Source organism: Triticum urartu, chromosome 7A, assembly GCF_056163025.1.
Source record: "Triticum urartu cultivar PI428250 chromosome 7A, HENAU_Tu73, whole genome shotgun sequence".
In the NCBI taxonomy this organism is placed as follows: domain Eukaryota; kingdom Viridiplantae; phylum Streptophyta; class Magnoliopsida; order Poales; family Poaceae; genus Triticum; species Triticum urartu.
In genome coordinates, this window is record NC_141879.1 from 40,794,609 (window position 1) to 40,864,964 (window position 70,356).

The window sequence follows — 70,356 nt, forward strand, 5'->3', positions numbered from 1 at the left end:
AGCAATCTTGTAGATTACCTGCCCGACGATGTACATTATGAACCCATGGACGTGCAGATACAAAGATGCGAGTACAGGAAGCCTCTCGTCAAAGATGAAAGATCTCTATCAACGATGATGCGAAGATTGCATGATTGGTACTTGAAAATCTGCAGAGACTCTGGGGGGAGGAGTACTTTGTATGTGAAAGTTAAAAAGGAGCATGACCTCGTTGGAATTGAACTGTTGCCTGTTCCATTTAAGGAGTTCTATCAGTTTTTCAATCAATTGGCCCTCGATAAAACAACGGTCGCATGCTACTGTCTGTAAGTAGTACTACTTCTGTCATTAAGTTTCTCTATATAGCTCAGCTCTTTCATTGCATGTATTTATAATCATCCTCACTATATTATACAGATTGAAGATCGCCGAATTGAAGAAAAGACAAGTCGGTGATATTGGGTTCATTAACACATATCTCATAGATGCAACTCAGGTTAAATTTCATGCCGCAGCTACCGATGCCAACTTGCTACGATCGTTCGTAATAAATGAAAACAAAGATATAATACTCTTTCCTTACAACTTCAAGTGAGTGTTACTGTCTTGTGCGTATTCGGTTTCCCTTATATATTAGTCAAGGTTATAGTAATGTAATTGATGAGTTATGCATGCGTGTGCAGTTTCCACTATATTCTCCTAGAGATTAAGCTTGAGCAGGGACTAGTAACCGTCTTAGACTCAAGACGAAAAGATCCCCAGGACTATGCAGACATGACTCAAATACTCGAGAAGTAAGTTAAATCGATCATTATCCACCATATCAGCAACTTTATTCATTTCCTAATATATCAAGTAATTGTTTTCTTTGTCCGGCAGGGTTTGAAGAAAATTCACCAGAAAAGCTCCGGGACTGCCGAAGGAGCTGCAATTTAGACACCCGAAAGTAAGTACTATAGTAGCATATTCCGCGCATCTACTAGTCATTCAAGCGCTAGTTTCATCAATACCATTTGGCATTCTTGCTTATCAGTTTGATTGACCGCTATTTCTTGTAACACTAGTAGAAAAAGGGTCAAACGTGAAGCACATTAGTGTCGGTTTGTATTTGAGCCGGTACTAATGGTACCATTAGTGCCGGTTCGAACGGATTTGCATTAATGCCGGTTCGTGTTGAACCTTTAGTACCGGTTCGTGGCACGAACCGGTACTAAAGGGGTGGTGGCAGGCTGGCGTCAGGCCGGGGCCCCACGATCACCTTTCGTACCGGTTCGTGGCACGAACCGGTACTAAAGGTCTAACCTTTAGTAGCGGTTCGTGCCATGAACCGGTACTAAAGGGGTCTGACCTATAGTACCGGTTGGAGACACAAACCGGGACTATAGGGCAATTTTCAAACTTGAAAAAATCATAACTAAATCATCCTAATTCAGAAAAATACATATAATATATCAAAATTTGCATAACAAAAAGATTGATCCGCTGAAACAACCAGTTTTCCGTTTTGACAATTTTTTAAAATCACAAAATTCCAAAGGGAAAATAGAGTTTTTGGGCGTTTTAGACGTTTTTTGGAAGTTTTTAGCGTTTAGTGCTAGGGTTTAGATTTCAGCGTTTAGGGTTAGGTTTTATGGTCTAAACCCTTAGTTTTCACTGTTTAGCATAGAGTTTCCGACGTTTTAAGTCCCGGGTTTAGGGTTTAGGAAGATTTTGAAATGACAAATTGTAAAAGGAAAAAAAGATATGCTCTAATTTATGTTTTTTTGAATTTTGGTTAAATCTTGTCAAACCGGTCAAACAACTGATTCAAGAAATATAGAGTGTTACTAAATAATTACGCAATAATATTAGTGTTACTAAATAAGTATCTCAGTTTTTTTGAATTTTGTTCAAATCTGGTCAAACTATGGTCAAACTGTGGTCAAATTATGGTCAAACTACTTATTCAAGAAATATTAGTGTTACTACATAATTATTCAAGAATATTAGTGTTACTAAATAATTATTTCAATTTTTTGAATTTTGGTCAAAGCTGGTCAAACTATGGTCAAACTTATTCAAGAAATATTAACGTTACTAAATAATTACTGTTTTTTTAGAATAATAGTTTCAAACTCAAACGGTGAAATGTGTGACTTCATGCTCAAGCTAAACTCCTGAGGGTTAATAGGATTGACATCTTACTATTGTCAGGAAAACAACAAGTGCAGACTCGGAAACGAAGGAGAATAGAACCTGAAAGTTAAGCGTGCTCAGGCTGGAGTAGTGAGAGGGATGGGTGACCGGTCGGGAAGTTAGATGATTTGGAATGAGTGATCCACACTTGAGCAGTTAAGAGAGGTGATTAGAGACTAAATCATCAAATAATTCAGAAATTTTAAAAATCAAAAAAATCAAAAAAAATTCCAAAATTTTCAAAAAAAAATTCAAAAAAAACCTTACGACCTGTGAGCGGGGCTACACTGACGAACAATATGAAGTACGTAAATAACAACATTCACAATTTTATTTTATTACCATCATTTGTGTTGAGTTTCATTCATTCATATATATATGTATTGACCCCCTTTTTTAAATTAGATGTTTCGAAAGCGGGATGAACTCCTAGCATCAGCTCGCATGCGAGCAATTCAAGAGGAATTGGCGGCATTCTTTCTTGACCACGTGATCCCTGAAGACGGAGAATTCTATGTGGACCCTGAGTCCGTATGATTATATTTGTAAAAGATAATTATTGTATATATATAGCCGGTAGTGTCGGATAGATATACGAGAACTTGTTGTTCGACCAATCTCTCGGAGAAGGAGAGGTGGTCGATATCACTTCTCTCTGTATGCATATATGTTCATGACGATTTTTTGTTTCCTTCGTTTGCTTACTAGCTAGCTAGCGTGTCTAGTCCTCTCTATACGTATGTATAGTATGTAGCGTCGATCAAGCACGGACATAAGAGAGGACACTTCTCTCTATTAATTATAGCTAGCTAACACAATATATGAAACACCTAAATTAACCCCCCAAAACCCCCAACCCCCCCCCCCCCCTTCAAAACAAAAAACAAAAACCCCAGCCACAGAAATGCTGACGCGTGGATGCCTATTGGTTCCGGTTGGTGCCACCAACCGGGACCAAAGGGTCTTCTGCCTGGGCTCCGCGCACAGGCCACGTGGAGGCCCATCTGTCCCGGTTCTGGATTGAACCGGGACTAAAGGGACAGGGCATTAGTACCGACCTTAGTCCCGGTTCCAGAATCGGGACAAAAGGCCCTTACGAACCGGGACAACAGGCCCTTTTTCTACCAGTGTTGGATGCCTTGCCTTTTCTCTCGGCAAATCTCACTCAAGGCCGTACCCCTATTGTGACTATATTGATTAAAAATAATAAATCTTTGGCTCTCTCTCTCTCTCTCTCTCTCGATGTTGTATCCATTAATTCCATATATATCTTGCTACATGAGCTCAGGAACCTTCTGACAATTTTTTTTGACATTGGTAGTATATATGAAGGGGGTTCTGGTTGTATGAAATCAGATCATGCATGCGAGTGAAGAGTACGTATTGATGCACTTGGGGTTGAATGAAATGGTACTTGTCTCTCTCTGTGCATGGCATTGGGACCCAACATGCTATCTTGGGATTGTTTTCTATTTTGCGGGAAAATTGAAAGTCGATTGAATTGGTTGAGACATGTCTTTCAGTACATAAGTTTTCTACAAAAATCAGGAAAAAAGTTATTCCAAAAAAGACACTGAAAATGATCGGAAAGCCTTGACTACTTATTAACCAATAAATAACCTTTTTAAAAAATGATGACAATGAAAGTGATAAAACCATAATAGTGTTTCATTTCGGTGAATAGACACGAAATGCAAGTGGCAGAAAGTGAAGGGAACTGACGCTACCAAGTGGAGAAACTTGATCCACTAGCTAGCTAGATTAGTTGCACCCGTGAGTTAGTGCTAAGTGGGGGTTGGCCGATACTTACATCGATCACACTGTCATACACTTACGAATATATCTTGCACGGTCTCTTTGGCTGTGGATGATTTCGACACACTGTAAAGAGATCTTTTCCATGCCAACATAGCACCACACAACCAGGTGTGCAACACGTCGACTCTTTTGGCGCTAGGGTTGACTCTTCATAGTTCACCGTTTTACACGAAGGGGTGGTATATATGATCGACAATGAATTGACTTGCGGCGTTTTCAGTACAATTTCATGCATGCATCACTTTCACTTCCTCGGGACATTCTTCGACCATAGGATGCAATCGAGATGATACCGTGTTGGCGAGCGACACTTTGTTGATAAGAGCTTTGGAGATTTGTCGGCGCGTATATTTTTTCTTGGAGATCGACCCTTCACTTGTTGACCGACGCCCCACTTCAACATGATACTCCCGAGCCACTTATAGCCGACACCCGTCTTGTTCGACCAGACAGTCCCCATGTCGCGCCAAAGATACACATCACTTCAAAAATAACATTTGTAGGGGGTTGATATGCAGAGAAACCTAGTCCTTCCGCTCCACACCCTGCCTGCTTCTCCTCTCCTGGGCTGTCCCCGATCACTCGCCTGGGGTAGTAGCGAGAGCGAGGTTTAGGGTTCGGGAGCACTTGCTATTTGTCTGTACGCCATGGCGGAGAATCAGGGTGGAATTGGATCGAGAGATGCGATTGAGGCGACTGATAAGTTGCTGGATAGATTAAACCTTCAAGATGATGAGGTGGACGACTTGATCTGGGAAGAGGAGATTGATGTTGAAGAAATCAAGCCGAAGTGGTTAGCGCTAGGGCGCTTGCTTACAACAAAAAGTTTCAGCCAGAGCGCGTTGATCGCGGACATGAGAGCGGCTTGGAATCCAGCGCAAGCAGTGGTATGGAGAAGGATCAATGCAAACCTGTTCTCTATCCAATTCAATTGCTTGGGAGATTGGAACAAGGCAATGCATCAAGGACCATGGGACTTCAAAGGTACGGCTCTCCTGCTAGCCGAATATGATGGATTCTCAAACCCTGAGAAGGTGAAACTAGACAAACTAGAGACTTGGTGCCAAATCCATCGGCTACCTGATGGAATTCTGAAAAGTAAAACTGCTCTGGAGAACCTCGCAAAACGAGTTGGTGAAGTCCAGGAGGTCCAAGTGACTCTCCCCAATGGTTTCATTGGTGAGTTCATCAGGGTAAGGGTGAAACTGGATGTATACAAAAAGTTAACACGTGTTGTGGGAATCACAAAGGCAGGACAAACGGAAAAATATCTGGTGAAATTCGAGAAACTGCCAACGTTCTGCAATGCGTGTGGCTTGCTAGGACACTGGCATGAAGAATGTGGGACGGGTGAGCATGATGCTTCCAAGTTTGAGTGGGGTAGCTTCATCCTAGCCCCGAGGAGAGGTAGAGGAGGCGGCCGGGGAGGCCGAGGCAATGGTGGACGCCAGAGAGATTCAGATGATGAGTTTGATGGCAATGGCAGGAACCCGGGGAGAGCACCTGGGAGAGGACGTGGTATAAACATGCAACCAACTCCACGAGCAGCGACAAATGAGAGCTGGAGGTTTAATGCACTATATCAATCGGGTCCTAACTCTGGGATTGATGAAACAGGCTCCGATCCAAAACTGAACATTCTTGCTTCAGGCCAGGACATGAGGATGGGTGACGCTGCTACTGTTTTAGGCAAAAGAACAGCAGATGACAGCTCCATGGGAATTGATTTGCGAACGAACCCGGATGCGGACGCCCAAGGAAAAGCCATAATACCATTTGTTGATAATGAGAAGTACAATGCCCCAGTAACATCGACAGTAGCTGCGAAGTTTCACTTGTGCGAAGGGGATGAGTTTGATGGCAGTACGAATCATGCTCTTGTCCACACACCGTAGAAGAATATGAATAAGAAAAAGCTACGAGGCTCTGATGGAGTAGTGAATGGATCGAGTTTGGCTGGAAAGCAAACACCTGAGATATCGGCGTCCTCCCGGGAGGAGGATGACCGAACGCAATGAAACTCTTAGCGTGAAATTGCCGTGGACTTGGGAACGCCGCGGCAGTTCGAGCCCTGCTGGATGTCCAGCGGGTATGTAATCCCGAGGTGATGTTTTTGTCGGAGACACATCTAGAAAGCTATCCGACAGAATGTTTGAGGAAACGACTACATATGGATCAAAAGTTTGTGTGTCCCGGCGACAGGAGGAAGGGAGGTCTGGTTATGTTATGGAAAAATGAGATTAACATTCAGAGATTGGATTTAAATCCAATGTATATTGATGTAAGAGTGCAGGAACCAAACGGCTCGGTTTGGAGACTCACAGGCATGTATGGGGAGTTCAGGTGGGAAGACAAGTTCAATACTTGGGACCGCATGCGTCATCTGCACCAAGCGCATGCTCTCCCGTGGCTTCTTATTGGTGATCTAAATGAAATTCAGGACTTGCATGAAAAAGAGGGAGGGAACCCATGGCCACAACAATATATGCAGGCGTTCCAAACTGCTATAAATGATTGCGATCTGAGAGATATGGGCTATGTGGGAGATGGATTTACATGGTACAGAGGAAGAATTCGGGAGAGACTAGACAGAGGGCTAGTGAACGAAGCTTGGTCAAATCTCTTCCCTTCGGCTGCCTTAGAGAATATGCAATACAACCACTCTGACCATAGACCCTTGCTGATGAACACAGAATATTATAATATTCCGGATCAGCGAAGTGCACCACTGAGAAGATTTGAGGCACGGTGGTTGCGGGAAGAGAAGTTTGATGAAACTGTAACAGCAGCGTGGGAGAAAGTGGGAGCTGACCCGACAGCTAATACGATCTATGAAAAACTAACCCGCATGCATTTACAGTTCCATGACTGGGACCAAAGGGTCCTCAAGAAACCGAAAAAACGACTACGCAAGGTGCAAAGGGAGTTGGAGAAGGTTATGCAGGGTCCGATCAATGATGAAAGTGAGGAAACTAGGAAAGAATTATCTGAACTGATTGAGTATCTTCTTGAATTAGAAGAAATCCAAATGATGCAGCGATCAAGGATCTCTTGGTTACAGAAGGGAGACAGGAACACGAGTTTCTTTCAAGCTTATGCATCGGCGAGGAGGAAAAGGAACTTTATTAAAAAACTGAAAGATGACGAGGGTAATTGGATAGAGGGTATGGCGAACCTCAACCCACATATCCAAAGTTACTTCTCAAATCTGTTTACTTCGGAAGTACAGCATACAGACCCGGCAGTCCTTGACAAGGTGGACACAAAGGTTACGGCACAGATGAATGATGTGCTGCTTGCTCCTTACACAAGTGAGGATGTTCGCAATGCAGTTTTTAGCATCGGAGATTTAAAGGCGCCAGGGCCGAATGGGCTACACGCTGTATTCTTTAAAAAATATTGGCATATTCTTGGGGAGGAGATTACCCAGGAAGTTTTGGCAGCAATAAACTTGAGGCAGATTCCAGCTGAATGGAATGACACAACTATAGTGATGATTCCGAAGAATAATAACCCAGAGATGGTAACTCAATTCAGACCCATTAGCCTTTGTAATGTTCTTTACAAAATTATTTCAAAGATGTTGGCATCAAGACTAAAAGGTATCCTGCCCGAGATCATTTCCCCAACTCAAAGTGCCTTTGTTCCCGGGAGGCTAATCACTGATAATATTCTCATTGCCTATGAGTGTACTCATAAAATAAAGAACAGAAGGCGGGGGCAAACAGGCCTTTGTGCGGTAAAACTTGATATGCATAAGGCCTAGATCGAGTTGAATGGGTGTTTTTAAAAAATATGATGCTCAAGTTGGGCTTTCATGGTGACTTTGTGGAGATGATGATGGCATGTGTTGGTTCTGTGAGATATAAGATCAGATATAATTCACAGGAAACTGATGTTTTTACACCATCTAGGGGTATTCGACAGGGAGACCCTCTTTCCCCATACCTGTTCCTCCTTTGTGCAGAAGGTTTATCCAGTTTATTGCAGTTTGAAGAAGAAGCTGGTGGCATTGAGGGAATTCAAGTGTGCAGGAATGCACCGTCAGTCTCACACCTATTATTTGCTGACGACTCCTTGATTCTCATGCGCGCAGATGTCTTAAATGCAGCTTCCTTACAGCAAGTTCTGGATACATATTGCAGCAATTCAGGCCAGTTGGTTAGCTTGGCTAAATCTAGTGTTTTCTTCAGTCCTAATACCAATGCTGATACAAGAACTGAGGTATGTTTGGAATTACACATTAATAATGAGGCCCTCTCTGATAAGTACCTAGGCCTCCCAGCCATGGTAGGGGCGGATCGGAGTGATTGCTTCAGACATTTTATAGAAAGGATCAAACAGAGAATACAAGGATGGATGGAAAAGCAATTATCTGTGGGGGGGAAAGAAATTCTTCTCAAGGCTGTAGCACAAGCTATCCCTGTTTTTGCCATGTCAGTATTCTGCTTACCTAAAGGGATATGCAAAGAAATTACAGACATCATTGCACAATTCTGGTGGGGAGATGATGAAGAGCATAAGAAGTTACATTGGTTTTCATGGTGGAAATTGTGTGTCCCAAAGAGTGAAGGAGGTATGGGGTTTAGAGACTTATACTCTTTTAACCTCGCAATGCTAGCTAAACAATGTTGGAGGCTTATTATAAATCCTGAATCACTTTGTGCCAGAGTATTGAAAGCAAAATATTTTTCTAATGGAAGCCTTCTGCAAGCTTCATTAAAGAGTGGATCATCTTTCACCTGGCAAAGTATTATGAAAGGGCTTGAAGTGTTTAAAAGGGGATATATCTGGAGAGTGGGCAACGGCAATGATATAAATATCTGGACGGATCCATGGATCCCTTCCAGCCCAACCAGAATGGTCATTACCCAGGACAAACGTTGCTATCTTTGGTAAGCGATCTTATTGATCCAAACACGGGGGGATGGGATGAAGACCTCTTGAACTTGATTTTTAACCCAGTTGACACACACAGAATACTGCATATTCCGACAAGTAGCAACGCCTTTCAAGACTTCATAGCATGGAACCCTGATAGGAGGGGAGTCTTTTCTGTTCGAACAGCTTACAGATTACAATGGATGCAAAAGTTTGGGGCACATGGTAACAGTATACAGCAACCTGGTGGTTCTTCTATTCCTGCGGTTTGGACTAAACTTTGGAAACTATTGATTCCACGGAAAGTTTCCATTTTCTGTTGGAGATTACTACATGGAATCCTGCCGCTTAAGAGCATACTTGCTAACAGGCACATTGGGCTGTTCGGTTCCTGTCCTATATGCCACCAACACGCAGAGGATATTCGGCATCTCTTCTTCAAGTGTATACACTACCAGAATCTTTGGCAGAGGCTGGGCCTTAGCGATTTTATTGATGCTGCTGCGATGGTTGATCCTTCTGGATCAGTTATTATGCAGTACATATTATCTTTGGAGGATACATCGCTCCCACTAATGCCAATGCTGGACGTAAAACAAGTGATTGTGGTGGGGTGCTGGTACTTATGGTGGACGCGCCGGAGTATTACACATAATGAGATTTGTCCTCCTGTTGTTAAATGGCCAATGTCAGTTTTGGCCATCACAAGTAATTACCATAAAGCATCGATGAAGAAGGCAACTCCAGGAGATATTACATGGCTGAGACCAGATCCAAACTTTGTTAAAGTCAATGTAGATGCGGCCTTCTATGAGGATGAAGGAATGGGTGCTACAGCGGCGGTAATACGAGATGACAAAGGTAACTTCCTAGCAGGGCAATGCAAATTTATTCCATATGCGGCTGATGTTATGACCACAGAAGCATTGGCAATGAAGGATGGACTGAACCTAGCAAGCAACTTGGGATTCCATCGTGTTGAAGCGGAGTCAGACTCACTGAATGTGATTAATTATTGTACTGGACAATCTACCTGGTGGGATTCGGCGGCGGCAATCTTTGATGATTGTGTTGATATTAGCTCTTTGATTGGGAAGGTCAAATTTAAGCATTGTTTTCGTGATGCTAATCAAACGGCGCATGTGCTAGCTCAATTTAGCTTCTGTAATAAAATCTCTGATAGTTGGATTAACGAGCCACCAGAATGTTTGGTGAATAAGCTCGTAGACGATGTATCTGCTGTTTAGTTGCAATAAAGCTAGCCATGATGGTCTTCAAAAAAAAAACATTTGTAGGGGGTTATTTCTGAAGCTACCCCTAGGCCTAGGTGGTGGGCATGCAGGTGAATCCATGCAACTACAGGGGTTAATGCACAAAAGGGGCCATGCACAACTAATCAATACACTAGTGCCCAGCTGTCTGGCCTCATATGCTGACACCAAGATATCATAACAGTGAGAGAGGAAGAAGGGAAAAAGAATTCTCTCATGGGTCAGGATCACACTAAGCCAGAACTAGAAGAGTGCACATATAAAACTTTCTAGGCTAGCCGGAAGAGAAATGCACGAGAGATAGACACAAATCTCAGATATATAAGTGGTGGCCTAGTGTTAGGCTCACACGCACCTAGCTCACCAGATTCAATCTCCTTTGCCAACAACGACCGGAGAAGTCCCGTGAGCTTAGCTCTCCAGCTAGCGACGGGGCGCCGGCCGGCGGGTGCGCGGGCTCTCGGTAGTAGACGGTGGGCGGCGGCGCGTCAGCTTGATCAGTACAGACATGGGGAACGCGCTGGGGTGCGCCGGGCTGGGCGAGCGGCTGGCGGCGGCGGCGCGGGACGGCGACGCGGCGGAGGTGCGGCGGCTGCTGGCGGCGGACCCGGGGCTCGCGCGGTGCACAGCCACCTTCGGCAACCTCAGCTCGCCGCTCCACCTCGCCGCCACCAAGGGCCACCACGAGGTACGTACGTACGTGCACGTGCCCTCGCGCGCGCGCGCGCCGGCTTGCCGGCCGGCGAGATGGCCCGACGACCCGCTCGCTCGACTGCTCGTACGCGTGTCCTCCGGCATCTCGACGCCGGCCACCGCCGCGCGCGCGCCTGCCTGCCTGCATGCGGATTTGTTTCCGTTTTGCATGGACTAGTTCAGCGGGTGCAATTTGAATTCAAAACCATGCAACGCGCGGGCCTAGTTCAGCATGCCATTTATTTTATTTCTTTATTACAAGTTCAATATTCAATATGGCTGGTGCTTTACGGATTATTTTTTTTGCAATGGCAGGATAAGTTGCATTTTGAAAACCGACACTAGATGCCAACCCTACAAAATTCAAACTGCGAGTCTAAGAGTGTCCGTTTAAATTTGAGGCTCATTGACTAATAACTATTCTCTCCGTCCGAAAAAGCTTGTTCCATAAATGGATGTATATAGCACCAAGTTAGTGCTACATACATCCATTTGTGAAACAAGCTTGGGACAAAAAAATTTGGACGGAGGGAGTACACAAGCTCACATCATGGTGCTCAAAATATATATATTCGTGAAAAGCCAAAATAAATTCAACGAAACAAAACGTAGAAAAAACAAGTGGCCCGGATTAATCAGCTAGTACGTAGATCCCACATATTGATCCTCCTAGTAATGTCTCGAAAGGTACCACCGTATCCAATTTGTTCCCCAAATTAATTATCATTACGGACACCTATCTAGCATAACCACCGTAGCTTTAACTTAACCACGGACAAAACCGTGAATAAATAAAATAAAATAAAATCGCGAGTCGATCGACAAGAAAACCTACCGACTCCACCATATGAGATTTGATTTGGGGTGCATGCGTGCGTCCTCCGGCTGTGGTTTTCCAAGCAAGCACGACTCATTTTTCCTTGGTAGAAAATGACCCCTTCGTCGTCGTGTGGCCAAAAATTCACGGCAAGGAGGTCGAGTCACCATTGTAGTAGGGACGATGCATTCTTTTGCACGCAAGTGGCACCAGTAGCTAGTTAATTAGTTGGGATATTTTCGGGCCGGGTTACTGTCAAGCTGATGTGTAATAGGGTAGATGGATCAAAAGGTTATTTGACTTGATGGTTTTCCTCTCACCCAAGTTGATGGTATATAATGGGAGCCAGGTAGCCAGGTAGGTGCGTTCAGTGTATTAGACAGTGACACGCGGATTTTGATGTAAAATTGTAGGGAAATCCAACAAGTTGTCTATTTTTTTGGCAAGTTGAATTTTTAGCCTTCTCGTCTCTCATCTGTATCCAATGACTGTCGTGCTTTCTCCTTCCTCCAGCCAACTACTTTGCATTCCTCGTGATCCGCTTGATCTGGCGCCGCCCTAACAGCTTGATGCCGCCACCCATGGCCAATGACGCTCCCGTGCGTTGGTGCGTGCCTTGCCGGCCTGTCGCCCCTACCCGCCCGGCCATCTCTCTAGAGCCGACAACCCACCCGGCATCCGAACCGTCAAAACTCCGACTCCCCTCCGCTGACAACGCCGCTACCGTGTTGTCCCCTGCTCGGCCCCACCTCCCTTCCTTCTCCCAGGAAATTGACTTGCACCAATTCGATTTCCAGGCAACTTAGCAAATGCGAAAATCTGAATATGATGTGATAATTCTTTTCAGGAATGAGTAAGGCGAAATGTGCGTACATGTTTGTGCCTCGAGTACCCTAAAGAACCTGTAGAATGTACGGCCAAATTTTCTTTAGGGCTTTGATGTAAAAACTAACTACCCCGTGCAACTGAAGCGCACACATGTAGTACAGTACTTTCACTTATTTTCGCAGCACAAGTTGCTGTGTATACGTTGTTGTCGACGCATGTGCTAAGTAAATTGTGATTAATAGTACAGCTAGCCAAGCAAATTAGTCCCGTGTTTTTAAAAGCCATCGCGTCAGGACGCCATCACGAAAGTCACGGAGAAATTAATCACACGCAGCGTCGTCCTGTCCGCTCGATCGTCCGGCTGGGGCTGGCTAGCTTTGACGATTTTGTCGAAAAACATATGGTCAGACAGTGATTACATATGCAGTTGGAGTACATGAGTTGATGAGCAGTAGCTAGCGAGCCAGCCAGCTGGTTAGCTGTTTCCGTCCGCAGTCGTACAGTCGTTAACGATCAAGTCACGTGTTCGCCGACCTAGACACACAACGCTATTAGTACGACATACGTAAACATTCTGTCTAATTTGATTTATTTATTTTACTGCAAAATAAAAACGAAAATCGATTCCCCTCGTGCCGTCGCGGCGATTAAGAAAAAGCTTTTGCGTGTTCTTGAAAAAGTTCTGAAGGTGTTTGCGTGCGTGCAGATCGCGGCGCTGCTGCTGGAGAAGGGGGCCGACGCGAACGCGAGGAACGTGTACGGACAGGTATGCAATATCAATGTATGTATATATTTATGTATCAATGTATGTGTGTATGTCAGTGCCAGAGTGTGAGGTGAACAGTGCTGGCCGGCTTGTGTTATTGCTCATCTCAAGTTCCCAACCAACTCAATGTGTCAGTCTCTGAGGCTGATCTCTCCGACTCCGATCGATCGGTCGTCAATGCAACGCTGCTGCCTCCTGTCGCGCGCGTGTTGCTGTTGGTACCACTTTTCTTATATATATAGAAACAATGTGTGTTATTATTGGTTGGTTGGTTGCAAGTGCAACAACCACAATCGAGGAACTTATTGGTCCCTCAAATTCAAATAGTAGAATCATCTTTTTTGTGTGTGGAGAAAACTAGTGGAATCATCATACTATAGAACACGTGTTTTGTGTCGTGGTACCCAGTTTCCCACGCAAACAGATACAGCCTGGCCGGCGCCATAGAATTGACACAAGTCAACAAAATAATTAAGGGGGTGGGGTGGGGAGGGGGGTGGATAACAATGCCTTTCTTGTTTTTTAAAAAACTTGACTACTTTGAAGATTTGGACTACAGATGGTAATTTCATGAAACTAAAAGTTCAAAGCCAAAATCTATGGTTTTTTTCTGGTCCTGGATATTTACAAGAATAACTGCAAAAAAAAAACAGTTCTTGATACATTTTCTTACATGCCAGATTTGGAAAGCTTGGATCTGTTTAAAAAAAATTGTTGTAAATATGGGATTTTTTTATGGGAATAACAATTGAGAATAATTTCTTGTGTCGCTGAATTCCATGGTTTTACATGATATTTCGGCCGGTGTGATTTTGTAAAAGAACATAGAGTTCTTTTTTGAGAGAGAGAGAGAGAGAGAGAAATATAGAGTTCAACTAATCTTAAATGAATATTTTTATTTACATATTTTATTACTTTCATTTCACATAATGTTTTGCTTATTTCCAAAAGTTTGTATTACTCGGGGTTGCCACATGGGCGAGAAACATTGTAACACCATCCTATAGGGTTTACATTGAAGAAATGGACCAAGGCCGAGTGTTAAAAATTGTGTTGTATTGAAACTGAGGGACCAAACTTAGATTTTTGACAGTTCAAGGATCCATTATATATTTTTTCTTATAAATTTATGTTTTCTTTAAAGGTTTAATTATGGATTTTCTACTTAGTCGTCGACATACGTAAGCAGTAACAGTAAGAGAGATAAATAGAAGGATCCATCCGACATCCGATTTTTAGCCATAACAAATGTGACGTTTTTCAGGGCAATTTATATTGGCGAGATGATGGGAAATTAAGTTTGCAAGCACGTCAATTTTCTGACAAAAATATGAACCGAGATGGATTTGCCGTGCTAGCAACTAAACTTGCCATCCTTGGAGAACATAATTCTCCTAAAAATCATTCGATTTGCCATGATTAAAAATCTGACGTCACATTTGTAGTGGACTCCAAAGTGTTTCCTACATTAAAAAAATGTGGTCCGGAAATTATTATGTACAAGCATCATGGGAGAGATAATTTCTTGGCAGTAAAAAGTTCATGTTGAAAACTGCATACTTTGTTTGTCTGTTTTTTGTGTGTGTACCTGTGCTGTAATCCCATCAGACAAATTTGTACTCCCTCCGTTCCAGAATAGATGACTCAACTTTGTATTAAAGTTAGTACAAAGTTGAGTCATCTATTTTGAAACAGAGGGAGTACTAGGTTTTCGTTTTGCTCGGTAAAAATGGAACCTGACCGCGTTTCTGTCTCACATGCGAATTGGTGGACGATTGAACTGCAGACGCCGTTGATGCAAGCGTGCCGCTCAGGGCACTGGGAGGTGGTTCAGACGCTTCTCGCCTTCAGATGCAATGTACGCCACTACTGTAATTGGCGCCAAGATTCAGCTCGCTTGCTGCTACTCTGTTCCCACAGACCAATCTAATCTGGTCGCGATCTTTGCTTTCGGCTGAACCGATCAGGTGTGGAAGGCGGACGGGCTGACCGGGCGCACGGCGCTGCACGCGGCGGCGGCGGGCGGGCACGTGCGGTGCGCGCGGCTGCTGCTGGCGGACGCGGCCGGCGCGGGCGAGGGCGCCGGGGCCCGGTACGCGAACCGGGCGGCGGGCGGCGGCGTCACGGCGCTGCACCTGGCGGCGCTGCACGGGCACGTGGACTGCGTGCACCTGCTGGTCGACGAGGGGGCGTCCCAGGACGCGCAGACGCTGCCCTGCGCCGCGGCGCCCATGGCGGCCATCGGCGCCGGGAGCACGCCGCTGCACTACGCGGCGTCCGGCGGCGAGGTCCGGTGCTGCCAGGTGCTCGTCTCCCGCGGCGCCGACCGGATGGCCGCCAACTGCAATGGGTGGCTCGCCGTGGACGTGGCCCGGATGTGGAAGTGCAACTGGCTGGAGCACGTGCTGGCGCCCAAGTCGCAGCTCCCCGTCCCCAAGTTCCCGCCCTCCGCCTACCTCTCCCTCCCGCTCCCCTCCCTCCTCGCCGTCGCCAGGGACTACGCCGCCGCCGGCTTCCCCGCCTCGCCGGACTCCGGTGCCGGCAACGACGACGACGCCTGCTCCGTCTGCCTCGAGAGACCCTGCAACGTCGCCGCCGAAGGTACCCTACTCTGCTTGTCCGTTCGCCCAATCACCTGCAAAAAATTTGTCAACCTTTCGATGATCTGTTGATCGTTTCTGGTACGATCGGCGTGCAGTGTGCGGGCACGAGCTGTGCCTCAAGTGCGCGATGGACCTGTGCACGGTGATGAAGGCGTACGAGGTGCCGGGGCTGGCCGGCACCGTGCCGTGCCCGCTCTGCCGGAGCGGCATCGCCTCCTTCAGGAAGGCCGTCGCCGCGGCCACCGCGCCGCCCGAGGACGACCACCAGAGCATGGGCGGCAGCGGCAGCCTGCCCTGCGCGTGCGCGCGCTGCCAGGACCGCCACGGCAGCCCGGAGGATGAGGAGGACGAGAAAAGCACATGCCGGTCTTCCGGGCACCGGAGCTACGGCGGAAGCGGCTTGGACGGCCCGGAGGCCGCCATAGCTCCCCTCTACTGCGCCCCGTTCACCGGCCCCTCCGCCATCTTGTCCTGAGAACCAGCGGCTCTGCCCGGATTAGTTTCGCAGGAATTTCATCGTGCACATACAAAAGTTTCACAGGAGTAGTATACACAGACGAAACTGGCATACCATTTGATTTGTTGTGTTTGTGGTGTGATGAAATGATGTAGATACGGTAGTGGGGTGTGGATGTGGTGGACATTCATAGAAATTCTTTCTTGTAAATTATACCACTAGTCACATTGATCTTATGAAGTTGCGATTCTTTCCAATCGAGGTGAGGACTACAAAATGCATGTAGGGTGACCGACAAAACTGTGTTTGTTTACGCAATGAATGCCATTTAGTAGTAGAAGAAAACAAGTACTCCCTCCAAAAGTTTAATCTTTTTATTTGTTTACGGATTTACGAAATGTTAACCTTTTAAATTTGAAAAATTGCTAATCAAGCATTTCAAAAGTTTAGAAGTGTCTTTAGGGAAATGTTGACCAACTATTCAAAAAATGTTAATCTTGCATTTGAAAATTGTTTAAAATGTGTATTATATAAAACGTTGACCATGTATTAAAAAATGTTAAATTTGTATTTGAAAAATGCTAAACGTGTATAAGAAAATTGTTGTTGACATATACAAGAAATGTAAAATGAAACCAAAAGAAACAAAGAAGAGAAAAAAATGAAAACCAAAAAATAAAATGAAAATAAACCACATAAAATGAAAATGAAAAAAAACTGAAGAAACAAATGCAGAAATAATGAAGACACGAAGAAAATCAATGAAAACCCAGAAAGAAAGAAAGAAATAACGAGGAAAGAAAAGCAAGAAAACAATGAAAACTGAGAAAGGAAACAAATAAAAAAAGAAAAACAAGAAACTGGTGAAAACGGGAAAAAAAGGAAGAAAATCGATGACAACCAAGAAAGAATAAATAAAACAAAAGAAAGAAAAACAAAAAACCAATGGAAATCGAGAAAAGAAACAAATAAAAATAAACAATAAACAATAAACAGCGGTGAAAGCGGGAAAGAAAGGAAGAAAACCGATGAAAAAGCAAAGAAAACAAAAAAAACAGAAAAAAAAAAACAGCGAAGAGACGAAGAAAAAAGAAAAGGAAAAAACACGATGCGAGCAAACCAGCGAACTCACTCGATCAACGAACCCTGCGAAGGAGAAAAATCATACGAAAATGGGCCAGCCCAGTTGCTACAAGGCGAGAAAATATTCAACGAGATGGAAGAATGCGCTAGCTTAATGCGAGATATAGACCACGCGAGGTTCCAAGCCTATCATTAGATGTATTCGGCCCATTAACCAGTAAGACTTATTTATGACGTGTGACAACCTTTTTTCTATGGACCGCGATGCAGGAATAATGTCTCTCTTACACCATGATTGCGACACATTTGGTCGGAAAATAAATCTTGGTAAGTCCTCAGTTTTTTCAGTAAGGGGTGATCAAACGAGTTAAGAGGAAAGGTGAAACAAACTCGGAACGTATAACTTGAAACTTTATCTGAAAAGCAGTTGGGCATGCCCACGGATGTTAGTCGAGTTAAAATGAGGTGTTTAAATACCCAAAGGGCGGAGTTTGGAAGAGGGTATAGGGTTAGATTGACCAAATTCTATCATTTGGAGGTAAAGAGATTGAGGTTAAGTCGGTAGCCCAAGCCCTCTTCACATATGGTATGGGATGCTTCAAGTTTCCGCGAGGATTGTGTGAACATATCGATTCTTTACTTCGCAAGTTTGGGTGGGGAGCGAAGTTGGGTAAGAGGAAGGCAACTTAGGTTTCGTGAATGACATGTCACAACCAAAGTATCTGGGAGGAATGGACTTCTTAAAGATGGAACTGTTTAATTTAGTATTATTAACTAAACAGGGATCGAGGTTAATGCAAGAAAAAATTCCCTGAGTGCACATATCTTAAAGACTTTATATTATCCAGATGGGGAGTTGTTCTCGGCATCTCTGGGACTCTCCCATCACAAGAAATTGGTTGTTTGAGCCAGAGGATTTTCTGCCAGAACAACAATATGTAAAAGTTATGGTAACAATGTTGGCATTGGGAATGCAAAGAGAGACGCACGAAGACAAATATGAAGGTCCTTTTGTGACGTGCAAGTTCATTGAAAATTATCTGAGAGAACTGCAGGAGATAGACACACCACTAGTGCGGCAACCAAAAGGATCATTTGCACCATAAAGATGGGTTCCGCCACCTGAAGGATTGGCTAAAGGAAATGTCAACGGGTCGATCTCTATGACAAACAAAAGGGGAGTTGCAGCTGCTATATTCAGGTCTAGAACTGGTGCGTTCATGGGGGCTTCAGTTCTGGTGTGTATTGGTGTTATAGACCCTCAAGCATGGAAGCGATGGCTTGTCGTCAGGCATTATGCCTAGCCAGAGATATCAACCTGTGAAAGGGAGTAATCGCAATATACTGTGTAGAAGTGCAATGACCTATTCACGAAGGAAAGCAAAGGATTACAGTCCATGATTATCAAAGATATTTCTTGTATGAAACTTTTATTACAAGACTTCGTTTTTACATATGAAAGAAGGGCAGATAACGTGGATGTTCACAACATTGTGCATTATTATGTAAAAACCTCTATTACGTATGAATAAATGAGCTCGGGAGCTTTGCCTCAATTTTTCTAAGGTAGCTCCTATTCCCTGACCCATGCGGGGAAAATCAAGCTACACACAACCCTGCTCCCCCCCCCCCCCCCCACACACAATTTTGGCACGGCCACATCGCAGCGGGGTGCCCCTGTTTCTTTTTTAGATTTCCAAAAATTCCCAGGATTTCAAAAAAGTTTTGAATTTGAAAATATGCTCATAAATTTTAAAAAATAATTTCAAAAAATGTACATGAATTAGACAAAATGTTCACCAAAAAATCGCGGATTTTAAATAAACGATCACAATTTTTTTTAAATGTTCATGAATTTAATTTTGTTTCTCATATTTCGAAAAATGTCCATGATTTCAAAAAATCTTTACAAATTTGAAAGAAATATTCCCAAATTTCAAATGTTCTAACATTCAGAAAATGTCATGAATTGGACACAAATCACGAGTAGAAAAAATGTTCATGGATTTGGAAAACAAATTTGAAAAAATGTTCTGGTATTTCAAAACTGTTGATAAAATTTAAAATAATATAAGATTTTTAAAAAAAGTTCAAAAATTGGAAAATTCTCGATTGAATGAAAATTTTGCGAACTGCAAAAATATTCGTGATTTGAACATTTTTTAATTTCAGAAACAATTGACCAATTTTAAAATTGTTCCTGGATTTCAAAAAATGTTCTTGAATTTTAAATCAAAGAATGGGAAAAGAAAACAGAAAATAAAATAGAAGAAATGGAAATTTTAAAATTTAAAAGGAAAATAAAAAAAGAACACCAAAAGAAAAGAAAAAATGTCATGGAAGGTTCTGGAATATTCACAAAACCGGAAAGGGAGTCTCCTTGACAAGTCTATTTGGCCGACTCATATATGCATGCGCGACACCGCTTGAATGCGCGTTTGCTCGACAAACGTCCACCGGTGTGGTGAAAGGGTTTCCACCCATCTAGCCCTAAGCGTATCGCTAAAAAAATCTAACACTAAGCTTAAATTTACCTACACCTCTTTCGCAACCATAGTAGGCGACGCAAGCAGTCCTGCACCCATTCTTTTCTTCAAAATTCAAGTTGAATATTTTGGTCCAAAATACCAACCGCGGGATTTTTTTTGAATTTTTTTTCCCGAAAATCATGTCGAATTTGGTGATCATTTTAGCTGAGTCTTACCTGAAATAGACACAAGGTTTGATAGATACTTGATGCTTTAGTGTTATGGGACGGGGGGAGAAGTTTTGAAGAGAGAGAAACGAGATGATGTGGTGGATATGTGAAAATATATGTGACATGTCACTGCTGATTATCACAAAAGCAGAGTCAAATAAGCTAAAACCCGTTTAAACATAATGAGGGTTGTAAAGTGAAAGATTCTACATTTTACGTACTTGAAGGCCACGACTGCTACCTTCACATAAGTTAGGCATTGCGCCACGAAGATTGCAGCTTTACCATTCCTTCCAAAAGCTCTGACCATTGGACCGACGCTTCATGGCATATCTTACTTAGAGCAGCATGGTATCCCACGGTTTCATGAGTGTGGCGGTCGACGAGTGGCACGTGTGAGCCCCCGTTCCCCCGGTCTAGAGGTATATGTGGTCACATGCCGATCGCAGTATTCGGAGCACGTAAGCAAAGCTTACAAGAGGTTCCATGGCACATCCCCTGATGCCCAACATGTTTGTATTTGGACGAGCACACCCCATTACTAGTCCATGTCCAATGGATACTTTTAGGCTGGTCATAGTGGGAGTGACTTAGCTAGTAACATGACGTATTTCAAAATATTTTTGCTTTGTGACATGTAGTTAATGAAGAGAGAGGTGTTTGGAATAACATAATTCCCAAAGACAAAATGAGACTACAAGCTAATAAATACAACCACATGTGACACTATATCTATGCTACTCCCCACTATGAAGGTAGTAACATAGACTAGTGTCATATGCATGACACTAGTGTAAATTACTTCCCACTGTGACTAGTCTTAGGGGTATCGTGCGCTTATCGAAGGAAGCAAGGTCTAACAAAATGTGCAGGTTGAGGGATGTGCATAACCTTAGATCCTGGCATTAATCCAGTAGCCAGCTCCTTGGTGGCGTATAAAAAAAATACTAGTCTACGAGGTGTCAACAGTGGTGGACCTAGGCAGTGGCGAACAAACCTGGGCATGGGCAGCTAGGCCCGACGATCCAGCCCAAGAAACCCAAGTCAGGCCAAGCCGAGCTTTGTCTTTGGGGCGGGCTCGGGCCTAAAAATGCAGCCTGTTGCGTATATCGGGTCGGACTTGGGCCTAGGAAATCAGGCAGTTTACACAGAAGCCCGACCCGGCCTGGCCCGAAATTGCTCCGTTTTGTCCCTTTGGGCCGGGCTTGGGCTTATGTATGCGTTTTTTTGGCCGGGTTGGGCTGGGCTCGAGCCTAAACTTTGTAAGTTGGGCTTTGACAGGCCCGGCCTGGAGAATGCCTAGGTCTAGTGGCGGAGCTAGCTTGGGATGACTAGGGCCAATAGAAAAAAAATAAACTCTTACAAAGATAAAAATCTGTATTTTTCTCAATCTATGCAACTATAGAAAAAATTTCTTCAAACAATTAATATCCCAAGGTTGGGGGGCATTAGCCCCCCTGGCCTCAACATAGCTCTGACATTGTACCTAGGAATCTGTCAATGCCAGGGAAGAGCAACAGCGACACATAACCCGGAAGCAGGAGATATTGGAACATCAATTTGAAAGGAGCGATTGAAGCAAGAGCCCAATTTGACCACGGTATTAAGAAATAAATTCTAAATGGACTGTTAACATTTCGACAAAGTGTAAAGATACTAATACCATAAGTCTCACGGGCGTGGGGCACAACCAGGTAAAAGCGTGTAAGGTTTATAGCCGGGAAGACAGATCAAATGCCCAAAAAAGAGGGACGGTAGATCCACCGCCGGTGGTTGTGACCTCATATCTATGGACTAAAGGAGATCAACTAAAATCTACAAAAATAAAATCAGTTTTGCTAAGTCTCAGTCGATGCTATATCCCCTAGATCTTGCATGGAGAATCGTACCAATATTCTTTTCAGATTTTTCTTTTTCTTTCTTATATACTATATCACTTGACTGAGACCTAGCCACATCCAAATAAAATTGCATTCAAAGTTGTCTAGTTTGCACTGAAAACTTCACTTTATCCTTTGTACATGTTTACTGAATTTACACTTTGGATGACAGAGATATGCATGCCCTCACACATGACCTCCATCACTAGAAGGAACCTTCCCTAGACGATGACGTATATATACACCGGCACGTTCGATCGGCCGTATTCCACACGTCGGGGTCAAGCACCGCCGCCGACGGCCGGCCAGCCGGCAGCGCGTACGTCCAATCGGATCCCGTCACGCACGTCCGTACGCAGCTGCGAGGAATCAGCCCGGCAGCTAGCTTCGAGTTTTTGACTAATCCCCCGTCGCTTTCGTCTCCCGGTCCGGCGGCTACGTACGTACGTACGTGCTCCGGGCAGCGATTAGTCAAACCCAAGAACCGGTCGCCGCGGGCGCGCGCGCAAGTTCCACCGTTCTTCCACGGCTAGTCTCGGGTCATCGTCGATCAGCGCGACGCCTGGCTCCACGCCCAGGGGGACGGCGTGCCGACGACGGCCGCGGCGGCGGCGGAGGGGCCGGAGACCGGGATGCCCATGGCGACGCGGCACCAGCCGGGCTGCGCGGGCGGGGCCGGGTCCGGGCGGGCGACGTGGACGTGGACGTCGCCGAGGACGCGCACGGCGAGGTGGACGACGCCGTGTCCCGGCCCGCCGCGGCGCGGGCAGCGGAGCGAGTAGCTGAGCCTGCGGAGCGCGCGCGGCGGGCGGAGGCCGTCCAGCACGTCGGCGGCGGGCACGCGGCACCAGCCCAGCGGCGTGTCGCCGACGAGCCGCGCGCAGCCGGACTCCGAGAGCACCGCCACGCGCACGTCGTCGCGGCCCTCCAGGAACCCCGCGCCCACGGGCACCACCAGGCGCGCGTCCTCGCCGACGTCCTCCCACGAGTGCTCGCCCGCGCCGGACGACGCGGGGGCCACGCCCGTGCTGCAGCCGGCGGACGAGGACGAGGAGGAGGAGGAGACGGCGACGTAGGGCCGCAGCCGGCGCGGGAGCGGCGAGTAGGTGGGCGGCAGGCGCAGCGACTCGGCCGACAGCACGGTGACCTCCAGCGCCACGCCGCCTCCCCACTCGCCGTCCTTGGGCACGAGCCTCGACGACGGCATCGCGCGCGCGCTCTCTCTACCTAGCTAGCTCACGGCAGACAGATATAGTTGATCTCCCTCGATCGATAGGCGGCGGCGTACGGCACGGTGGCGAACGGCGGGTGGGAGTGGGAATGGGGCTGGCGTGGTCGCCCGCCGGTGGTTTATACCCATGGGCGGGGTTGAAGGGTTCCTCGATTTGGACGAGGAAGCCAGGAGGAGGCAACTTCTGCATGGAGCGCGCGAAAGCGCAGAGAAGGTTGGCGCGAACGGAGGAAGGAAAGACGAAGCCTTTTGCTTTCAGACAGACGTAGCACCCGCACCGGTCACTCACTCACACAGACAGACACAGAAGCTTTCTGGGCGCCTTCGCGCTGCCCACTTTTTTTTGCGTATTGTGCAATACCGCACAATCCATCGCTATCTTAACCATTTGGTGTGCTCTTGTTAGGGCACTTCGCGCTGCCCACTTGGAAGAAGAGAAGATGGTCGAGTCCAGATCAGTTTTTGTCATTTTTTTGTTACAAAGTCTCAAATATTTAACGGATTGGCTAAATCACATCTAGATGAAATTTAGCTATATCACATCTAAGTCCACAGCCATTAGATCAATTTGCTGAGATTTGTGGGCCACTGTTCCTTAGTCTGAGGGCAGCGCTAGTGCGTTTTTGCCTCTTTTTTTTTTATCATTTGCACACTGTCTTCAGATCTTTTTCAAGTGTACGCTGTCAAATTTGTTTGTTTGGAACTTGTTTCTTGACATTGTTTGTTTGTTCACCGGCAAAGAAAAACATCGTTTGTTTTTTTGAGGGTTTTTTTCTCAGATAAATTTTCAATCTATTCGTCAATAATGACAGTATAAAAACACTATAGATAATAAAATTTACAACCAGATTCATGTATCACCTAGCGATGACTATAACCACTGGAGCGAGCCGAAGTCATGCCGTCGTCATGGCCCCTCCCCCACCAAAGCCGGACAAACCTTGTTGTTTTGAGCTTGTTTACCAAATACACTATGTGGTTTTGAAACTTGTTTCTGAATACACCAAAAACAACACATTGTACGTTTAGGGCGAGATATTGCAATGTTTTATCTAAATCGTTGTCATTTTGGATCTTGTTGTTGTAATGTTTGCATAAACTCGTAATTTCGCATCGATGTATTCTCGTGATGCCTTGTCTTTTTTTTGCCCACTTGTTGGCTGTTCGCGTCGCACGTATGTGTTTTTTTGTCAAATTTTGTTATTACGCTCTTATGGCTCATTTTATCTGGTTTGCGTTGTTGAAGTGGAAGAGACATGCTACGTCGCTTGTCACTATCTATTTCTTTTTTCTTTTAATTTGATGTCAAAGTGATAGGCTCTAACTTGCCCTTGACGCATAACTGGGCCCAACCTATTTTTGTCTCGGCTGCAAGTCTACCATCGACTCGCTGCTAAGGGGAGTGGGCGTGTTTGTAGGGGGTCCACTTGCAAGTTAACCAAGGACTCGCAAATGGGGGGCAGTGCCTATTTTTTGTAGGCTGCCCAGTTGCATGTCAACCATCGACCCACAACTAGGGAGCCTGTGTGTTTTTGTAGGGGCCTCAATTGCAAGTCTACCATCAACTCGCAACTAGGGGTGGGGAGTGTGTTTGTCGGGGGCCCCAGTTGCAACTATCAACTCGCAAACTAGGGAAGGGTGTGTGTGTGTTTGTGTGTGTGTGTGTGTGTGTACGGGTCCAAGTTGCAAGTCAACCATCGACTCACAACTAGGGGCGGCGTTTTTTTTTGGTAAGGGCCCTAGTTGAGAGTCAACTATTGACTCACAACTATGGGGGTGGCGTGTGTGTTTGTCGGGGCCCAGTTGCATTTCAAATATCAACTCACAACTAGGAGAGGCGTATGTTTGTAGGAGCCCAGTTGCAAGTCAACCATCGACTCGCAACTAGGACGTGTCGTACTTTTTTTGTAGTTTCCCCATTGCAAGTCAATCATCGACTCGCAACTGGGGGGGGGGGGGGGGTTGTTTTTAGGAGCCTAGTTGCAAGTCAACCATCAACTCCCAACTAGGTGGTGGACGTATGTTTATATGAGCCTAGTTGCAAGTCAACCATCAACTCGCAACTGGGATGCATCATACTTTTTTGTACTGGACCCAGTTGCATGTCAACCGTTGACTTGCAACTAGGGGGGCTATGTTTTGTAGGGGCTCAGTTGCAAGTCAACCATAGACTCGCAACTGGGACGCGCTGTACTTATTTGTAGTTGCTCCAGTTACAAGTGAACTATCGACCCGCAACTAGGGGGCGAATGTTTGTAGGACTCAGTTTCAAGTCAAACATCGACTCGCAAATAGGGGACATGTGTATGTATGGGCCCGAGTTGCAAGTCAACCACTTACTCGCAACTAGGGGGCGTATGTTTGTAGGGGACCCAGTTGCAAGTCAACCATCGACTCGCAACTAGGGTGCGTATGTTTGTAGGTCCCAGCTGCAAGTCAACCATCGACTCGCAACTGGGACATGTCGTACTTTTTTGTAGTTGCCCAGTTGCAAGTCATCCATCGACTCGCAACTAGGGGGGTTTGTTTTTAGGAGCCTAGTTGCAAGTCAACCATCAACTCGCAACTAGGGGCGGACGTATGTTTGTATGGGCCTAGTTGCAAGTCAACCATCAACTCGCAACTGGGACGCGTCATACTTTTTTGTAGTGGACCCAGTTTCATGTCAACCACTGATTTGCAACTAGGGGGCGTATGTTTGTAGGTGCCCAATTGTAAGTCAACCATCGACTCACAACTGGGACGTGCCGTACTTATTTATAGTTGCTCCAGTTGCAAGTCAACTGTCGACTCGCAACTAGGGGGCGGATGTTTGTAGGACTCAGTTTCAAGTCAACCATCGACTCGCAATTAGGGGGGCATATGTTTGTAGGGGCCCGAGTTGCAAGTCAACCACTGACTCGCAACTAGGGAGGCATATGTTTGTAGGGGCCCCAGTTGCAAGTCAACCACCGACTCGCAACTAGAGGGGCGTTTGTTTGTAGGGCCTAGTTGTAAGTCAACCATCGACTCACAACCATGGAGGATATATCTTTGTAGGGGTTCAGTTGCAAGTCAACCATCAACTCGCAACTGGGACGCGTCGCACTTTTTTATAGTTGCCCTAGTTGCAAGTCAACCATCGACTCGCAACTAGGGGCGTCTTTTTTTGTAGTGGCCCCAGTTGCATGTCGAACATCGTCTCACAAACTAGGGTGTGGGGCGTATGTTTTATGGGAGTAAAGGATTGACTTGCAACACTAAACTTAAAATTAGGACTCTTTTAGTTTGTGGGTGCCACATTTTTATTAGTAAACACCAACTCACAATTGGGGTCCTTTTCTCAAATTGGTTTTGAACCATTGTCATATGTTTTTTATTTTTTTGTCAACTATTTTTTAAATCATGATTATTGTATAGTAGTTGTTTAGAAAACAACTTAACACTATTTTATGTAGGAACGTACATGGCAGTTTTTGCACTCAATTGCACTTTTGTTAATTTTTGAAGGGCTTTTATGCAAGATCTCCACAACACTAACGAATCTTTTCATCCCTTTTCCCCATCAAATATCCACCTAAAAACTTGTGTGGCTGAGTTCTTTTTGTTCATTATATGATTACTTTTTTTGTTAAAACTATACTGCTCTAGTTGGGAGAGCACAGATTATGTATTGCACATTTTAATTATTTTTATCTTTATCTATCATCTTTGTGCGGGGATTTGAAGGTTTTTTTTTTGCACTAACTGAGATGTTAAGAGGTTGTTTTCGACAAAAATGGGTTCAGATAGTAGCGTTTTTAGGTATTATTCAGAGAGTAACTTTTTTGAGATAATGTGAAGCTACTACAAGATGTTTATTTCTCTTTTAAGCGCAAAATACGACCATGTCCCCAAGAGAACACAGTCCTGGCTTGGGATGCCCCAATTTTTTTTACCCATATATGGGAATGTTTTTCCATGAATCTAAATGTTGTTTCAAACATTTTATACAAATGTTTTTTTGTAAATTAGAGACATATTGTTTCTGAAATTTCATGAACTAAACAGCAGGCGGACATAATCGTCTGATGAACTTGTTCTAGATTAGATCATGTATTGCAAAACTTATAAAAGCAAGGAATTCTCCCTGTGTTTGATTGCTTTTCAGAAGTTTTTTTGTAGAAGCCACGAGCTGAACTTGTCCGGTGGGGCCGTCCTTCTGGGCTGGGGCTTTGCCCTCACGAGAAACAAGCAAGCAACGCTAAAACGATACAAACAAAGAAGGAATGATACAACAGATGGGATGTGGGATGATGTCATACTTAGATGAGACATAGTTATGTTTCATCTAGATGAGTTTTAGACAGACCCAATATTTAAATCAAATCGGGAACTCTCGTGGAATTCGGAAAGGGGTGCGTGACTTTGCTGCTTGATGTTTTTCCAGGAACTTTAGAACTACCTACCTTTTTTTGTTAGGGAACTTTAGGGGTACTACTGGTAGACGTGACGGGTCAAAACTAGTTTCTACGTCTACGTGAGTTCTTGTCTCTATCCTTGAGAATTTACCTTGCAGGTCAAGGGAATGTTCCTACGTACAAATCTGGCAAAAGCATAGGAAGGAGCCTGGCCAAAACCCTAGCCGTCAAAGGCGACCGACCCGGCGAGAGGAGGGAGGAGTGCCCCGGCCGGACTCCAACGTCACCGGGATTTCCTCGCCACCGGCGGACGAGAGGGGGGAGAAGCCCGAGACATTGTTCCACTTGCGTTCAGTAGTCTGTGTCTTAGTTAGATATTTGGTTTTCCATGATTTCGGCTCCTGCGACGGGCAAATAGGTTTTCTCCAAATATCTCATCCAATAGGTGGTTCTCTCGGCTACGGGCGCTAAATTAGAGAGGCAATGTTTAAGACGTCTTGGATCCACCAGATCTCGGCGGGCGCTTCATGTGACGTCGTGTTGGTGTCGAGATAATGATTCTGTTTGTCCTGCTATTTGCGGTGGTGGTGTTGCGAGAAACCAACACCTACTAGATAATCGAGCATCGGAGGCGGTTTTAGTGCATGGGCATGCGACGGTTTTTCTGTTCCGCTTCAAACATTGTGTTGTTGAAAGTGCATCTAATCACCAAGGAGAACTTTGGTACTTCCCGTCAACATATCTCAAAGAACTAGTGATGCTTCTAAGTATATAGTAAAGGTCCCCCCCTAAAAATGCTTAAAGACAAGTGTTGGACAAGCCAAAAGATTCTACATTTTCATTTTAGTGATCCAAGATCACATTGAGTCTTTTGCTACATTTCGTGCTGCAAAAGCACTTTCACTCGGAGCCACATCCTCATCTTGTGGTCGTTAAAAAAATCATTTGACATTTACTTCATACCCCTAACTTCGGCCTTTGGTATCCAAAGGGTCCATCTTTTGACCTTGTAGGTTACTCAGATTCGGACTATACCGGTGACAAGGTTGATAGGACTTCGGGTACATGTCAATTCCTTGGGAGATCCCTCGTATATTGGTCCTCCAAGAGACATAATTCAGTATCTCTATGCACCACCGAAGCCGAATATATCTCAGTTGGATCATGTTGTGCTCAACTCTTGTGGATGACACAAACACTTAAAGATTATGGCATTCATCTCAAACATGTTCCACTTCTTTTTTGACAATGGAAGTGCCATAAAACTACCCATAATTCCCATCCAACATTCTCGAACGAAACACATCGATGTTCGTCATCATTTCATTCGTGACCATCTATCCAAAGGTGACATTGATCTTAGCCATGTTCAAACCGACAAACAACTAGCCAACATATTTACCAAACCTCTTAATGAGAACACGTTTGGTCGTTTCAGGAGTGAGCTAATATCCTCAATGCTTCTAACATGCAATGAAATCTCACCCTCATGCATGCACATTATATCCATGTTCTACATTTGATCCTTGATATTTCTCTTATGATGGACTATTATATGTCTTGGATATCTTGTTGGATATTGAGATTTGCATCTAACCCCTCTAGGTTGCTGGATAAGCTTAAACAATGAGTACTTGCTTGTAATTCTACAAGTTGTATGCCACCAGTCATCACAAGCAAGAAATTATCCCATGTTGGTAAGGCATAGGGACAAGGTAACTCAATTCATCTATAGACATAATATTGTGTAATCCATCACTCCATGTCTATCGGATATCCTTGTTGTCCCCTCGTCTTACTAATGCGTGTAGGAATTGAAAGTTCTTCAATGCCAAAGGATTGCTCCAAACTCTTGATGCCATCATCAACAATAAGCATACACAACGAGTTGAACCACACGAATTCATCAACAACCATACCAATGTAAGTCCATCCTTCTTGAGTAGGGATATAGTAAAAAAAATTAGTGTAAGGGATATAGTAACATTTAGGGGGAGTCTTACTGAAAAACTAGTTCATTGATGGCGCGCGTTGCTACGCCCGTCTCTTTTGATGGTTAAATTATATAGTAATTCATAAATATTAAGACACCAAACATGGATGTTAAGATCGATTTATGTTCACAAGATTCCCATTTTATCATATGATAGAATAATAATTTCCACAAAAACAATCATGCACGAGAAGCTTGCATAATTTAATTATTTCCAACTTGAGTTGGTAACAAAGATAATAACCGAGGAAGTTCAAATGGTAGCAGCAAAAAATAGATCCAAATGGTATAATTTACTTGCAATTAACATTGTCACCCAGTGGGAAATCTGACAATATATACCAGAACAAAACCTAAATCAAACTCACAACAAATAATAGAACAATGACATAATGATCAAACATTACACTGAGATTTCAAACACTATTCATACTTTGTCCTTCCATGCTAGAGTCAATGAATGCAAGAAGGAAAATAAAATCTAGGTCAATTTATACCATTTTTCGTATTGTTCGTTTTGACAAAAAAGAGCACCTTTTAGGGTTATGAGATGCCCAATCGTGCCCTATCAAAGCAAAAAACTGAAGTGATAGTGACATCAAGATGCAATCCCAACTGCTAGGGAATCTTAATCACTTTATTATTAGTCAGCAGGTGTAGCTAGTACATTTACATGGCACCGTTATTGGTAAGGAAAATAATAATAATTCTTATGATGCTATTAGTTGGATGTTAGGAATTCCTTTCTGAACAATCCCAAAATTAAACTGGAAACTCATGTCATCAAAGTGCCATCATACTCATAAATAAGATGACAAGTACAAAGGATGTTCCATTATGAAATTGCTCTACCTAAAGACTTGGAGATAATCTCTGGTACTGCGCTTTCTCTTCACTAAACACATATTAGTGCTAAAAACATATGGATAAATGGCAAATTTGTATTAATTATGTAAATAACTCAACTCATGAACATTCAAATTTTTAAGCCTAATCACAACCATTAATCTATGTAAAGCGAGTGTACCGTCAGCTAAAACAGTAATATTATAATATATTTATCTTCAAATAGCATATATACATGCTCTACGCTTACTTACAGTAGGTATAATATTAATAATGTCCATGCATTGTTACAATAACAGATCATTACACGTTGCTTTCATATTTTTCCTAATTCTTTTATGGCGCTGAGGTGCTCAACTTTAGAACTTGCCTCCTGCTTCCTTTGCTAAAATGGCTAGTTTGTTTCGCCAATATAAACAAGAACTCCATTCACATATTCAACATATAATCGGCGCAAGACAAATCATATAGAGAAGAAAAAATTAATTAGCACTTGGTCTAGGCAACAATTGAGCCGCCTGCTATTAATTAGCACAATTATCTAGTGCTTGTCTCAAATAAAAACTATCTAGTGCTCTTTGTGTATTGACAATGACAATTCATATTATTTTGTTGGTAACAATGGAAAATAGCAAGCAATTTGCACATAGAAGAGTCATTCGGTTTCCAATAATTTAGGAGAGCATGAATGCATGAGTTTTTTTGCAGTTTCCCACAGTTATGAACAGAAAAAAAGGAGGGAAACCTTCACAAGTCAAGGATATGATCTAGGTAAAGCTTCCATTAGGAATTGTCAACATAGCAGCAAAACAACCCTAACTCACAAATTGTGCCGAATAACGTAATCATACCTACATAGATGAATTCTTAGTCCAAGATCCATAATTGCATTTGTTAGCTTACTAACTGATGTTTAGTTGCAAAAACAAAAGCACCATATGGGTATTATAATGTCTCTTGAAATGTTGGCAAAAATTCATGCGAGTGCTCTTTTACAATGCATAATTATTAGTTATACTGAACAATTATAGTTTCGCCACCCAGCCATCTCTTACATTTAACATCACGTACGACCAACAAGCTGTGTGCACAATTCTAGCAGAGATAAAAATGCAGATATTCAAGTTGCTATGGAAATTCACAATTGATGCAGCCGGTGGAACATACCTCTTAGCAAAGTAAGTCTCAGGTATCTCTATTCTCATAGAGATGACATCAAAACACACATTGTTATATTTTTCATTGCTTCACCACGCCTGCAAAAATAACTTATGTTTTTGATGCAGTAAAATGCAACATCATTGTTCCATGGTGGAGAAGTAGCTTCTTAGAAAAAGAGAGATCGACTTGTTTCCCTCCTTGCTCAGTAACTTCTACAATACATTTTCATTGTCTCACTCATTGTAATAGTATCACCTTTGTAAGGTAATACTTATAATATCAGGAGATATAGTTCATAAAGAATATAAAAAAGACAGGACATGGTAAACAAAAAAAAGTTCATGCAGGACATTCCTTAATTTGATGCCAAATAATAATTCCCTTGGATTTGTTTTTCAACAATACATTCAGAGAAAGTTGGCAAGTCACATTATATTAGCTTTGACTAACATGGATAAAAATATTCAGTAACCACTGCCAATTACAGATTAGCTTGTATAGAAGTGAATAGGCAAAGCACGATGCTTTCTCAATATATCAGTACAAAGATTACCTAAGCACTGATACGTGGCTTGATCGACTATGGAACAACCACAAATTCTAGCACCAAAAATGATATGCGATGAAGCATCATTCTGCAAGGACGAAGAGGAGAAAAATTGGTGGAGACACTGGAGCCTTGTTGTAGCCCATATCAGGTCGTCCAGGAGGCGGAAGACATTAGGTGTTTGGTTGATTAGACGGTGAAGGGACCAGCAACATAGATTGAAGCTTTGAGGCCGTCTTGCTGCTTGCTTGCCTGTATCTGGCTGTTGAGGTGGAGGACGAGGAGTCAGCCAACAAGTGAATCAGTTGGGAGATTCAGAGCACTCCTAGGAAGATGTCACAAGACTGGTTCGCTGCCTGCCACCGAGAAGACATGGAGAGGGTTAGCCGTTGTGGTAGAGTCGACGGGAAGGAGAAAAGGGGAGGCGAGGGAGGCGAGCTAGATGGATCGAAAGAAAGGATGACGCTTCCCTACCATCACTGACACGGCGGTGAAGTTTGGCCCTCACCAACAGAACCTGGAACCCTGACGTGGGATCCATCTCGGTGACTGCGGCGGGGGCATCACCGAGGGCGCCGCGTGCATGCTCGGCGAGGATGAAGGGATCGACGCCGACCACTTTTAGATGGGTAGACCACCGGCACTATCTGTCAGGAAGAGATGCGACACCAGGGCGTGAGAGGAGAGAGGGTGATAGGGGTGGGATCTTGGAGGTGGGCATGACCTAGGAGACTGCTCTCTCTCGATGACGACGACGCATCTAGGTTTTGCCTGAGATCGGGATTGGTTGGATGCGATGAGGGTGTGAGGTGCGGGGAGGCATCACGAAGAGTTGCCGCGAATTTTGTTGACGCGTACCTACCTTGCGACTGTCCATGGGGATCCAATGATAAACCTTTGATTTTGTTCCTGGAGCAGCGGGCCTTTGACGTCTAGCGGGCCTGGTGCATCCGACGACCAATAATGATTGGAAGAGCGATCGGACGGTTGAAACCAGTGATGGCGTGAAAGGTCTCCTAGGGTGCACGGTTATAATGTCTTTAAATTGAGCTAAGACAACTCCAAAGACTAACAAATCTGAGCTAAAGTGGGCCGTTAATGTGGGCTTTCCACCTCTCGCAGCGGCCCGCGGCCCGCCGGTACTCCTCCAGATCCGATCCGATCCAGGACGAGCGCGCACGTCACGTGGCAACCCCACACCCCCGCATCACCTCCTCTCGTCCCCCCACCGCGTCTCGTCCTCCTCCTCCACCCCCGACCCGGCGACCAACCCCGCGATCCGGCGAGCCCGAGATGGGGTTCCTGGCGACCTCCGCCATCTTCTTCCTCGCCGGCTTCATCGCATGCCTCTTCTCGCTCCTCTGCTGCAACCGCGGCGCCTCCACCAACATGTACGTCAACCCCCTCTCCCCCCCGCCTCCGATCCCGCTCCCTCTTCCTGCCTGCCCATCCATCCGGTTCGTCTCGCCGCCGGTCCCGTCCCTGGCTTCGGGTCTGGCGGTGCTGGACACGGCCGGCCCCTCCCTTCCCGCCGGATCGCGGCGGGGTTATGTGGCGGGACCTCGATCTAGGGTTAGGCTGGGCGGTTGGGTCTAGTCTAGAGCTTGCCCTCCCCAGATCCGCGGGCGGATGTCTGTACGCCGTCGCGTGATCCCCCAGTCGGGCTCCCAGTAGAGTGGCTGCATCGCTGGGGCGATGCTGTGTTCCGCGGGAGCCGCAGCCCCGCGCTGGAAATCCTGTCCAATGCTTCGATTCGTCGCCGCTAGTTGCCTCCGCGAGACGAATTCGGGGCATAGGCTTGGTTCCTCGTTGCACAATTGCGGGGCGGGGGAAAATAGCAGGTTTTGCGATGTTTTCCTGCTTCTGCACATACCACCAGTTCGCCCAAGTTGGTGTCTGATTCGGTGCATCTAAATTGGCACCTACTGAGCAGTCAGGTTACATACCAACATTTGTCCATGATTTGTGCTATGTGTCAGTGTATTCTTCATTTTATGCCGCAAGGACAAAATTTTGTATGGCTGGAAACTATATCTTACATTCCAGGATGCCTCTACTTTTGCACTAATTTATATGCATCTAATTATTGTGTATAACCTATCAATTGATGTTCTTGACTCTTGTTTTGCAGATTCCATTTGACCCTGGTCATTACCGCTACAGTTTGTTGTTGGATGATGTAAGTTCTTATCCACTTTACCCATGTGCATATTTGATTTCTCCTTTCTTCATATACTTAATACATAGTTTGGTTGTCCCAACAACTGTTGATGTCCCGCTCATATCATATTTTTTAAAATCTGCTCATATCAAAATTTATGTTGCTAATTTGTGTTTGTCACGTGAAAATTCATGGCTATCAGACTTGCATGCTATTTGACATCATTTGGCATAAATTATCTGTTGGCTTGCTCTAGGTTGCCATTTTGCATTAAGTAAAGGTAATGTTTTAACACCAAGATGTCTGTCAGATTTGGGCCAATATAAATGATGACCAATAAATCTTGTATACAAAAAATGGTATTGTTTGTAGCAGTGAAAAAAAAGCTCGCCTAGGCATGCGCTTAAGTGTGCCTATGTATTGGGCGACAACTGAATGCGTAGCGGCTAATCATGCTTGGCTTGTGCATACGTGTTCCTGGGCGTGCACGTACGCGAGTTAGGCGCCATGCAGTGGCAAAATAGCGCTTTTCTTCCTTGATTTGTAGCACAACTCGTACATAAATCTTTCTCTCAACTTGTTCTTGTAATATCTAATATGCATGCTGTTCAATGTTGTTCACATTTAATATAGGATAAACCAAATATTTGTAGTTCAACACTAAGAGTAAATAATTTGATCAATCGAAAGAGGTCTACCGATTTGTTTTGTTTCCGTAGAAGTCGAATACTCCAGTCATAATACAACAAATTAGATGCTTGGGTTCCATATAGAATAATTGGCTACCCAGGAATCCGAACACAGTATTTAAGCCTTGTAGATTGGATTTTTATTTGTCAAGCAATATATTCTACTAACTAGTTTGACGGTTTTGATTCTAATGTTTTTTTTGATCAAAATTAATCATGATAATCCTCTTACCTATGCAACTTGCTTATTAGAGCCGCCGCTGCTGCTATTTTTCTATTTTTGTTACAAAAGCAAGAGTACAATGGTTCTAGGAACCAGAAGAGAAAAGTGACACAAATGTTGAAGATGCATGAGCAGACGCTTGCTGTGCCATTCTTTTCTAGCCATGCCAGATTTTCCTGCGTTATCTTAATTGTCCTGTTGCTGTTTCCTTGTATATTGAAAAGAATCGACTGACCTCATCCTGCATTCAGGAGCGCCTCTTTTTGGCATGGTTTCACATCCTGCTTGCCCCAGCTCTCATTTTCTAACAAGCCATTAATCTTTCTGTGCAGGTGGGCAATCGTGTACCTCGCCCAGATGAAGCCTTTGATCAACCCCATCCTGAGCGGCGAGTGAGCCCCGATCTGCCCTGAAGACAACTTAAGATCCACTGTTGATGTATCATTATTCGGTTGAGAACCTCTATTCATTTTGTTGCCATAACTGAAATAAAGAACCCGCTGTGAGATTTTGCTACTCCGTCCGTCCTCTGGAGACGCTTCCGAGGAGGCACGCTGTGATTAGTGTATGCAAATTGTATTATATACACAATAATAATGATGATTCTGTTTATCCATCCCGCCAGCTCTCTGTTCTTTGGTTGGATCTCTCAACCGCTTGTCACCGCACCATATTTGCTCCGATTTGCAAATTTGTACGAGATTACTAGTAGCTTTTTATCTGGAACAAAATGTGCTGCGTGAAACTGTTTTTGGTTGGGCAGCCTGGTTTTACGGTGCAACATTTGATTTTGCATGTAGATTCTAGGATGCGAGAATTCGTTCATGAGAATTTCAGGATCCCATTCCTCAAACACATAAATTTCAAGTTTCCTTCAAGTTTTTATATGCGGTATAAAAAGTTGATATGTACACGTTCTTTTTAGAATCTTTTTTTAAGAATCTAATTTTCTTTTAGAGAATCGAGAATCTGATTTTTTTTGAGACAGGAATCGAGAATCTATTTTTTTAGCAAATCGAGAATCTAATAAAGACACGGTGCGAATGCTCTGCACATGGGCCTCGGTAGCCTCCAAACCCAGCCCAGATCTAAGACAGTAGGCCCGGCCCATGTACTAGTCAGTCCTCGCCTCGTCTACTCCGTCACTCCCCCACCCAGATCTCCAATCGGCCGATCGATCCACCCACCCTCCCCCAGCTCCGGCCGCCGGCGATGGCCGTCTCCGACCTCCTCCCCCTCCCCTTCCCCGTCCCGCCGTACGCGCTCCACGTCGCCGCGTCGCTGGCCCTCGCGGCCGCCGCGCACTTCCTCCACGTCCCGTCCCTCCTCCTCTACGCCGTCCACACCTACATCCACCCGGACGCCGTGCCCTCCACGGGGCCCCGCGCCGTCCTCCGCCCGCCCGGCTCCGCCCCTCCCTCCGGCAAGCGCGGCGCGGCCGGCCCCCCGGCCTCCGACGGCTCCGCGCAGCTCTACCGCCTGCGCCTCTCCCACGCCACGCTCGCCTCCCGCCCGCACTTCGCCGGCTTCCACCTCTCCCTGCTCCTCCCGCTCGCGGTCCTGCCCCCGGCGCTCCTCCTCCCGCCGCCCCGCTCCCCGGCGGCCCCGCTCGCGCCGCTCCTCCCGCTCGCCTTCCTCTTCGTCGCGCTCCTCCGCCAGGTCGCGCTCGCCTCGCCGCCGCGCCCGGCGCACCTCGTCGCCTCCCTCGCGGCCCTGCTCGCTGCCACCGTGCTCTCCTCCAGCCCCTTCGCCGGCTCTGTCGCCTCGCTCGCCGCGCTCCCGGCCTGGCGCTTCGCGCGCGCATTCTGGCTCGGCACCGACCAGCCCCGCACCGGGCTCGCCGTCCTCGCATCCTCCGCCCCGGCGCGCCTCCTGCTCCACCTCGCTGTCCTCGTCTCCTCCGCCGCCTCCATCCTGCAGTGCTGCGGCTTCGTCGACGGCCCCGAGCTGGAGGTCAAGCTGCTGGCCGCCGCGGCCGGGCTGCAGCTGCTCGCCTCCAGGGCTGCCGTGCAGATGTACCTCAACGAGGCTGTGTTCTGCTGGTACCAGCGGCTGCATGCCAACCGAGCGCCGGACACCGAGTACGGACGTGCCAAGGTGTTCCTGCACAACCACCATCTCTGCGCGGCGGCCACGCAGTTCGTCGCGCCGCCACTGCTCGTGCTGTCGCTGCTGGCACTGTGGTGGGTGCAAGGGAAGAACTTCTTTGAGGGCGTGGAGGGGCTGGACTGGCTTGTCGGGTGGTCCGTCGCCATGAAGGAGGCGGCATTGCTTGCGGCCCGTTGGGTGGTGGCGGTGTGGTCGGCGGTAACCGTGGGCACGCTTGTGGGCTACAAGCGTGGATGGTTGTTCGTCTTGTGACCGGTCATGCCTCTTAGTTTGTTTGCTGTGTGATTGGTTCAGATGGACTTGTATTTGATAGAGCCGGATTCCACGCCGGATTGCCGGAGTTTTGATAGGACGGCGCAAGTCTTTGTTATGGGAGCAATCTGGGATTGAACCTTTTGATTTCGTTGAGGCCCTGCTTTACTGGAGAAGCAATGTATGATCAGTTTATTTTGTTTACACTGTTGGGCAGAGATATTTGACAATCAGAAACTGACTGGTCAGTCACCCTGTTGTACTCTCACTGTATCCTCTTTCATAGATACCAATGAATCATTTCTTTTTCAGTTGGAGCGAACATGTAAATTGTATCATGATACAAAATCATCTGAATGGAAGTGGTTAAGTGTGTAAATTTCTGCTTCCAGTTGAAGAAAAGAATTGCTCTTCAGTATTTTGTCTCAAATGTGTAGCTCTTGAAACATACTATGTACTATTTGAGAGGCAGACTGCATGCCAGCATTGAAACTTATTTTTTCTTCTCCGCGTAGCTTAGAGAAAATTAAGATTGGAATTGCCATCTAGATATAAATACTTATAGAGTAAGATAGTTTATCACCAGCCAAATCTGCATATTCCGACGCTTGTAAATACTTATAGATGTAAATACTTATAGAGTAAGATAGGTTATGTAGGTAGTAACCTATTGACCTGATTACATTTCTGTATATGTGTCTGTTCCAGTTTACTTGTTCCAAATATTGTAACAATTTTAGCTTCTTTCAGTGCATATCTGGGAAAGTGGCAATAGTCGTGGCATACAAGGAAAGTGGATTGAGCTGCAAAGCTCAGATTTTGTTTGCGATTGCGAATCTACATATGAAACATTTCTTATATTTTGAAAATTTGAACATGCTTCTTGAACTTCCCATGTAATTGGTGGCTGCAGTTCTCCTGATGCTGACACATCTACCATAAAAAAACATTACTCTTGTTCACACTCCAGTTGCACAATCTAAGCTTTCAAGTTGTACTGAATGATGAGTACTTCATTCTGGACTTTCTAACCGTCTAATCTATTTTGCAGTGATCAAGCAAGCTGCAGAACAAGTGTATTTCTGTCCAGATTAAGCAATAGATGCTTACTCTTTCCTAAATGAACATCAAATTTGGTTTTCCATCTCAACATTGAGTTGTTTCTTGTTCCCTGTGGTTTAGTGGGCACTATTAAGCCAGTTGAGAAAATTTGATCTTTATTCTCATCAACATGTACAGGAATGGACTCTAGATAAGTGTATTTCTAACCATCAAAATTTTCTGTATTCATGAACCGGTTTCTACAAAGGTCCACCTTGTCCAGATACATCAACATGTACAGGAATGGACTCCTGGATCCTTCTTCTCTCTGAATTTGAGTTATAAGGAAAGTGCATTGTGCTGCAAAGCACAGATTTTGTTTGCGATTGTGAATCTACATATGCACCAGTTCTTAAAATTTTGAAAATTTGAACATGCTTCTTGAACTTCTCAAGTAACTGGTGGTTGTTCTGTCTGAGTTATGACTTCGAAGTGTGCTGATTATACTAGGAATGTAGGTAGTAACCTATTGATCTGATTACATTTCTGTGTATGTGTCTGTTCTCTGTTCCACTTTACTTGTTCCAAATATTATACAGTAACAATTTTATCTTCTTTCAGTGCATATCTGGGAAAGTGGCAATAGTCCTGGCATACAAGGACAGTGGATTCAGATTTTTGTTTGCGATTGCAAATCTACATATGCACCAGTTCTTATAATTTTGAAAATTTGAACATGCTTCTTGAACTAACCAAGTAAGTGGTGGTTGTTCTGTCCGACTTACGACTTCCAAGTGTGCTGATTATACTAGGAGGTAGTCTGGCCTGCAGTTCTCCTGATGCTAACACATCTACCCTATAAAAACTGTTCTCTTGTTCACACTCCAGTTGCACAATCTGAGCTTTCGATTTGTACTGAATGCTGAGTACTTCATACTGGACTTTCTAACCGGCTAATCTATTTTGCAGTGATCAAGCAAGCTGCAGAACAAGTGTATTTCTGTCTAGATTAAGTAATAGATGCTTACTCTTTCCTGAATGAACATCAAATCGGGTTTTCCATCTCAACATTGAGTTGTTTCTTGTGCCCTGTAGTTTAGTGTACACTATTAAGCCATTTGAGAAAAAAAAATGATCTTTATTCTCCTCAGTCTGCATTCATGAACTGGTTTCTAGAGAGGTCCACCTTATCCAGATACATCGACGTGCACAGCAATGGGCTCCTGCATCCATTCTTTCTCTCGGAATTTGCGTTGAATTATAAGGAAAGTGGCTTGAGCTACAAAGCTCAGATTTTGTTTGCGATTGTGAATCTAAATATGCACCAGTTCTTAAATTTTTTTAAAATTTGAAAATGCTTCTTGAACTTCCAAGTAACTGGTGGTTGTTCTGTCTGAGTTGCGACTTCGAAGTGTGCTGATTATACTAGGAAGTAGTCTGGACTGCAGTTCTCCTCATGCTAACACATCTACCGTGCAGATACAGTTCTCTTGTTCACACTCCAGTTCCACAACTATAAGAATTCAGTTTCCAATGTAAGGTTTTGATTTGTACTGAATACTGACTACTGCATTCGTGGCTTTCTAACCAGCTAACATATTTTACAGTGATGAAGCTGCTTGCTTATCATCACGATGCATGATCCATAGAACAAGTATATTTCTATCTAGATTTAGCAATAGATGCCTACTCTTTTCTGAATGAACAGAAAATTTGGTTTTCCATCTCATCATTGAGTTGTTTCTTGTTCCCTGTAGTTTAGTGTGCACTATTAAGCCAGTTGAGAAAAAAAACATCTTTATTCAGTAATTCACAAGTTTGCACTGGATGATTTCCGCTTATGTTTGTTTTGTTGAGATTTCATCTTCACTTCTTTAGCAATTGGTCATTGGTTTGCTAGGATCACCACACTATCATCCAAATTGTTGTTTTTCTAAAGCAAATAAATTAAAAAAAATACATATCCATCATATTGTTGTGTCTCCTTTTATATAATCTGCTTTTGGAGAAACATTTAAAATACACATATATTAATAGAAGCCATTTTATTAGTGATGGCAGAGTAGTGTGATGAGATAACTTGCATCGCAGAAATAGTATGTACCTATCTCCAGTCTCTTTCACACTTGTTAGACTGATCATGCCTTCACCACCTGTGGTGAGTGTTTGCTGATAGCCTAAGATAGCCTCCACTTCACCTTGCGTCTTCCACTTGAAAACAATTGAGCACCACTTTGTATAGTCACTCATCATTGAGGCTTAATCTATGACTTTGCAGTGCAGGGTACCGGAAGGTTGAGCTAGTATGTTACTCAGTGGGTTTGACTCTGCCACTTATCCTATTGCCATCGCCGGAGATTTGAGACGATACCGGTTCTTGTATGGCAAAGAATGGGCTTTCGGTCAGTGCACGCGCTAAACTCTCTTTTGCATTACATTACACTTACACTTACACCATGCTCTTGATCTTAGCCGAAAAGTCCAGAGAAAGGCGTCCAAGTATTGTATTGCTGTGCCAAGAAAGGAGCAAGTATGGCGCGCGTGTCCTGGGAGTGAGTACATACATGATAGAATGGTCCAAAAGACCAATCCTGCACGCATCACGGCATCAGGGAAGCATCTTGGAGATGGAGGTGAGCATATTATTATTCTGTGAGCGAAACGAAGCTGCTTTGTATTTGGAACTAACTTCATCGGTGCTCGTAGTGGAGTGTGGGGCAGGAGTAAGATACAGTTAACGTCACCCGGATCGGCTTCCATTGGTTTGTGTGCTTGTTGGAAGAGCAGGTGACACCGGGAAAGGAAATCTAATGGAATCCCCCATCCTGGGGGATAACATTTTGGGTTTGGAAGTACACTTGTTGTCCACTACTAAACTCATGCACTAGCAGCTGTGATTAGTGTGTTTCTTAATTGAGATTTGCTGATAAGATCAGATTCAGTCCCAAGAGAAGCCAAGGGGAGATGCCTGTTTTCTAGGAACAAGTCTGAAGGATCCTGGGCAGAACCAATTTATCTGACGTGCGTTCCGCCTAGATATCGACGCCCACTTTGTTTTCTCTTGTTGCATATAGTTTTATTATTCTGAATCATGTTTACACTGTAGGATTCCACGTAAGCAAAATATTATGCATCGTTTCCCAGGAAGAACAGAAGCATTATAACTTCCTTTTGCTATTAATTCACTTGTAAATATGCATACAGAAGAAAAGGTGAGAATAATCGTTGAAAATTGGGACAATCTTGTTAGTCTTGCATCCTACTCATAATTTTCTCTATCTATCAAGCTAAGAGTAGGTGCTCTGATAGTCAGACTACTTTCTAGTCTCTAGGATAAACAATGAAGAACAAAGTGGGGTTGAACTCTAAACAAGAGGCTAGGACTTGGCAATGATTGCAACAGCCATTGGTAGCCAAAATGGGCATCACCTTCACAGGTCATGCAGCCCTATCACCTTGCTTAATTCAATTCTTTATCGCCCATTGGCCTCATGACAAAACCTTTTATATTTTCTTTTCTCCTGGCATTAACCTTGCAGCATGAGAACAAAAGGGCGAACAGAGGTCAAGCAGATTATTGCAGGGAGGGAATCCATCAAGGTGACACCTTACCAGACCTCCCATCCCTGGTGTTTTCTGGAAGAAACAATAGCAATTTGTGCGTGTACTACTGACCTGATAAATTGTGTCACTACTTGTTGGGGAAAAGAAAACAGCTGGGCCGGAATAGTTCTGTGTATATCTGACTAATCAGGGTAAGACGTACAGGTATACCTGCCTGGAAAGAACTGATACCGTTGCTTCGTTTCGACTTTCAGCCAATTATTTGCAAAGTTGCTGCTGTATGCAGTTTTGTTTTCAGGGGAGCCCACAAAAATTAAGATGCAAACTGGAGAGCTTAGAATATATGGCTACTGCAACAATTGGGAGATCTGTCATAGAAAGCATCGCCTATAAAGTGTTTCCAAATTAGTATTTTCTGGAGTCAAGAGGATCCTCATGGGGCCTTCTTCCAGAAAAGAAGCATAGGAATCACAGGAAAAAGGGAAATGGAGGATCTCCTTGTGCAGTGCATTCCATATATATATTTGGTTTGCTGACCTATAAGTCCTTAATTTAGTATACCATGCTACTTTCTTTCTTGTCAGAGAGCTACTGGACTGATTGTGCATGCTTGCATATACTTAATGATCATCAAAATAAAAAGAGAAGAAAATTATATAGTATTAAAAGATGATAATTTTATAGAAGCTCTATGATAAATTATAAAAGGGGTCGGATAACTACCTATTCTTTTCTGAAGTTGTACTTTTATTATTTATTTATTTTTGCAGGTGGTGCATATAACAATCAACATGGCTTAATTTCCTAAAACTTTCTTATACAATTTGTTTATTTACTTTAGCACCGAAGGTAATAACATCATCTAGAAGATCAGAGGAAGGAGGAAGAAAATGCATGCACACAAGGAAAGCTACATCCTTCAACCCATTTGTATGGTGTTGCACAGTTGCACTCCCTTTTTGTTACTTGTGATGCAGCCATGCACACACCCTAAAACAATGGCCACAAAATCTCTGCGCAGATATGGATTACCACGACTGCAACTACTGTTCCATAATTATTAAGCTTGAGTCTCCATCACCTCCTAATATCCCTCTAATTTTGTTTAGTTTACTTTTGGCGAATGTGATCTGCTCCTCTTTGCTATCACCCAGCCTTGGAGCTATCTATCTCGCTCCCCACCCACCACCATGGGCCTACTGGAGCTTCTGTTTGACTAACAACACTACCAAGTACTACTGACTAACAACAACTTCTAATTTCAGTTTGCAAAATCAAACCTAACTCCCACTACTAAGTACTCCCTCTATAAACTAATATAAAAGCGTTTAGATCAGTAAAATAGTAATCTAAATGCTCTTGTATTAGTTTACGGAGGGAGTAGTACCTTTGTTCCTAAATACACCGCCAAAGCGTCTTACATTTAGGAACAGGAACAGAGGGTGTACTGACTAACAACACCTTATAGAACATCTTGTGAGTACTTTCAAGTTACTTTCAACTTCTAAGATATTGTATCCATAGTTTCTCACATCCAATCCACCATGCATGCATTTGCATTCTTACAAATGTTTGTGTTGGTAAGGATCTAGAAAAGGGACATCCAGAGCCAGAGGGCATCACATATCTGAATTTCGTAGCTAGTACAAAGTGACATACATTCCTGAGAATGCACAGAAGGCATTGACAAAAATAAAAACATGGAAGAAACTACACTGCCTTCTTCTCCGATGAAACCATGGTTATTTCACAACTCTCATCACAGCCAACGGCGCCACCTTCGAAGGAAGAGAGAATGAGGGAACTGAGTAGATCCAGGGCAAACCCCAATCATACGTAGCCTTTTTTTTAAACCGAGGCAGAAGATTTGCTTCATGTATTAATTAAGAGGAGAATGAAGTGTGAGTTACAAGCCCCGAGTAGGAGAATAGAGTGTGAGTTACAAGCCCCGAGTTACAAAAATGATTACTCTCCAGGCAGAATGATCCCCAATTCTTTTGCACCCGCGGAGATCCAAAGGCGGGCCTCTCCTTTGATGTTATTGAGCAAGATTGGAGGCGGAGTGCTTTTGTGGCTAAACACCCGGGCATTCTTCTCATTCCATATGGTCCAACTGATGAGCATTGTGAGGGATGCCATGGCCTTGCAATTGGCGGTGTTGATGTCGGAACGATTAGTCCACTAATCCTTGACGGAGCTCTCAAGGTGCCAAGTGGAGGTATCAATGCTCTCAAGATGAAGCCACTCGTTCGCTAAGTTCCAAAGACGGATGGTGAAGTGACACTTGAAGAAGAGGTGTGCTCCGGATTCTTGCTCCTGTTTGCTAAGGCGACAAAGTCTGCAATTTGGTCATCCACGCTTAGCCAATATATCGGCAGTCCCAATCCTATCTTGAGTGGCCAACCAAGCAAAGAACTTGACTGTTGGTGGTGCCAAGCCTTCCATATTGGGTGCTCCATGGGAGAGTAGAAAGTACTGAAGAATTGTGCCGCATAGGCAGAGGCCGCACGGGGGGTATTGCTCATTGCTTGTGTGCATCCACACAATGTCGTCTTTGGCATCCTCTTCAAGGTGAAAGTCATGATTGGTAGTCCAAAGGGCCACAAATTGATGGAGATGCTCTAATATGAAGTGGATGGAAATTTTATCCTTGGAGGCCCAAGCATCCTCGAAGAGAGCCTTCTTTATCTTCCAATTCTTTCGAGACGAAGCATCGTAAATGCTCCCGACCAGGGACCCATGGTGCATCCCAAAAAGGTGTCTTGGCACCATTCCCGATAGTGGAGGTGTAGAAAAGGCTTTCGAAGAACGCAATACACACCACTCTAAGGAGCTGGACAGAGACTTCGCTTGAAGGAAAATTTGCTCATGCGTTGCCCCACGACGACACCATCTTTCAACGTTGCCAAACACCTGATGACCAGCCGAATTATGACTTGTCTGTCGTGATATGAAGACCTCATATCAACACAAACAAAGTAGCATAGCTCGTATCTTCCCCGCCAGAAAGCCACCACGGGTGAGGAGTAGAAAAATTAGGCAACCCTGTCACTATCGCCGCCGCAACCTGCCAAAGTCATGTACAACGAAAACCCATGAGCTTGTAGAACTAGTGGTCGGTAAGTCGTCGGTGTAGACCAGAAGGCGCCAGCGATCGCAAGCCGGATAGATCGCCATCCTCGAGAAGCGGCCATTGAGGAGGGCCATAAGATAATCCCAATTCCGGCCGGACAGAGGAGGAGGACACAAACCTCACAAGTCCATGAGGAAACCGTATCTGGCTGAGCTTCCTCGGATGCTGTGAGCAGACCGGTAAATAGTTGCTTAAGATCAATTTCCCAAAAAACGAAAAAAAAGGAAAAAGGAGTGGAAGTGGCAGGTTATTGGTCGCATGCACTCCCTTGAGCCCTTGAGCTGATCACATGGATGGATGAAGTGTTGGTTCGTGCACGAGATAGCAGCTAAGCCACGCACCACGCACGGGGGAAAGTGGCAGCAACGTAGCTAGTAGCCAACTCGTGCTTCGTTAGGGCTAGCTGCAACCACCGCACGTCGGTGTGAGTGGCACGAGTTTAGTGAGATTGTTGCGCGTCTTTACTTTCTCCAGCGCTCTCCTTCCTTCCTTCCTTCCTTGTAGCTACATACATACATATGCGTGTGATTTCAAGACGCATGCATGCACACGATAAGAAGATGCACAGAGCCTACATCGCTGTAGCCGGCGAGCCAGCAGTAAAATCGGCTCTCGCATTGCGAGGCGCAACCCAACTCCCACCAACCGATGCCGGCGAATGTCATCGGGGCGGCGCATCCGGCAGCAACGGCTATAAGGCGTGGTCATGGCAACCATCGGCGAGACAACGGTGACCCAAAGGGATGCGGTGATCTTCTTTTTGTGTGGGCGGTCCGGTAGAATGGAGGGCGACGACTCTGGCGACAGACATCGAGATGGATGCATCGTATATCTCGGGGTAAAAACTCAGGATCTCGCCTTATTAGTTGATCGGGATTTCATAACCGCCCTTGGCCGGTTTCACACCAGCCAACATTGACGCGCGAGTGTGTTGGACACCCTTGAAGGGTTGCACCCTAAGTGTTAATGCGATTCGAGGATGCTGCCGCGAGTCATGTCCTATATATATAAATTGCCCTAAGTTTTTCTTCTTCTTCTTTCCTTTATACACACCGATATTTTTGGCGTTTTCAATAAGAGGCCGAGGGTCTTCCCCTACACTTAAGCCTGGGAATAGTTTGTAATCTAGATTGAATCCAGCCCAACCCATACAGGTATAAGGGCATCAACCAAACCAAACCAGACTAAATAGTGAATGCTACAATCCAAACCAATCCAAACTGTACGTATTTTCAAGCCAAACCAATCCAAATTATTCACCCGCATACAGTCTGAAACTGAAGTTTCAAACCAAGGGTGTGTCCGATTACTACGGGAAGAGAAGAGAGGCGTTGGAAGCACATGGTACTCACCACAATGTACGTGCATCGTACATAGAACATCCTATAATGCTAGATATAAGCACTGTAGTTGACTATAGCTGAACTCCATCCATCACGGGTTAAGGAGATCCTGTTTGCACTGTCCGACCTCGCCGGCCAACTCACCGGCGCCGTTGAGCGGGAAGAAGTAGCGGTACACCTCATATAGCGCCATGCAACTGTTGTATATCATGCGGTCTGACAATAGTTGGGCAGCTCGGCCACCGTGTGCGCCACACACAGCCCGCAGTCCGCCGCCTTGATGTCCCTGGCGCAATACCCAAGCCTGTAGATGGTCGTCATGGTTCCGCCGCCGCCGCATCTGAGATGCACCGTGTCCGTTGCCAGCTCATTGTTCACGCCGTTGCCGGACATGAACTTCCCCTGCGCTCGGTCGAAAGTGACCAGGTCCATGCCGGTGGTGTTCTGGGTGTTGAGGAGAAGGCTTAGCTTGTGGCCCGTGCCCGCACAGCCGCGGCCACGCAGAGCGCTCAGTCCTGCCGGGGGACATTGCCGCAGCACTACACAAGGCTCCAGATTGCCGAGGAGGAGGAGCAGACGATGGCCGTGTCGTAGTAAGCCGAGACGAGCGCCCAAAGAACTTGGTCGACGCTGGTCTGTGTCTCCGTGCTAGTGCAGTACACGCCGATCAGGTACATGCCAGAGCACGGACATGTCATCGAGAGAGCAGGAGCATGGTCGACACCGGCAGTGGAGAAGACGAGGAGGACGTTGCCAATGCATGCTTTTTTGATCCGGAAGGGAATCTGGTCGCTGATTTAGTTCTCAATCCATGGGTTGGAACGGTTTGAGACCAAACCAGACCAAGCCGACAATAGGAAAAACCCAAACCAAACCAGTCTACATTAGGAGGTCAGCCCATTTATATTTAATCCAAACCAAAGGAGACCAACTGGAAAACCGATCTGAAACTATAGTTTCAGTCCAAACCATTCCCACACTGGGGTAGGGTAGGCATGCGTCTTACTTGATTTGATGGAGAAAGAAGGAGCGGGAGAAGAACTGCTGCCAATTAAGACGGTCGCCATCCGCGCGTCCATCTCGCAATAGAGTCCGAAGATCGGTTTTTCTCTGGACGGATCGGCGGACCTCAAATACAGTATGCTCTATCAAAAATGCTAGACGTACAGGTTTTTACATGTTTCTACAGGCTCCTTCCAAACTTTCTAAACACTCCTTCCCTGATTTCAACGGAGGTGGGCCCGTACCTCTACTAATGACCAATTGAAAACCATCACGGCACCCTGTAACCCCTCATCCCTGTAACATCCTGTACGTATAGCAACAGCGCTAGGCACCAGCGGACAAGCTATATCTATCTAGCGGAGCACGTACGCACGCACGTACACAGAATAGAAGATGACATATGTACCGTTCACTAGTAGAAAACAGGGCTATGGTCCAGGCCGCATCAACCCATTAGTCCCGGTTCAGTGTAGAACCGGGACCAATGTGGGCATTGGTCCCAGTTCGTGAGCCCAGGGGGCCGGCCGGGCCACGTGGGCCATTGGTCCCAGTTCGTCTGGACCTTTTGGTCCCGGTTGGTGGGACGAACCGGGACCAATGGGCCTCGCTCCTGGCCCACCACCATTGGTCCCGGTTGGTGGCTTGAATAGGGACCAAAGGCGTCCCTTTAGTCCCGATTCATGTCATCAACCGGGACCAATGAGGTGCCTATATATACCCCCTCGCGCAAGAGCAGAGCACAGTGCTCTGTTTTTTCTGGCCGAGGGGGAGAGGGCTTTGTGGTGCTCTAGCTCACCTCCTATGCACATGAGGTGTTCGATGGAATGCCCGAGCCACACTACTTAAGCTTTCTCCTCTCGAAGCTCGACCTCCAACCTCCATTTTCCTCGAGATTTGTCTAGATTTAGCGGTCCGTCACGCCCCGTCCCCGTCTTCACCGCCGTCGATCACCGCGCCGATCTCATCACCGACACCACCGTGGTGAGCCTCTTGTTCTTATCTTCTTTCTGAAAGGAAAAATATTCTTACTTGTATGTTTAGATAGATACTTGTATCATTTTCTTACATTTATTATTGCATCTTATATAGTGCGATGGTTTTGGTATCCGCCCCCATCGGCCCTCGTCCTGTCTATGATTCAGATTTGGTATGTATATTATCTTTATAACTATTGGTTCATTTATTGTTTATGAAAATTATGCCGACCAACGTGACATAGATTTTATTTATCTAGGATGTATGTGAATCGGAAATGCCAACCGACTCTATTGTCGAGAGGTTAAATTTAGTTGAAGAAGAAAACAATTTGTTGAAGGAAAAAATAAAAAAAATTGAGGAGGAGAAGATGATATTGGAGTTGCATGTTGCGGATGTCGTCGATGATCACAAGATCAAGATGGATGCAATGCGCTTGAAGATTAGAAAGATTAGAAAATATGCCATTCATACCGAGGCTTGGTATCATTATGCCGTTGGATCAATTGTTACCTTGGTTGCGATTATGATCGCATTTGTTTTCGCATTGAAATGTTTTACATAGTTTCAATGTATGGTTTAATTAATTAGATGCTCTGGAGAGCTATATGTTGTTAGATGAGAACTATATATGCACTTTGGTTTTAATGTGATGATGAACTTCTATTAATTTGGACACTTAATTATATATAATGCACGCAGATGAACCGGCAATGGATGTACGGTGACAGACACACCCGCGAGTACACTAAGGGCGTGCATGAGTTTCTCGATGCGGCTGAGGCAAACAAGCAGAATGATTTTATGTGTTGTCCATGCACTCAATGTGGGAATACGAGGTCTTACTCTAACCGGAAAATCCTTCACTCCCACCTGCTTTACAAGGGTTTCATGCCACACTATAATGTTTGGACGAGGCACGGAGAAATAGGGGTTATGATGGAAGACGGCGAAGAAGAAGAGTACGATGACAACTATGTGCCCCCTGAATACGGTGATGCTGCAACGGGGGGAGCTGGTGAAGATCAAGAGGAACCAGACGATGTGCCCAATGATGCTGCCACGGGTGAAGCTGCTGAAGATCAAGAGGAACCAGACGATGTGCCCGATGATGATGATCTCCGCCGGGTCATTGTCGATGCAAGGACGCAATGCATTAGTCAAAAGGAGAAGCTGAAGTTCGATCGCATGTTAGAGGATCACAAAAAAGGGTTATACCCCAATTGCGAATATGGCAACACAAAGCTCGGTACCGTACTGGAATTGCTGCAGTGGAAGGCAAAAAATGCTGTGGCTGACAAAGGATTTGAGAAGCTACTGAAAATATTGAAGAAGAAGCTTCCAAACGATAACGAATTGCCCGACAGTACATACGCAGCAAAGAAGGTCGTATGCTCTCTAGGATTGGAGGTGGAGAAGATACATGCATGCCCTAATGACTGCATCCTCTACCGCGGTGCATACAAGGATCTGAACGCATGCCCGGTATGCGGTGCGTTGCGGTATAAGATCAGACGAGATGACCCTGGTGATGTTGACGGCGAGCCCCTCAGGAAGAGGGTTCCTGCGAAGGTGATGTGGTATGCTCCTATAATACCATGGTTGAAACGTCTGTTCAGAAACGAAGAGCATGCCAAGTTGATGCGATGGCACAGTGAGAACCGAGAGAAAGATGGGAAGTTGAGAGCACCCGCTGACGGGTCGCAGTGGAGAAAAATCGAGAGAAAGTACTGGGATGAGTTTGCAAAGGACCCAAGGAATGTATGGTTTGCTTTAAGCGCGGATGGCATTAATCCTTTCGGGGAGCAGAGCAGCAATCACAGCACCTGGCCCGTGACTCTATGTATGTATAACCTTCCTCCTTGGATGTGCATGAAGCGGAAGTTCATTATGATGCCAGTTCTCATCCAAGGCCCTAAGCAACCCGGCAACGAAATTGATGTGTACCTAAGGCCATTAGTTGAAGAACTTTTACAGCTGTGGAATGGAAACGGTGTACGTACGTGGGATGAGCACAGACAGGAGGAATTTAACCTTAAGGCGTTGCTGTTCGTGACCATCAACGATTGGCCCGCTCTCAGTAACCTTTCAGGACAGACAAACAAAGGATACCACGCATGCACGCACTGTTTAGATGACACTGAAAGTATATACCTGGACAAATGCAGGAAGAATGTGTACCTGGGCCATCGTCGATTTCTTCCGACCAACCATCAATGTCGAAAGAAAGGCAAGCATTTCAAAGGCGAGGCAGATCACCGGAAGAAGCCCGCCATGCGCACCGGTGTTCACGTGCTTGCTATGGTCAATGATTTACACTACGTAATCTTTGGAAAGGGTCCCGGTGGACTAGCTGTTCCGAATGACGCTGAGGGACACGCACCCATGTGGAAGAAGAAATCTATATTTTGGGACCTAACCTACTGGAAAGACCTAGAGGTCCGCTCCTCAATCGACGTGATGCACGTGACGAAGAACCTTTGCGTGAACCTGCTAGGCTTCTTGGGCGTGTATGGGAAGACAAAAGATACACCCGAGGCACGAGAGGACCTGCAACGTTTGCACGAAAAAGACGGCATGCCTCCGAAGCAGTATAAAGGTCCTGCCAGCTACGCTCTTACGAAAGAAGAGAAAGAAATCTTCTTTGAATGCCTGCTCAGTATGAAGGTCACGACTGGCTTCTCGTCGAATATAAAGGGAATAATAAATATGCCAGAGAAAAAGTTTCAGAACCTAAAGTCTCATGACTGCCACGTGATTATGACACAACTGCTTCCGGTTGCATTGAGGGGGCTTCTACCGGAAAACGTTCGATTAGCCATTGTGAAGCTATGTGCATTCCTCAATGCAATCTCTCAGAAGGTGATCGATCCAGAAATCATACCAAGGCTAAGGAGTGATGTGGCGCAATGTCTTGTCAGTTTCGAGCTGGTGTTCCCACCATCCTTCTTCAATATCATGACGCACGTCCTAGTTCATCTAGTCGACGAGATTGTCATCCTGGGGCCCGTATTTCTACACAATATGTTCCCTTTTGAGAGGTTCATGGGAGTCCTAAAGAAATATGTCCGTAACCGCGCTAGGCTAGAAGGAAGCATCTCCATGGGCCATCAAACAGAGGATGTTATCGGGTTTTGTGTTGACTTCATTCCTGGCCTTAACAAGATAGGTCTCCCTAAATCGCGGTATGAGGGGAGACTGACTGGAAAAGGCACTCTTGGAAGAGACTCAATAATATGCAGGGACGGATATTCTTGGTCTCAAGCACACTACACAGTTCTACAGAACTCTACCTTGGTGACCCCGTATGTCGATGAACACAAGAACAGTCTGCGCTCCAAACACCCGGAGCAATGCGACGACTGGATTACATGTGAACACATCAGGACTTTCAGCAGTTGGTTAGAAACACGTCTCAGAGGTGACAACAGTGTTTGTGATGAGTTGTACTTGTTGTCCAGGGGACCATCTTTGACTGTATTGACTTACAAAGGATACGAGATAAATGGGAATACATTTTACACGATCGCCCAAGATCAAAAGAGCACCAACCAAAACAGCGGTGTCCGCTTTGATGCAGCAACCGAGAGCGGAAAGGACACATATTATGGTTACATAGTGGACATATGGGAACTTGACTACGGATCTGATTTTAAGGTCCCTTTGTTTAAGTGCAAATGGGTCAATCTGTTAGGTGGCGGGGTACATGTAGACCCACAGTACGGAATGACAACAGTGGATCTGAAAAATCTTGGGTACACTGACGAACCGTTCGTCCTAGCTAATGATGTGGCACAGGTTATCTTTCTGAAGGACATGTCTACCAAACCGAGAAAAAGAAAAGATAAGGAAGCGAATACATCATACGATGAGCCAAAGCGCCACATAGTTCTTTCAGGAAAAAGGGACATCCTGGAAGTGGACGGCAAGACAGACATGTCTGAAGATTATGAAAAGTTTTATGAAATTCCTCCCTTCAATGTCAAGGCTGACCCAAGCATCCTGATAAACAATGAAGATTATCCATGGTTACGGCGCAATAAGCAAATGACACAAGCGAAGAAAAAGTGAAGACTTTCTCCCGCAATAAGCAAATGCTATGTGGGTGAAATTATGATACCATCCCAACTTTCAACTTTTTCAGAGTTCATTTGAAATGCTTTCATGTCTTATGGTTCGAAACTTTGATACTTCGAAAGTGATTGTCCATTTTGTATACGAAGTGCATCAAGTTTTTGTCGTAACCCTCTCTACTTTTTGGAACATGCTATGTGGGTGAAATGATGGCACTAACAGAAAGTTTATAATTTTTGTGACCTAAAAGCAAAAAGAAATCACTAAAAAACTATAAGTATTTAGTTTTAAGTAGAAATAAAAAATAAATAGAAAAAAAATTCTAATTTTATAGTAAAGTTATTCATAAACTAGTGATTCACACAAATTTTTAAAAATTCAAATTTAAACTATTTAAAATTTAAAACTAATGGCACTAACAGAAAGTTTATAATTTTTGTGACCTAAAAGCAAAAAGAAATCACTAAAAAACTGTAAGTATTTAGTTTTAAGTAGAAATAAAAAAATAAAAACCAAAAAATGTAGAAATAAAAAAGAAAAAACCAAAAAAAATGCCACCTACTGGGCCTCCACGGCCTGAATACGACTAGAAACCCTACATGGGCCAGGATTCAGGCCCGCAGAAGGCCCAATAGGCCCACAGGCAAAGCAGTGTCAAATTAGGCCCATAGGCCTGCTGTTCAGAGGAGTTCGAGAGGGAGGAGGCAGCAGAGCTTATAAACTGGTGTTGGGCACTGTCAACTAGCGATGTGGGACTAAACTTATGGGCGCGGGGCTGCACAAGGGTATTGGTCCCGGTTGGTGGCCCTAACCGGGACTAAAGGAGGCATTAGTCCCGGTTGGTGCCACCAACCATGACCAATGCCCCCCTTTAGTCCCGGTTGGTGCCACCAACCGGGACCAATGGGCTTCGCTTCCCGCCCTTTGGGCTGCCGAAAAGAGGCCATTGGTCTCGGTTTGTGGCACCAACCGGGACTAATGCCCACCTTTAGTCCCGGTTGCTGCCACGAACCGAGACTAAAGCCTCTTCTATATAAGGCCACACTTTGGAATTTTTCATTCTCATCTTGCAGTTGCCGCCCCTGACGCCGCCAGGCTGCCCCGACGCCGCCCGCCCCCATCTCGCCGTCGCCCGCGCCCATCGTCGCCGTCGCCCGCGACGCGCGCCGCCACGGCCCGCCCCCGTCGCCGTCGCCCTCGTCCCTGCCCCGACGCGCACCGCCCCGTCCCGCCCTCGCCGTCGCCCGCGCCGGCCCCTTGCCCGACGCCCCGGCTACCGTCCCCGTCACCGCGTCCCCGAGCCCGCCGTCCTCGTCGCCGGACTCCAGCCGTCGCCGCCCCCCTCAAAGTGAGCCCCCCTCTCGAGTGCCACTCTTGCGCCGCCCGAGCGCCCTTGCTCCGCCCCTGCTCCATGGTCGCCGCCGCCCGAGCGCCCCGGCTCCGCCCCTGCGCCCTTGCTCCGCCCCTGCTCCGCCGGCCCCGAGCGCCCGAGGAGAAGTAGAGGAGAGGAGAAGTGGAGCAGCAGCAACGCGCTGTCCACTTTTCTGAATTTTTTGGAACAGGAGGAATTTTTTTGTCCATATAGAAGGTGTTTGATGAAATACTAGATGGCTTTGGGCATTTTTGGAATTTTTTTAAAAAAATTGTGGTGAGGTACTGATGCAAGACAAAGGCGATGGCAAAATTTCATAATTTTTGGAGAGGTTTAGAATAGGTTTTCAACAAGTTATTTGAATCCGATTCAAATTTCATTTGAATGAAATTTGAAAATTTTGAACTATGGATCAGAATATGCTAAATATGTCAAAAATGTTTTTTTATATGATGTTTTTTTCATATATGTATTCATTTTTTTATTTAGGTTGTTAATTAGTAGATATCGATTTTAGGTTAGTGTAGAGGAAAAAGTAAAATAAGGAAAAGGAAGAAAAGAGGAAGAAGGAATAAGAAGAAGAAGAAAAGGAAGGAGTGGAAAAAGGAAAATAAGAAGAGGAAGGCTTTTTTTTTTCTTCGATCTTCTCCTCTATTTTGTTCATGGATATATGCTAAAGAAAACGAGGGGGGTGATAGATGATGATGAGGGGTCGAGAGTGGGACGAGAGGTCGAGAGGTGTCGAGGGGAGAAAAAATATGTTATCAGGGACGAGGGTCATCGAGGGGTCGAGAGAGGGATGAGGGGTCGAGAGAACTAAATAAGAAGAAGAAGAGGAGAGGAAGAAGAGGATAAATAAATAAGAAGAAGAAAAAAGAAGGGGAAGAAGAGGAAGAAGAAGAGGAGAGGAAGAAGAGGAAGTCTTCTCCTCTATTCTTTCTTTTCTTCTTTTTTCTTCTTCTTCTTCCTCTTTATTTTATCGGGAACGAGGGTCGTCGAGAGGTCGAGGAGCGGTAGAGGAGAAACCCTAAATAGAAAGTATCGTCGGTGTGAGATACATGTACCATCGGTGTCGGACACTACACCCACATCCCACAAGTGGCGCGGGCTTTGACGCCCACGTCACTTGTGGGACGTGGATGTAGTGTCCGACACCGAAGGCCACATGTATCTCACACCCACGATACTTGCTAGCTATTTAGGGTTTCCTCTACCGAAAAGAAGAGGAGAAATAAATAAGAAGAAGAAAAGAAGAAAAAAAAGAGGAGAAGAAGAAAGGAATAGTGGAGAAGAAGAGAAAATAGAATACTATTTTCTCTTCTTCTCCACTATTCCTTTCTTCTTCTCCTCTTTTTTTTCTTCTTTTCTTCTTCTTATTCTTCTTCTTCTTATTCTTATTAGCCGGAAGTAGAGAGAGGTTTCCTAGTGACAAAGTATTGAAGAAATCCATGCCTTCATCATTAGCCGGAAGTAACCAGGGCATGTTGGTACGAAGTTCTGCAAAGTTGTTTTGGAATGGAGTCCCGGATAGAATAATCCGCCTTTTGGTACCAATTCAGCAAAGGCCTTCCAAATAGCGATATTCGGAAGGCTCTTGCTGAACTTTGTACCAAAAGGCGGATTATCCTATCTGGGATTCCGTTCCAGAACAACTTTGAAGAGCTTCGTACCATCATGCACATGTTACTTTCGCCTAATGATGAAGACATGGTTTTGTTGAATCCCTTGACACTAGGCAACCTCCCGACCCCTCGGCGATCCTATCGAACATGAGAGGAAGAAGAGGATCGTCGAGGGGTCGAGGGTTCCAGGGTCGTCGAGGGGTCGAGGATCGCCGAGGGGTCGAGAGAGGTTTCCTGGTGTCAAAGTATTGAAGAAATCCATGCCTTCATCATTAGCCGGAAGTAACCAGGGCATGTTGATACGAAGTTCTGCAGAGTTGTTTTGGAATGGAGTCCCGGATAGAATAATCCGCCTTTTGGTACCAATTCAGCAAAGGCCTTCCAAATAGCGATATTCGGAAGGCTCTTGCTGAACTTTGTACCAAAAGGCGGATTATCCTATCTGGGAGTCCGTTCCAGAACAACTTTGAAGAGCTTTGTACCATCATGCACATGTTACTTTCGCCTAATGATGAAGACATGATTTTGTTGAATCCCTTGACACTAGGCAACCTCCCGACCCCTCGGCTATCCTATCGAACATGAGAGGAAGAAGAGGATAAAAAAAGAAGAGGAAGAAGAAAAAAAAAGAGGAGAAGAAAGAATAGAGGAGATCTTCTCCTCTATTCTTTCTTCTCCTCTTATTTTTCTTCTTCTTCCTCTTTTTTTTATCGGGAACGAGGGTCGTCGAGGGACATAGATGTAGTGTCGTCGTTGTTGATATATACCCCCTCCCGATAGCTTACTATGATTAGGTAGCTAGTTCTACGTTTGGCACTAATATATCCATCTGTCATGTTTGAATAATAATTGCCATGTTGTAAATATTTGTAGAAACTATGGACACCGCCCTAGATGAAGCAACAAAAGAAGCGTTGTTGAGGGACATAATCGCAGAAGGAAGTGATGCCATCTCGTTGTTTCTCAACGAAACCGATGGTCTGGAAGGAGAGGGTGAAGAAGCTGGCTACGGTGACCTAATGCCGATGCAAGAAGAAGAACATGAGGACGGCTCCGGTGACCCAATGCCGGTGCAAGAAGGAGACCGTGATGACGGCTCCGGTGACCGAACCGAGTCCGGCCAGGTATATATATTAGTTAAGCCTATGCTGACTAGCTGATTGATGCATTCATTGTTTTGGTATGTACACATATTAATTAAGTCTTTGTTCTTTTTTCTAGCCCTCCGGATCGAGCACAACTTTGGTAAAGAGACGAGGCCCGAAGAAAAAGTTGAGCTCGGATGAAAAGTTTGAGATCATAGCAATCGCGCCCGACGGCCAACCTATTGAACCCCTCCGGACAAAGAGCGCATTTGTTGCTCAGTGCGGGGTTCTGGTTAGGGACAAGATCCCGATAAGCATCCAGCAATGGTTTAAGCCGGCTACAGAAGACCCTGAGGTGTCTTATGTCAATGATATGCAAAAAAATGATCTTTGGACTGAGCTAAAGTCAAATTTCACCCTACCGCCTGAGGATAATCCAGAGAACCCAGTTAAAGAGAAATTAATCAAGTCTTTTGCTCTGAAGAGGATGGCAGAACTATTCAGGAGGTGGAAGAAAGAGATGAATAAGTTTGTCGAAAATAACGAGACACCAGAATTCAAGGGCAGATATGAGAATATCAGAGACCACTGGCCCGCATTTGTGGCCTACAAGACATCGGAAAAGAGTCAGAAGATGTCAGCGACAAACAAGCAAAATGCTGCGAAGAAGAAGCTTCACCATCGCACGGGGTCAGGTGGCTACCTCGTAGCCCGGCCTAAGTGGTCCAAGACTGAGAATGATCTGGTTCATAAAGGGATCGAACCAGAGACAATTAACTGGCCAGACCGTTGTCGGACTTGGTTCTTCGGGGCTGGCGGAACACTGGACCCTGTAACAGGGAAGTGCATTTGGACGAACGATCAAATGGACATACCAGTCAGTAAGCTTAAGCAGTATATCGAAGCAGTGCATGAAGGGACGTTCTTTCCAGACAGAGAGAACGACGAGCTCACAATGGCCCTCGGGAATCCTGAGCACCCTGGACGGACACGAGACACGCCAGGCTCCATTCCGTGGAAGGTTGGGTTTCCGGACGCAGGCGGTTACAAATCCCATGAGAGGAGGAAAAAAATGCAGCAGACCCAAATGCAGGCGCTGCAAGCAAGGGTAGACGCGATAGAGGAACGAGAAGCAAATCGCAGCAAATGTACTGCCGAAGCCTCCCCCGAAGCTACCCCGCCATCTCAGCGCAGAAGCAGCATGGCTTCCACCGAGCTGCTTCAGCCGGAGCATGCCTTGACAGCTCCTGCCAGCTATCCCGTGGATGCTATAACGGAGTCTCAAAATTGCCACCTTATGATGCAATGGATGAATTTGAAGGTCAAGGCGGCTGTTGGCTCTGTTTATCCTACTGAACCCGGCGCAACTTTTCACTGCCGGCCGATTCCAGAAGGATATACTAGGGTGATGGTGGATGAGATAACGGAGGGATTTGAGGACCTCCAGCTTGACCACCCTACCGGTGAAGGGGAGACTCGGCTGGGGTCTGCTCTGAAGACTCCATGCCTATGGCGGAAGGAGCTCATCAACCTTCCGAACTGGACGCCACCGCCTCCTCCTCCTCCTCCGGCGAGTCAGGGCACTCCGCCTCCACCGCCTCCTCCTCCGGCGAGTGACGATCAGGGCCCTCGGCCGGCTCCTAAACCGGCGCGTGGCGGCACTCCGCCTCCTTCTCCGCCTGCGCCGACGCGCCTGAGCAGCCAGCCTCCTCCTTCTCCGCCTCGTCAGCAAGGGCGGAAGAGACCTGCCGCCGCTCCAGCTGCTCCGGCGCGTCGTAGTCCTTCTCCTCCGCCTCTTAAGCAAGTAAAGAAGACAACCGCTACGTCTGCTCGGTCGGCGTCTAGCAGTACAACCAGAGGCGGGAGGACATACAGATTCGGTCCTTCTCTGAAGACTCCAGAGAAGTTACCATACGAGAGGACCCAGGAGGAGAACGCCGAGATCGCGCGAGAAGAAGTGAAGAAATTCTTTGAAGGGGTGAAAGCAAAGAAATATCCACCTCCGGAGGAGAAGGTAGATCGGGTGAAAGTGAAGCGCACTCTGGCTGCCCTGACAAAACCACCGAAGTCTGATTCGCCGAAAGGAAACTATGACCGCATTATTGGAAAGGAATTTTCCGAAGCGGAGCGGTCGGGAAGTACTGTCAGTGATCAAAGGCTGAAAGAACGATGAGCTGGGAAACAAATTGCCCAGCTCGGCGAACAAGCGAAGCAATCGTGCCCCCCGCTCAAGGTGCCTAGCCACAACGTCGATAATGATCCGAGGATGGTGCCCGGTTATAGCAATCTTGCAGATTACCTGCCCGACGAAGTACATTATGAACCCATGGAGATGCAGATACAAAGATACGAGTACGGGAAGCCTCTCGTCAAAGATGAAAGATCTCTATCAACGATGATGCGAAGATTTCATGATTGGTACTTGAAAATCTGCAGAGACTCTGGGGGGAGGAGTACTTTGTATGTGAAAGTTAAAAAGGAGCATGACCTCGTTGGAATTGATCTGTTGCCTGTTTCATTTGAGGAGTTCTATCAGTTTTTCAATCAATTGGCCCTCGATAAAACAACGGTCGCCTGCTACTGTCTGTAAGTAGTACTACTTCTGTCATTAAGTTTCTCTATATAGCTTAGCTCTTTCATTGCATGTATTTATAATCATCCTCACTATATTATGCAGATTGAAGATCATCGAATTGAAGAAAAGACAAGTCGGTGATATTGGGTTCATTAACACATATCTCATAGATGCAACTCAGGTTAAACTTCATGCCGCAGAAACCGAGGCCAGCATGCTACGATCGTTGATAATAAATCAAAACAAAGATATATTACTCTTTCCTTACAACTTCAAGTGAGTGTTACTGTCTTGTGCGTATTCAGTTTCCCTTATATATTAGTCAAGGTTATAGTAATGTAATTGATGAGTTATGCATGCGTGTGCAGTTTCCACTATATTCTCCTACATATTAAGCTTGAGCAGGGACTAGTAACCGTCTTAGACTCAAGACGAAAAGATCCCAAGGACTATGCAGACATGACTCAAATACTCGAGAAGTAAGTTAAATCGATCATTATCCACCATATCAGCAACTTTGTTCATTTTCTGATATATCAAGTAATTGTTTTCTTTGTCCGGCAGGGTTTGGAGAAAATTCACCAGAAAAGCTCCGGGACTGCCGAAGGAGCTGCAATTTAGACACCCGAAAGTAAGTACTAGCTATAGTAGCATTTTAAGCGCATCTACTAGTCATTCAAGCGCTAGTTTCATCAATACCATTTGGCATTCTTGCTTATCAGTTTGATTAACCTCTATTTCTTGTAAAGTGGTTGTGGCAGGAACAAGGGAATGATTTCTGTGGATACTATGTTTGCGAGTCCATCCGCCACACGACCTGTGAGCGGGGCTACACTGACGAACAATATGAAGTACGTAAATAACAACATTCACAATTTTATTTTATTACCATCATTTGTGTTGAGTTTCATTCATTCATATATATATATGTATTGACCCCCTTCTTAAAATTAGATGTTTCGGAAGCGGGATGAACTCCTAGCACCAGCTCGCATGCGAGGAATTCAAGAGGAATTGGCGGCATTCTTTCTTGACCACGTGATCCCTGAAGACGGAGAATTCTATGTGGACCCTGAGTCCGTATGATTATATTTGTAAGAGATAATTATTGTATATATGTAGCCGGTAGTGTCAGATAGATATACGAGAACTTGTTGTTCGAACAATCTCTCGGAGAAGGAGAGGTGGTCGATATCACTTCTCTCTGTATATATGCATATATGTTCATGACGATCTTTCTGTTTCCTTCGTTTGCTTAATTACTAGCTAGCTAGCGTGTCTAGTCCTCTCTATATACGTATGTATAGTACGTAGCGTCGACCAAGCACGGACATAACAGAGGACACTTCTCTCTATTAATTATAACTAGCTAACACAATATATGAAACACCTAAATTAACCCCCCAAAACCCCCAAACCCCCCCCCCCCTTTCAAAAAAAAACAAAAACCCCAGTCACAGAAGTGCTGACGCGTGGATGCCTATTGGTCCCGGTTGGTGCCACCAACCGGGACCAAAGGGTCTCCTGGCTGGGCTCTGCGCACTGCCCACGTGGAGGGCCTTTAGTCCCGGTTCTGGATTGAACCGGGACTAAAGGGGGGAGGTATTAGTACCGACACTTTAGTCCCGGTTCCTGAACCGGGACTAAAGGCCCTTACGAACCGGGACTATAGGCCCTTTTTCTACCAGTGGTTTGACCGACGCGCACGTACATATACATGCGACGCAGCTCACTCACCCACTCGCCGACAGACTCCCGACTCCGATCCTCACTGCCATGCACACAATTTCCTTTTCTCATCACACCACCACCCCCTCCTCTCTTTATTCCTGTTCATAGGGTAAAGCTCGATGCCGCCTGTGGGCATGTAGACCGCCTGAGCTCTGACCAATGGAGTCAGGGAACGCAAAAAACCTCACGTGGCTCCCCGATGCGACCGAGGCCTCCGTCTGTTGGAACGGGAGCCGGAGGACCAAAATGCACATCCATATTATCTGCTTCATGGGACAATGTCACCAAGACAAACATGCAGAAGAAAGAGTCGGACTAATTTGAAGATACAACATCCTCCACACGCCTTCCGGCGGCACAAACCAAAATGAGGGTGAGACCGGAAGACCTTATTCCACGCCATCATCTCGCCACCGCCCTAGTGTCCCCGCCCCTCCCATCGCCAGAGGGGTAGATAGAGGGGGAGGGGGGCCGCGGTCTAGTTGGGGAGGCAGGTGGTAGGCCGGCCTTCGCTCCTGCCGCTAAGTCACCGAAGAGGGGAAGAAAACCATAATTCCTCCCGGTCTAACTACAGATGTAGTCTGATACATCACCCAACCCAATATCCGATACGCCAAAACCCAATCGATATGAACCCGATATCCAACACTCTAAAACCCTCGTGAAAAGTATCTTCTTTATACATGAATTTTATTGATTGAAAGTCGATTAATATCTTGTATTATTGGCGTGTCGACAACTACGATGTGATAATAAGGCGTAAATGTTTCATCCTTGGTGGATTGATGGTACAACCACAACGTTGACCAACCTTGTAAATTTGTACACAATAGTTAAACGTCAGCCGATTGACTTTAGCTATTGAGGTCAGTCGATTTTGAAGGAAGGAGAAGGAAGGGGCTCGCCGGAGGGCTACCCCATCATCCATCTTAGGGTGGGGGTGAGGGTGGAAGAACGACGATGGTGGGGGACGGTGGTGCAAGTTTGTCGGAGAAAAACTGGTCATCGCTAGGACTAGAGGGATGGCAGCACGGAGGTGGGCCGGAGGGTGGTGCGGCGAGGCTGCGCGGGAGCGCCACCGGCCGTGGGATGGTGGTGGCAGGCGGTTTGGCCGGCGGTCTCGGGAAGTAGATCAACTGGAGGAAGAAGAAGGGCTGCCCACCATTTGATCTGCATCAAACGTCCCAAAACGACCGACTGACCCAAATTTGAAAATAGGCAACTTACATCTAGCCATCTGACTGATAGGCAAAACTAGTCTATATTCTTTTGCAAGAAGGATCAGATCTATTATAAAGATTCACTGAAAGTACAAAACACCTCAAACATAATAAAAATTACATCAAAGTCCATGGACCACCGAACGATCATTGCCGCCGCCAGAAAGAGCCGCTGACGCGTCATTGCCGCCGCTCCCATACCGGAGCCAGCCGGACCTTATCGATGACAGCCGGAAAATCTTCGTGCACGTGCCCATAAGGACCAGCGCCCTGGAGCCGTAGTCCTCGCCGTTGAATCCTTGAATCAATCTGAAGAACCTGACACCAAATATCGCCGTTGCGTACGCATGACGAGAAGCCCTAACCTCACCTCCCGGAAGAGCTGGTGTGAATCTACGCCGGAGCTCTGTCTAATCCGTCCCAACGGACGAACTTAAGGAAGATATGATGCCGGAAGACTGGGTCGAAGAAGAAGCGCCGACATCCGTCCAAACACTGCCCCTACGAGGATTATAAAACCGTACCTATCTACTAGTTGGGTCCGAGGCACCAGAATCCCCTCCCCGCCACCAGCCGCCGAAACGGCGGACGGAGGGGAGGCGAATCCACAGGCTCGCTCGCTGGTGAAAATCAAAGGGAGGAAGGTTTTTCCCTAGTCGCCTTGCGAGAGGGCAAAGAAAAGCTCTCGTTGCCTTACTGGTATGAAACTCTGAATTGAGACGAATGCAACCAGTCGATCTCTTTCTTAAAGTACAGTTTGAGGGTGAATTTGTTTTCGAAAGACGATCGCCATCTGTGTAGCTACCAAATTTAATGAACCAACGGAGAAATCGGTCGATCGTTGGTACATGCAGTCTGCAGTGCGTGTCGCTTTCCAGAGCACCTTGCAGTGGTAGTGCAACTCAGCGACGCACCGCGCGTCCCGTCTCCGTGCGCGCGCGTGCACTCGACGGAGGAGTCGTCTTCATCGTCTCTCCGGCCGGCTATTTATACCCCCTCGTCCTCCTCTCTCTCCCACCACTCAGCGGCACCACTCTCTCCCCCCCTCTCTGCCTTCCTCCCTCCATGAGCGCCATGCTGAGCTCGCTGAGGTACCTGGCCGGCTCGGCGGGCCCGAGCGGCTACGGCTCGCGCACCACCGCCGAGGAGGCCACCCTGCCCGCCGGCGACCTGGGCCACATCACCGCCATCGTCACCGGCGCCACCTCGGGCATCGGCGCCGAGACGGCCCGCGTGCTGGCCCGGCGCGGCGCCAGGCTCGTGCTCCCCGCGCGCAACCTCAAGGCCGCCGAGGAGACCCGCGCCCGCATCCTCGGGGACGCCGGCTCCGGCGGCGACCGCGTCGTGGTGCTCCCGCTCGACCTCTCCTCCCTCGCCTCCGTCCGCCGCTTCGTCGGCCGCTTCCTCGCCCTCCGCCTCCCCCTCAACCTCCTCATGTACGTCCATCCGTCCCCGATCCTCATCCTCCCGCCGACCGTCGTCTCCGTCGCCGGCGATCGCCGTGACCAAAACTGACCGATCGGCTCTACGTACGCATGTGCGTGCAGAAACAACGCGGGGCAGTACGCGGAGCGGTTCGCGGTGTCGGAGGACGGCGTGGAGATGACCTTCGCCACCAACTACCTGGGCCACTTCCTGCTCACGGAGCTGCTCCTGCCCGCCATGGCGGACACGGCCAGGGCCACCGGCGTGCAGGGCCGCGTCGTCAACGTCTCCTCCACCGTGCACGCCTGGTTCGCCGCCGACGACGGGCCCCTCGCCTACCTCCACCGCGTCACCCGCAAGGCCACGTACGTCATCTACCTTCTTATTAATCACCACCGTACCATGTAGAGTATGTATCCATGGTGCTTCGAGATTCACGTGAGTCCTTTGCTGGAAACTTGATGGCCCTCTGCAGGCCGTACGATCCGACGCGGGCCTACGCGCTGTCCAAGCTCGCCAACGTGCTCCACACTGCGGCCCTCGCCGGCCGGCTCCGGGAGATGGGCGCCGACGTCACCGCCAACTGCGTCCACCCCGGCATCGTCCGCACCCGCCTCATCCGCGACCGCGCCGGCCTCGTCACCAGTAAGTCCTCCTCCTCCTCCCCTCTTGTTTCGCGAAAATAATCCGAGGTCGGAAAACACCGTCGTCGTCGATGTGAGGCCGGCGCGTGGGCCCAGGAGCCACGTGTCGGCCTCACACCGCATCGACGGCGGAGTTTTCCGACTCGTGGAGTCAACAAATAAACGTGGCAAATGGTTATCTTATTGTACCCTGGAACGACTTGGCCACTGCAGACACGGTGTTCTTCCTGGCGTCCAAGCTCCTCAAGACGGTGCCCCAGGTCAGCCACTCTCACTTTCACTTCATTCACTTCGGCCGATCAACGGTTTCCACGCCGGAATCCTGACCCTTGCATGTATGTCCCAGGCGGCGGCGACGACGTGCTACGCGGCGGTGCACCCGGCGGTGGCGGGGGTGTCGGGGCGGTACTTCGCCGACTGCAACGAGGCGGCGCCGTCGAGGCTGGCGTGCAGCGCCGAGGAGGCCTCCAGGCTGTGGAGCTTCTCCGAGGGCATCACCGCCGAGAAGGAGAAGGAGATGAGCCTCCCCGTCACCAGCTTCAGGTTCCAGGTCCAGAGCTCCAACGCCGACCGCGGCATGGCTATCGCCTAGGGATCCGAGCACCGTAAAATTAGTTTTGATCGAAGAACGGCTACAAGATGTCGCAGAACCTGAAATTGGAGGCTACCATCAAAGTTAATGCAAAGTTGAGTCACTTATTTTGAGAGGGAGGGAGTATTACAGTAGAATTAGTATAGCAGTAGCATATATACATATACCATGTACTACCAGAGTATATATAGCTGTAAATACATACCATATGTATACTGTCAGTGCAATATAATGCTTAGTGTGTTCCACTTCCTGAGCAGCTGAATCTTGCATGTCACATGCTCATCTTCCCTGTCCATCAATCACACACACACACACACACACACTAGATTATAATACATTAGATCAAATGTTCAACTCCACTAGCATAGCATGAATAATTATCCAGCCCATTGAGCTACATCCTACATAGATACTCTTCTTTTTAGGTTGGCACCCCGCACCGCATTAGTGCACTTCATTCACTGTTTGCACGTCAGCCAATCATGCCAGGAATCAAACGAACCGCTTGTCTGTAACTGAAGAGAAAAGGGAGCCCTGGATTTGGTTCCCAGTCCCAAATGGAGCAGCTTGCAATTTCTTAAATCCCACGACGCACGGGCGAAAAAAGTCCTCGATGAAAAAAAGAGAGAGATTGATTATTAGAACACACAAAAAAAACGCTTGTTAATCATCCGCTTTACGTTCCACTACGAGGAAAGCGCGCTTTTTCAGCTAGCCCTAACACATCAGGAGATTGGCAGGATTAAGCTGGATGGGCATCCGCCAGCAATCATCTCCTGCCCCTCCCCTGCTGATCATAATCATAATAATCGTAAACACAAAGCGGCTTTCGACGAATCAAGCTCGTAACCGAACCTACTGTTCGTACTTAACCAAGTGCTCGGAATGATGTTAGGATATGATTAGCGCAAGATTGGCCTCATGATTGCTTCAATCAGTTGCAGGTTATAATTTAGAAGAAGGCGAAGAAGATTCCTGTGCTGCAATGGGACAACTAATGAATGCCCTGCTTTCACAGAAGTTGCCAAACCCCAAATGGTTTCGTTTGATTGGGAGGTCAGGTGGGCTAATGATGCATGAGTAGCAGCTGGGTTAGGATGGCCCGTAATTTAGTGTTTATATTCGATTCGAGCGGTTTAGTGAAGACAATGATCTCTAGCTACTAAATTTCCAAACCTATCTGATGCACCGTCCACTTCCATTAAGCTGTACAAGAACGCTAAAGAATGACTTTCCTGGCCTCTTGACGCATATTGCAAAGCACAAACTTAATAACCAATGAATATAGGAAAGGAAAAGGAAATTGGTAGGCACATGGTGAACACCACAAAAGCCTGATAAACATTTTGATTATTTTATTTGATAGGAATTGTTAATATCATGTTGCCAGATTTCCTTTCTTAAGGGAATTAACTTGCTAAGACTTGATGCAAGATCAGGACAGAAGCAACATCAGGCTATTTGCTTAATGTAAGACGTTCGAAAAACGTCTTACATCTTGAGGCACTCCCTCTGTCGCAAAATGTAAGACGTCCGTGTCAAAAAACGTCCTACATCTTGAGGCAGAGGGAGTAAACAGGAGCAACCATTTTTGGCAACATAACCTGGAAGAAGCAACCATCAAACTCTTTCTTTAGAGAGAGTTTTTGGCCATGGAACCTGGAAAGCATGCCAGAGAACGAAGTCCTTCAGGATCCATGCTTAAGCGGTCCTCAGGAACAAAAGGTATACCGGACCTGGTAGGAACTGGGAGTCACTCGGCCCAGGAACTCTTAACCTGGTTTACACAATGTAATAAGGGAAAAAAAATCAACATGAGTATCACTCAAACAATAATTATAGGCTTTTCGACACTGCTGAAGCTCCGATATCTCCGCACGAGTATAATTAATAGATAAAGCCGGTGATTTGCAACAAGAACATACTGGAGAAGAACTGAACTGTATAGAACATGGGTGATGGTTTTACAACATCCACAACAACAACATCCGACAATTGAGAATTTGGTTGGTATAACCGGCTAATATCACTCTTACAGTCTACAATTAAAACAATGGTAAGCCTTACAAGCTGATAGGGTTGCAACCCTTATCTGTCGCCCCATTCAGCCGCCTGATTGCTGTTTTGCTGCGGTAACACCACATCTCAAATGCCTCGGTGAGGTCAGGGTATCTGAACTGGTCTGCTTTCTGCATCCATTCCGACAGGATATCCGACTGGTCACCTGAAGGCAATGCTAAAATCAATGAAACAATTGCGCTCTCAATGTTCTGGCACAAGCCCGCGTCCATCTGAGGGAATGCCTCGTCTTTCGCCTTTGCATCAAGGAAGCGCTTTGTTGTCCGGATGTACGGGAGCCATGTCTTCACAAGATGCGCTCTGGATGTTGAAGGGAGAATCACAGAGCCATAGCCAACAGCATCCAAGGCCTTTCCAGTCACTTCTATAAGCTTTGTCTTCACAGCCCAGAGACCTGAGCTATACTTCTCGTCCTGAACCACCGAGACAACATGGTCTGAGATTTCTAACCAGCCAGAAACAAACTCGTTCATCAGCTCAATCTTTGTCAAGACAGTGGTTATCCAGTCAATGTCAACTAAGCTGCGCACAATCCTTTGCTCTGCTTGTTCAGGCAATTTATCAAACTCTGAGGCCAAGAGATCCAGTCCGGTTCTAAGGGTTGACAACAGTTTTGTCAAACCTTCCCTCAAGACAGACCTTACATCTTCATCCATCATAACAATTGCAGGGTCATCACCATCATGGAGCATGAAGTCAATCTGCTCCTGAGCAGCAGTCTTGAGGTCATCAAAGAAAGCAGCAGCTGAAGTCTCCATGGACGTAGCGAAGCACACAGCGGAGATGAAAACAGTCTTGACAGCGTTGGCACTGGGAGCTTGCAAACGGGCTAACAAAGGTGCAGCAGCTTCTGGGGCCAGGGTCTGAGCAAACTGTAAAATCTCTTCCTCCTCCTTTTCGTCCCAGGAAGCAGATTCAAGGTATCCGATGCAGGTTTCCGCAACGAACTCGGATTTGAGAGAGGTCGCTGCCCGAAGAACGCCAAGAGCCGACTTAACGGAGGTGATTGCGTCCTCAATCGAATCTCTCGAAAGATACATAAACTTCAACAACTTGACATAATGGTCATACTCAGCCCTCGGGCACTGGACTTCAATGCAGTTATTGCTACCACCAGAACGGGCATCACTTTGACCCAGCAAGTCCGCGAAATACTTGCTCCTGTTGGAGAGGACGGACGAGTGGCAGGGAAACCATTCTGGCTGCTCGCCGCGAGCGCCGGTCCTTCTAAAGCAAACACGGACATCGCTCGTAGACTCGTCAGCAAACTTGTATCCATCAACTGCATCAACCGTCTCCATAGTGAGCGATAAAGTATACACTGGAGATCAGTGGCAGCAGTCTTCCACCTTCATTTGCAACAGAAACCCCACAAGCCTGCACAAACATCATGAAAACACGATCAGTTGCTTCGACCACGGGTGCAAAACAGAAGTGCTGGTTATACATAAATCCTACGGCATTGGTACCCAAAGCAAATAAATGGAAATAAATAGCATGCTGCCCGACGTCCGAATCTGAATCCGATTTAGAGTCGGCATTCAGACACCTGGTTAACTAACTACTCAAACCTTGCTTTATTTAGATTGTTTCGTCCGCGAGAACCTCTTCAGGGGTACTAACTAATGGCACTGGAGCGCCAGAACACTCACAAATTGACCAGAGCTAACACCGGACATACTGCCCATAGCTGACACCTGCCTCTGGTCTGCTCCAGAAAAATAACACCCCAGTTCCTCACAGTTGGGACTAAAAATCAGTACGCGGATGTTGTAGATCCGTGGGCATCGTGCGCGCTAGAGCAAAGGGGAAATCCAGGGGGTTCGTCGGAGTATCTACAACCGGTGGCCTGGAACTGGAACCCAGCAATCCTCCGCCCCGACCGAGCAAAACCGACTCCTAGGCGATCGTCGGGGACCGAAGCCGGCGCCACGAGGGCGCTGTACCGGCGCGTCCTCCCTAACCCGCGCTTCTAGCGACGGAGCACCGCCCAGATTTGAGCGCGGCCGCGGCGAAATCCGCGACAGGGATGATGTCCGCGGACGAGGTGGGTGGATGGGTGGATCGGGGGCGCGGTACCTAAGGAAGCCGGCTGATCGCCGCTCCGGCGGAGGGAGGGCGAGGGTGCACGTCGCTCGTCGCCGTCGCCGGGGAGGGGGGGAAGCGGTGGCCGGTGGGGGTGGGGCGTTGCAACTTGGGGGCGAGTGTGGTGCGGTGAGATGGGAAGGGGGGTGGGGTGGGGTGCACGCGGTGGGGGAGCGGATGGCCGGGCTACATCTGGCCCGTCCGTTTCTGATCGGGCCGCCACCTGGCCAGCGGACCATAGATGGATGTTTATCCACTCCGACCTCGCTTGCGTCCCACATGTGCATAATGTCGACCGAAAACTACCGAGTAAATTTCTCAAAAGAGGGAAAACGTTTAAGTAAAAGGCATTCAAGGTCATAATTTTCTTTTTTTTATCAAAGTTGCTAAATCGATTCTGTTTTTGGGGAACATATATCTAAGTCCTGCTAACCAGAGTTCGATCGGGTGTTGCTTCGGCTACCATCACATCGGCAGGGGCGCTTCGACTACTGCCGCGTCAACAGGGGCTCGTGGCGGGACATATTTGCGCGGGAATCGTTTGATTTTCTTTTCTTCAAAAGGGCCCATTTCCCAATCTCTCCTCTTTCTCCCCCTGTGAGCGAAAGCTTGTTTCTAAGGAAGGGAGCGAAGAAGAAAGGCTTGCTGTCATCGCCTTCACATGCAGCAGTACTAGCTCCTCGTCCTCCGTAGCTACCGCGGGAGTTGTTTGTCGTCTGCCAATTCAGGACTCGGGAGGGCCATTTGGCTTGACTCGAAACCAACACTCTCAAACGAGAATGTGTCTTCTATGAATACCCTAATGACTGGTTTAGAATCATGGATTGTTTGAAGTTCAAGTTGATTTCACGAAGCCCTCAATCCAAAGAGGCGATCATGTGTCAAGTTCACATCCATAAACTGGCTATTTTTGCCATCAATTTATGTCTTTTTGGTCAAGTCCTTAGAATTTCTCACTATTAGTTCTATGCGGATCAACTCCTTATGCGGCCTTATCATAAAAGCTATAAAAATATCAGAAAATAAGCCACAAACCCTCAATTAAGAGAACATGTAGATGGTACCGACAAAATTGCAACCAAAACCCTAACTTACTATTCCCATGACAAATGTGGGCTAAATCCAAAAAATATATATTCATATTAGGGTTTCCAACTTTGAGTCGTCCACACGAAGCAACAAACACATAATCCGGGCGTCCAAACAACGAAAGCTACCCGAGGATGAGATTAGAGTTTCTCTTGCTGT

General features: G+C 46.2%; 6 protein-coding genes and 1 pseudogene across 6 annotated transcripts; 4 read left to right on the top strand and 3 right to left on the bottom strand.

Moving 5' to 3' along the window:
* The first annotated feature begins 10,421 nt into the window (after nucleotides 1-10,421).
* LOC125520605 (putative E3 ubiquitin-protein ligase XBOS36) lies at nucleotides 10,422-16,545 on the top strand. The gene is made up of 5 exons (XM_048685564.2): nucleotides 10,422-10,812; nucleotides 13,169-13,228; nucleotides 15,015-15,086; nucleotides 15,196-15,829; nucleotides 15,927-16,545. The coding sequence occupies exons 1-5, from the start codon at nucleotides 10,633-10,635 to the stop codon at nucleotides 16,304-16,306; spliced, it is 1,326 nt and encodes a 441-aa protein (XP_048541521.2). The 5' UTR covers nucleotides 10,422-10,632; the 3' UTR covers nucleotides 16,307-16,545.
* A 5,481-nt stretch (nucleotides 16,546-22,026) lies between these two features.
* Nucleotides 22,027-23,528, bottom strand: LOC125520875 (uncharacterized). Its single transcript, XM_048685913.2, has one exon. It carries the CDS (start codon nucleotides 23,154-23,156, stop codon nucleotides 22,500-22,502), a length of 657 nt encoding a protein of 218 aa, XP_048541870.1. The 5' UTR covers nucleotides 23,157-23,528; the 3' UTR covers nucleotides 22,027-22,499.
* A 9,777-nt stretch (nucleotides 23,529-33,305) lies between these two features.
* LOC125523302 (V-type proton ATPase subunit e1) lies at nucleotides 33,306-35,795 on the top strand. Its single transcript, XM_048688350.2, has 3 exons — nucleotides 33,306-33,497; nucleotides 34,238-34,285; nucleotides 35,512-35,795. Exons 1-3 carry the CDS (start codon nucleotides 33,400-33,402, stop codon nucleotides 35,573-35,575), a joined length of 210 nt encoding a protein of 69 aa, XP_048544307.1. The 5' UTR covers nucleotides 33,306-33,399; the 3' UTR covers nucleotides 35,576-35,795.
* Nucleotides 35,796-36,339: 544 nt separating this feature from the next.
* LOC125523273 (transmembrane protein 161AB protein) lies at nucleotides 36,340-37,851 on the top strand. Its single transcript, XM_048688324.2, has one exon. The coding sequence runs from the start codon at nucleotides 36,392-36,394 to the stop codon at nucleotides 37,538-37,540; it is 1,149 nt and encodes a 382-aa protein (XP_048544281.2). The 5' UTR covers nucleotides 36,340-36,391; the 3' UTR covers nucleotides 37,541-37,851.
* An 8,861-nt stretch (nucleotides 37,852-46,712) lies between these two features.
* Nucleotides 46,713-47,298, bottom strand: LOC125518227 (uncharacterized; annotated as a pseudogene).
* Nucleotides 47,299-63,280: 15,982 nt separating this feature from the next.
* Nucleotides 63,281-65,200, top strand: LOC125519357 (short-chain dehydrogenase TIC 32 B, chloroplastic). Its single transcript, XM_048684195.2, has 5 exons — nucleotides 63,281-63,716; nucleotides 63,828-64,070; nucleotides 64,181-64,350; nucleotides 64,563-64,609; nucleotides 64,696-65,200. Exons 1-5 carry the CDS (start codon nucleotides 63,346-63,348, stop codon nucleotides 64,939-64,941), a joined length of 1,077 nt encoding a protein of 358 aa, XP_048540152.1. The 5' UTR covers nucleotides 63,281-63,345; the 3' UTR covers nucleotides 64,942-65,200.
* Nucleotides 65,201-66,866: 1,666 nt separating this feature from the next.
* LOC125519356 (BTB/POZ domain-containing protein At3g05675) lies at nucleotides 66,867-69,259 on the bottom strand. The gene is made up of 2 exons (XM_048684193.2): nucleotides 69,103-69,259; nucleotides 66,867-68,400 (listed from the first exon to the last, which is right to left on the bottom strand). Exon 2 carries the CDS (start codon nucleotides 68,322-68,324, stop codon nucleotides 67,008-67,010), a length of 1,317 nt encoding a protein of 438 aa, XP_048540150.2. The 5' UTR covers nucleotides 68,325-68,400; nucleotides 69,103-69,259; the 3' UTR covers nucleotides 66,867-67,007.
* Nucleotides 69,260-70,356: the final 1,097 nt, after the last annotated feature.

What these genes read in the sequence shown, in the direction of transcription:
- LOC125523273 (XM_048688324.2), top strand. Translation starts at nt 36,392, where the DNA reads ATGGCCGTCTCCGACCTCCTCCCCCTCCCCTTCCCCGTCCCGCCGTAC.
- LOC125523302 (XM_048688350.2), top strand. Translation starts at nt 33,400, where the DNA reads ATGGGGTTCCTGGCGACCTCCGCCATCTTCTTCCTCGCCGGCTTCATC. An exon ending in CGCGGCGCCTCCACCAACAT is followed by an intron (nt 33,498 to 34,237) that starts GTACGTCAACCC and finishes CTTGTTTTGCAG; the next exon opens with ATTCCATTTGACCCTGGTCA. An exon ending in ACAGTTTGTTGTTGGATGAT is followed by an intron (nt 34,286 to 35,511) that starts GTAAGTTCTTAT and finishes CTTTCTGTGCAG; the next exon opens with GTGGGCAATCGTGTACCTCG.
- LOC125520875 (XM_048685913.2), bottom strand. Translation starts at nt 23,156, where the DNA reads ATGCCGTCGTCGAGGCTCGTGCCCAAGGACGGCGAGTGGGGAGGCGGC.
- LOC125520605 (XM_048685564.2), top strand. Translation starts at nt 10,633, where the DNA reads ATGGGGAACGCGCTGGGGTGCGCCGGGCTGGGCGAGCGGCTGGCGGCG. An exon ending in CGAGGAACGTGTACGGACAG is followed by an intron (nt 13,229 to 15,014) that starts GTATGCAATATC and finishes ATTGAACTGCAG; the next exon opens with ACGCCGTTGATGCAAGCGTG. An exon ending in TTCTCGCCTTCAGATGCAAT is followed by an intron (nt 15,087 to 15,195) that starts GTACGCCACTAC and finishes TGAACCGATCAG; the next exon opens with GTGTGGAAGGCGGACGGGCT.
- LOC125519356 (XM_048684193.2), bottom strand. Translation starts at nt 68,324, where the DNA reads ATGGAGACGGTTGATGCAGTTGATGGATACAAGTTTGCTGACGAGTCT.
- LOC125519357 (XM_048684195.2), top strand. Translation starts at nt 63,346, where the DNA reads ATGAGCGCCATGCTGAGCTCGCTGAGGTACCTGGCCGGCTCGGCGGGC. An exon ending in CGCGTCACCCGCAAGGCCAC is followed by an intron (nt 64,071 to 64,180) that starts GTACGTCATCTA and finishes GGCCCTCTGCAG; the next exon opens with GCCGTACGATCCGACGCGGG. An exon ending in CCGCGCCGGCCTCGTCACCA is followed by an intron (nt 64,351 to 64,562) that starts GTAAGTCCTCCT and finishes TGGCCACTGCAG; the next exon opens with ACACGGTGTTCTTCCTGGCG.